This window comes from Sylvia atricapilla, chromosome 10 (assembly GCF_009819655.1).
Source record: "Sylvia atricapilla isolate bSylAtr1 chromosome 10, bSylAtr1.pri, whole genome shotgun sequence".
Classification (NCBI taxonomy): Eukaryota; Metazoa; Chordata; class Aves; order Passeriformes; family Sylviidae; genus Sylvia; species Sylvia atricapilla.
In genome coordinates this window covers 379722-449053 of record NC_089149.1, presented here as the reverse complement: position 1 = coordinate 449053, position 69332 = coordinate 379722, and the positions used below count along the sequence as shown (strand labels likewise).

The 69332-nt window shown below is 53.6% G+C and overlaps 4 protein-coding genes across 6 annotated transcripts in view; 3 read left to right on the top strand and 1 right to left on the bottom strand.

Annotated features, from left to right (window-relative positions):
• Positions 1–5008, bottom strand: part of AADAC (arylacetamide deacetylase) — a 7362-nt gene extending 2354 nt beyond the window's left edge. The window contains exons 1-4 of the mRNA XM_066325607.1: positions 4844–5008; positions 1969–2191; positions 1327–1396; positions 837–1008 (exon numbers count right to left, since the gene is read on the bottom strand). Of these exons, the coding sequence (XP_066181704.1) occupies positions 837–1008; positions 1327–1396; positions 1969–2191; positions 4844–4981 (603 nt within the window). The 5' untranslated portion in view covers positions 4982–5008. The remainder of the gene's footprint in view (positions 1–836; positions 1009–1326; positions 1397–1968; positions 2192–4843) is intronic.
• Positions 5009–23961: 18953 nt separating this feature from the next.
• Positions 23962–35311, top strand: IGSF10 (immunoglobulin superfamily member 10). 2 transcript variants are annotated; one of them, XM_066326425.1, is made up of 7 exons: positions 23962–24182; positions 25187–25316; positions 25983–26373; positions 26908–29832; positions 29881–30825; positions 31836–32733; positions 33387–35311. In XM_066326425.1, the coding sequence occupies exons 1-7, from the start codon at positions 23989–23991 to the stop codon at positions 35293–35295; spliced, it is 7392 nt and encodes a 2463-aa protein (XP_066182522.1). In that variant the 5' UTR covers positions 23962–23988; the 3' UTR covers positions 35296–35311. The 2 variants fall into 2 exon arrangements, with proteins under 2 accessions (XP_066182522.1, XP_066182521.1); XM_066326424.1 differs by having other exon boundaries at positions 26908–30825.
• Positions 35312–46983: 11672 nt separating this feature from the next.
• On the top strand, positions 46984–53219 carry P2RY12 (purinergic receptor P2Y12). The gene is made up of 2 exons (XM_066325606.1): positions 46984–47072; positions 51677–53219. The coding sequence occupies exon 2, from the start codon at positions 51694–51696 to the stop codon at positions 52717–52719; it is 1026 nt and encodes a 341-aa protein (XP_066181703.1). The 5' UTR covers positions 46984–47072; positions 51677–51693; the 3' UTR covers positions 52720–53219.
• A 2047-nt stretch (positions 53220–55266) lies between these two features.
• Positions 55267–57261, top strand: P2RY13 (purinergic receptor P2Y13). Of its 2 annotated transcripts, none has more exons than XM_066326423.1 (2): positions 55267–55566; positions 56087–57261. In XM_066326423.1, exon 2 carries the CDS (start codon positions 56100–56102, stop codon positions 57129–57131), a length of 1032 nt encoding a protein of 343 aa, XP_066182520.1. In that variant the 5' UTR covers positions 55267–55566; positions 56087–56099; the 3' UTR covers positions 57132–57261. The 2 variants fall into 2 exon arrangements, with proteins under 2 accessions (XP_066182520.1, XP_066182519.1); XM_066326422.1 differs by having other exon boundaries at positions 55267–55576.
• Positions 57262–69332: the final 12071 nt, after the last annotated feature.

Below are 69332 nucleotides of genomic sequence, written 5' to 3'. Positions count from 1 at the left end.
TTGGGGGGAAATACTCTTTTTGAAATTTTGATGCTATCTGAAGTATTGTCAAAAGATTTTTTTATGGCTACAGAACATTTCTATTCCTACGTCATGAAACTTTCAGGTTTCAGGGTCTCCTTATCATTTCACACAATTTAGAGCACGTTCATCTGTTTGGATTTTAGCCCTGAGGTGTTATAACCCAAGCAATTGCAATTCTGTACGTTTTAGAGATGTAACAAATAGAATGAGATTAAGCGAACATTGGCGTTTCTTATGTGTCAACCTTTTCTCCTCTTCACTAATAAATTTTCCATTTTCTCCCTCATCTTCTGCCTTCAGCACTCACAGCAAATTCACCATCATTCCCAGTGTTTCATTACAGTCCAAACAGCTCCTCAAGAGAGCAACAACATCGTGCTGACTTCATTTAACAAAGCTGAAGGAGAAGTGCAACAGGCACCAAACGGAATGATCAGACACTCACATTAGTGAGGGGTCTTTGCTTGTTTTCCCTGCTGGTTACATCTCTGTGAGTCACATAGTTAATATTCCCTTCTCAAACATCATACCCAAACCGGTGAACACGAGCTTAAGGTTCGAGTGCTGTGTGCCCCACCTGGAGGGCAGGGCGCCTGTTTTAGGGGACAGACGTCTGACACCACTCAAGCTCCTCTGATGCCACCGAGTGGCTCAGGCAGGGTCACCTGCCCGGTCCCCGGCGCCCTGTGACAATCCCGCTGTGACATCCTGTGTGCAGCTGAGAGCAGCGTGTGCTGCGAGCCGAGCTTTCCCCAGTGGTGGTGGGAAGTACCCGAGTGCAGATCTGGAGCTCCAGACCAGCTGTCCTGTACCTGCTGTGCCACGGCGGCCGCCAGGTTTCCCCCGGCGCTGTCCCCGGCCACGCAGACCCGCGCAGGGTCCACCCCGTACTGGGCCAGCACCTGCCTCTGCAGGAAGAACTTGGTCACAGAGTACACGTCCTCAAACTGCGCAGGGAAACGGTGAGGAGGGGCCAGCCTGTAGCTGGGGGAGGCAAGAGGAGCGTGTTAGAACCTGCTGGGAGTAAAGAGAAGGGCCTGCTCGTGTCTCCTGCTGAGGGACGTTTGTTTCTGTGCCCAGAGAGGTGGGAACTGTCTGCCCAAGAGGATCCCCTTTATTGCCCACCCTTCTTCATAAAGCCACAGTAGCCACCAGCCACAATTCTCCACGGCCACCCTGGCAGCCTCTGTTCACAAACGTTTATAGGTCAGCAGGAAAGCACGTGACCAATCACCGAAATATAGAAAAAACAGATTAATTTACTCCAAACCCTCACCCATTTGGAAGGAGAGTTTCTCTTACTTGACTGACACCACGACAGCATCGAGCTCGTTTGAAATCCGCCGTGTCAAGTGGTCATAGTCGTGCACACCTGAAAGGAAAGCCCAGTGTGTGTGGGAATGGACACTCACACCCAGAGCTGCCTGTTCCCCGTGGGAATGGACACTCACACCCAGAGCTGCCTGTTCCCCGTGGGAATGGACACTCACAGCCAGAGCTGCCTGTTCCCCTTGGGAATGGACACTCACACCCAGAGCTGCCTGTTCCCCTTGGGAATGGACACTCACAGCCAGAGCTGCCTGTTCCCCTTGGGAATGGACACTCACACCCAGAGCTGCCTGTTCCCCTTGGGAATGGACACTCACACCCAGAGCTGCCTGTTCCCCTTGGGAATGGACACTCACACCCAGAGCTGCCTGTTCCCCTTGGGAATGGACACTCACACCCAGAGCTGCCTGTTCCCCTTGGCAGCAACTTCCAAGTGACTTCTCCAAACCTCCTCCTGCTTGCAACTGGTGACACACCAGTCCCCTGCCCCTCCCTGTGGCAGCTCCCACAAAACAAAAGACAGCATTTGATGAGGCTGTTGAGTTCTTTCCCACAGACCCAGGGCAGTGGTGCAGCAGGCAGCGATGCAGCAGGCAGTGATGCAGCAGAGCTCACCTGCATCATCCAGGCACCAGCCCCCGCCGTGGAAGAAGAGCACGGCCCTCCTGAGCCCACCAGGTGCCCTCCTGGGCAGGTACAGGCGCACGGGGACGTTGCTGAGCTCCGTGTCTGTCACGGTGACGTTTTCATCCGACGTGGGAGGGACGAGTGTGAAGACGGTGAACAGCCTCAAGGTCTCCATGTAGCTGGCCAGCCCCAGCAGCTCAGCCACCTCCGACTAGAGCAAGGCAAGGGGAAACTCTCTCGAGTGCAGCCCCGTGTGCTCCCAGGGTCAATTCCATGGGGCCATTCCGTGCTCTGTGCCCAGGTGTGAAGCTGCTGCAGAAGTCAGTTCACCAGGGCACAGGGTGTCCCTCAGCAGCTGGCAGAGGCCAGGAGCACTCTGTGACACACTCACACTGTCACCAGCTGCCCAGCAGGGCCAGGGCCCAGCCCAGAACCGGGGCTGCTGCTCTGTGCCCACACCCAGACTCCTGCCCGGTGTTTGTGTGGGTCAGCTCCACAGCCCAGGGCCCAGAACAGTAACCCACAGCATCACACGGGCATCGTGCCACAGAGAGCCACCAACAGCCCCCCACGGCCCCTGCACTGCTGCTGCCACCAGTGTGGTGCAGGGACAGCCCAGGGGACACTGCAGAGCCACCCACGGCCCCTGCACTGCTGCTGCCACCAGTGTGGTGCAGGGACAGCCCAGGGGACACTCTGCAGAGCCCCCCACGGCCCCTGCACTGCTGCTGCCACCAGTGTGGTGTGGGGACAGCAGCAGTCCCACGGCTCCTCCACCACCACCCCCAGCAATGGGACATGACCCTTTTCCCACCCCAGCCTCATCACATCACAACTGAAAGAAGAAGAAATAAAGCCAAGTTCTCACATGTTATCTGAAGGTGAAAGCAGATGAGATTCAGAGCAGGTTTGAGTTTTAAAAGAAGGAAAAGAGCCATGGCTGGATAGAAACTATTTGAAGTTTGGCTTCCAAGGGATGGTACTTTGTCCCCGGTTAGAATGTGACCCCCCCTCAGGAACTGATCACCTGCTGATGGGTGTAACCTGCAGCCCTCAGACTGTGACAGTGTGCAGTCATACAGTCTGACCCTGCTTGGTGTATTCATTTCTCTTAAAACTGTATTTAAATCAACTCTTTAATCATCATCTACATAAAACCAGGTTTTGAGCAACCTGGTCTAGTGGAAGGTGTCCCTGACATTGGCAGGAAGGTGGAATGAGCTGAAATTTCAGATCTTTTCCAACCCAAAGCAGTCTGTGACTGTGAGATTCCACGATATACCCTTCTTTTTCAGGAGTGAGAAGAGCACAGAGCCCAGCCCTCGCCGGCAGCCTTTGACAGTGACTGTCACCACACCTTTGAGTCACCTCTCTCTGCAGCCTTGGAGGGGCTGGTGCCAGGAGGAGCCCTGCCAATCGCAGCCTGCTGGAATTGGGATGGAGATGAGTGGGCAGGCCCTGGCACACGGCAAAGGGAAACACAGGTCCTTGCCATCAGCTCCAGGAAAACAAACTAACACATCCAGGGCCAGAACTGCCGGTTTAGCCACAGCTTTGACACAGTTTACCTAAACATCTCTCAGTTGTTGCTTTTCCCCCAAGGATTACCATCCTGAACAAACAAATATCTCGGTCAGAGTGAGTCCTGCTGTGACCCCAATGGGCCTGTGACAGGCCCCCGGTGGGAGGAATTCCCTGAGCCCAGCACTGAGGATTTCCAGTGCTCTCAGGGCTGGACAGTTTACACTGTGGAAAGACACTGGGCTGCTGCCTGTGGTTTCCAGGCCATTGTCAATAAAAGGAAGTGCTGCCCTCCTCTGAAAATCCCTCATTGTCCCAGGGTAAGATTTTGGGGTGTTAGGGGGTAACAGGAGAGTTACAAAACGCCTGCCCACAGGCAGAGAGGACAGCAGGCACCACGGACACAGCCCCATCTTCCAGGGAAAACACAGGGTCCTGGCACAAAGAGGACACTGGTGGTGCCAGCAGTGCCGTGCTGGGCTGACAGAGGTGACAGTGTCACCGAGCAGGCTCCAGGTGTGCCCGGGCACTGAGCTGCCCGTGCCCTCTCTCCCTCAGGCTCCCTCCAGCCGCGGGTCCAGGAGTGGAGCAGCAAGGCAGGGCACCAGCACTGCACACTGCAGTCTCTTTCCTTCTCACCCCTGTCATCTCCCACCACGTCAGCCCCCAAAACCAAAACAGGAGACCCTGACACACACCAAACTACTCCTCACCCTCCCTCCTCCTGCAGACTGGGCAGCCCTAAAAAGGTTCTCCCTGCCAGCAAGGGCCATCTCACACAGAGCTGGTGTTTGGTGCGGTTTCAGGCCTGTTTTGTCAGTGGATTTCCATGAAACCACAAACAAAGTAATAGAGTGGGAGAGCTGCTCTAGTGTTCCCTGCCCTGACACCCAGCGCTGCCAAGGGAGCTGGGTACACAGGAATCAGGAATGATTCAGGCAGCAGTGCTTTATCTGCCCGGCTCTGCAAAGCAAGAGGAGCTTGTCTGTGCTTGCCGACCCACAGTCACATCCCACATCTCAATCCTTACCCTGAATGGTCCTTTCCCAAGGCTGCAAGAGCAAATCTTTTCCACATTGCTTTATATCACAGTCCCTTTGGTGCTTCATTTCAGCTGCCCCTGCCCCTCAGTGACTGCACCACTGTTCCCATAGAATGAGCATTCCCATAGAACACACGTCCCCACAGAACACACGTCCCCACAGAACACACGTCCCCACAGAACACACGTCCCCACAGAACACACGTCCCCACAGAACACACGCAGTGCCGTGCCCGTGAGCCCCAGGGCCACAGGAGCCCCCTGCCCCACACTCTGCCCTCCCAGCCCCTCCATCCTCACCACGTGCCCCTGGGCCCTGAAGAGAGCCGAGAGCAGCATCACGGTGCCGGGCTGGGCCACGTCCTCGGGGATGGGGCTGTAGATGTAGTAGCCCAGGAGGGCGGTGAGGAGGCCCAGGCACAGCAGCTTGTTGCCCATGCTCGCAGGCTCCGCTCCGGCGCTGCTGGGAGCTGCTCCCGGCGCCTCCCGACGAGCCAGCACAGGGCAAAGTTAATGCCGTGTTTTGCTTGGGTCCCGGCCAGGAGGTGGCTTCTTGCCGTATCGCGGGGGCAGAGGTTACTCCACTGTGCAACTTCCAAAACTACACCGCCGGGAGCAGCCGAGCCGTCCAGCCCCGCACCGAGCCCATAACTCACCCCACTGCCAGCCCCGCACCGAGCCCATAACTCACCCCACTGCCAGCCCCGCACCGAGCCCATAACTCACCCCACTGCCAGCCCCGCACCGAGCCCATAACTCACCCCACTGCCAGCCCCGCACCGAGCCCATAACTCACCCCACTGCCAGCCCCGCACCGAGCCCCGCTGCCCCGGCCCCGCGCCCCCCGGGACACGTGGCAGGGACGGGAGCAGGCGGTGGGTGCCGCACGGTGACACCCAGGTGCAGCCGGGTCGGGTACTCCCGGAGCAAAGGCAGCTCCCAGGACAGCTCTGGCACGGGTAGACAGCACGGAGGAAGATGAGGCCAGAGCTGGAAGCACCACAGAACTGGTGTTTTATTTTGTTGCGTTTCAGGAAGGTTTCCCAGGCTCCTTCCCTGCCGGTCTCCAGCTGGAAGCGTGGCTGGGCAGCCACAGCCCGGGCTCTGCTCTGCTCCTGCCCTGAGGTCACCCCTGCCTTAGGGAGGGAGCTCACAGTACTTAACCTTGAAAGACCAATGTCTTATCTTGTGCCAGAGCCTCTCCCCTGCCCTCCAGTGAACCGCCCCAGCAACCACCCCGAACCCACGGCACCCCCAGATAAAGGAAATCATCAACTGATTTACCCAAAGGAACCATGCAGCATCAGCTGCAACAGGGAAATGCCCATATGCCAGTTTATTAGAGCCCTTGCAGTCAAAGGGACCAGCTGGGACAGCACAAGACCAGTCTCAGACGTGAGGTGCCAAATGAAACACGGGGATGTTAAAATCCAGATCAATCCCATGCACTGACTGCCCTTCATGCCTCACCCCAACACCAGGCCCTGCACTGCCAACACTCTCCAGAGCCCTCACTAGCACCCACCACTGTCGGTTTGCTGGGCAGCACCTGCTCTTCCACTACTCACAGCCTTCTAAAGCAAACAAACATGAGGTTTAGTCTTTTTCCTCCTTATTTATTTCATTAAACAAGTTGGATGGAGTTAGAGCGATTGGTCAAGCGGAGGGTGTCCCTGCCCGCGGCGTGTGGGTGGAATGAGATGATTTTAAGGCACCCCCAGCCCAAGCCATTCTGCAGTTATAGAAGGATGAAACCTCCTCTTGCTGCTTTTCCTGCACACAGTGTATGAACCAAGAGCCATGCAGCATGCCCCACTTCCCCCCCTCTGCATTTTTATGCAGTCCAAGCTACTGAGGTTTCAGAAAGCAATGAATGCAAAGTTTAGCACACTAAGGCCAAGATTAAAACTGCAATGGGAAGAGGAGCAGCCAGCAGGTCACCCTGCTCAGAGCCAGCATCCCCTGCATCCTTGTGCTCTAGGACAGTGACAGTCAGAGCTAGGGTCGCCTGTCACTGCACACTGTTCAGCCATGCAGAGAGTGGCACGGCCTCAGTCAGACCTGCCACCGCTGTAAGTCAGCCCAGCAAATAATAAATGTCACAACACCAGACTGGGTTCTCAAACTGTGGTTTGGAAAGGAGTTTACAACCTTACATCTTGTTTGCAACAGCAACCCAGGCTTACAGCCTCACACCTGTCAATACCAGCAGTCCCTCTCCACCCCCGTGGCACCCCATTCCATTCCCACTCACACTCCCAGAGCACCGCAAGCCCCTGCTCTGTCTGTCAGTCACAGAACCGTTCAGCCTGGAAAAGCCCCCCAAGACACCGAGTCCACCCACTCCCTCAGGCTGAGGCGGAGGCAGAAACGTGTCACCGCTGCAGCCACCAAAGCCATGTGCTTTCAGCAGAGGCTTGCAGGAAGGAAGGCAGAAGCCACCGGGAGGCAGTGCAGCCCTGCAGACCGTCTCCCTCCCGGCCGAGGGGCCTCAGGGGCAGCAGCAGCGGCGGCGCTCCCGGCGGACAGGGACAGGCTGCGACAGGCACCGGGTCACTCCCGGAGGGGGAAAGGTCCCGGCACAGCGCCGGAGCCACCGAACCTGCCCGCTCTTACCTGCACACAGCTGAGTTGAGACCTTACGGTAAGAAGCAAAAATGAGTTATTCTGCCTTTTCATGTCTCTGACGGACACCCAGTGAACGGCCAGTACAGTCAGCGCAGCACTGAAAATACCCCTTGAGTCCAGGAACAGCTTTGGGGTGGATACTCAGAAGCTAGTGCTAGATTTCATACCACTTCACTAAACTTCAGTTATTTCTGCTTGCTTTCTTCATTACTAGTATCTGTACTTTGTAATGCTCCTCACAGGACTGAAAACTGGCCAGTTTTCATATGAAATGGAGGCATGGCAGTCACAAGAAATTTTATACAAGAGAATTTGGGTGCTGCTTTTTCATCTGTTGCTTATTACCAAATTGCGAGTTGAATAAATGGAAACAAATGTCTTATTTGACAAGATGTTCATACCCTGAACTGAAAAAAGCAATCCTCTGAAACAGAGAAGGAGAGCACAATCAGTATTTCTGAACACAGAACAAAGCAGCAGCTCCAGAAACATACTGTGTTCACGAAGGCATTAAGGTAGCCAAAAAAACATCTGTCAGGTCTGTCTAAAAGGAACATTATTATCAGGGTAAGATAACAGGGGTTTTCAAATAAGCCAGTGTTTTGCTTTAATGCTTTCAAACTGAAATCTTGTTTTAAACATGCAACTTTTTTACAGTTTGGCAGGAAGGCAGTAACACTTTTGCTTTTCACTCTTTCTATTCCACGTGGAGCAAGAGGCTCAGAGCTGCTCCCTGGGCACACAAGAGCATCTCTCTTGTGCAGCACAGCTCCTGCTGTGGAGGCAGAGCAGGACAGAAACCCCCTCACCGAGCACACACAGAGCCAGCATCTGCACACACTCCAAAATACCTCCACTGGTTTTCCCTTCTACATTGAATTGGTGGTTCAAAGCACTTTAAGAAACTCGAACCTAGAGCAAGGATTTCATGTAGCTCACACCTCCCACTGCCGGCTTCTCAAGGTCCATCTAGCTTTAGTTCTCATAGAGTTTCCCATTTTTACAAAAATAAGCACAATTCCTGAATTCTGGATCCAGCAGCAGCCCACTGGAATTGGATTTGCTGTCCTGGGGGAACAGATAACGCAGAGAAGGAACCTGAGGGACAATCAGCAGGAATCCTACACATAGTTAAAGCAGTAAATTTTTAAAAAATAATTGATAAAATTGAAGCCCAAAGCAGCCACTTGGGAAGGCGAATGACCACCTAAAGACCACGAACAGGAAAGAGACCATTTGGGAAATGTTTGCAGCAAGAGGGGTTTGATTTGTTTACTCAGACTTGTCTCTGGCGTTGTGAATGCACATATGGACACGAGCAGGAGCACATGTTGAAGGCTGAATTATGAAATTAGTGACACTTTGGAATTGCAGAGGCCCCAGGCACAGCAAGGGTGAGGAACAGGAGTGACATTATCCACACCAAGGGGTCACAGCTTCTCCAGTTGAGCTGCAATGGCTTTGGGGGCATTAAGCTGCTGCTGAAGCAACAGAGCTCTGAAATGGAATTGCAATAGCAAATGAGGAAAAAGTACAGTGGAGTCCAGGATTTAGTTACTTTTGCTGTTTATCTTGCCAAATGAACACTTGGAGATGTTTTTGAAGAGTAGATAAAGGATTATACAGAGTTGCATGTGCTCTGGGGTGCAGGGACCAGTCCTACCCCACTGCTCCAGGGCAGCCCCAGTAATCCTGGCCATACCTGAGGTCAGGGGAGTGATTGCAGGTTTGATGGGGGTTCCCACGTGCTGGGAAGACTCTGATATTGCTGCTAAGCAGATAAAGCCATGGTGAGCAGGACTAGCAGAAAGAAGCCATTTACACTGGATCTAATATTTAATAAACCACATCTGCAGCAGTATTGGGACAGTGACAAGGAGATAGCACCATGACTTGTGCTGAATGAGCACAGTGTCCTGGGCCTGGAGAGCCTGACAGTGTGGGCTCCTGGGGCACCACTTGGCCCTCAGGTGTATTCCATGTGTCCCCCTCCACAGACCTCTCTTATCTCTGTGTTTCTCCCCAAAGCTGTTTCTCCAGCAGCAAAGGAGAGCTGCCCTATGCCCACCTCCCTGCAGGGCCCTGCCAAAGGCTCTCCCTTGCATAAGCAGGTCCTGCTGCACAAAACAAAGGCCCAACTGCTGCCCAGACCTCATTTCTACAAAGTTTTTTCTTTAATTCTGTTAGCAGAAAACATTGACTTTCTTAATTTGTTCCTTTTGTGAATAGCAGAAGGAAAGGAAACAAGCAGGGGTAATTCTCACCAGCTGCTGGAAACACCGACACAAAAGACCCCAGGGATGTTTCTTTATGCAAGAGGAGGTTTGGCCAAAGTGCCACAGCTGCTTGGCCTGGGTATTTGTAAGAGAAAGGTTCAAGCTGGAGCCCTTGTGCCACCATCCCCTGAGCCATCCCTGCAGCAGGGCCAGGAGGAGGGATTTCACCCTTCCCATTCCCACTGGAAAAGTGGGGGCTCAGCCAGGCTGAGTTACACAGCTCAGGTGGGTCTAAAATCACCGCACTGATCTTTGGGAGACCTGAATGCCCTGGAAGACCGAAGGTCCCACCCCTGTGCTGCAGAAGGTCCATCTGTGCCAGCACTCAGAGACAGCACTGCCACTGTGGGACCCTGCTCAGAGCAGGGGTGTAGAGTTTGCTCTTCACTCTCAGTGAGTTCTGAGAGTGGACACACAAGGTTTGGCCTCACAAGAGTTCTGAGAAGTGTTGCAATGTCAAATACTTCTAATTAGCATCAAGGACGTGATTTTGCAACAGCCGATTGTTAGCATTTTTTAACTGCAGGTTCATTACGGAGGCTGATTAAGCTGTAAAGCACCTGCAGTGCCCAGCAGGTTGCAGAGCTGCTGCAGGATCGTGCAAAAGACTGGAGATTCTCCAGTTGCAGCTGATATTTCTACCCCGCAGGAGGCTGTGGCCAGGTGGGGGTCAGCCTCTTCCCCCAGGCCACAAGTGACAGGCCAAGGGGAATGGCCTCAGTCTGTGCTGGAGAGGTTCAGGCCGGACATTAGGAGGAATTTCTTCACTGGAAGGGTTGTTAAACATTGGCAGGGGCTGCCAGGGAAGTTTGCAGCCTCCGTCCCTGGAGGTGCCCAGGGAAGGGCTACCTGTGGCACTCGGTGTGGGGACAGGGTGGGGATTGATCAAAGGTTACACTTCATGATCTGGGGGTTATTTTCCAGCCTCAGTGGTTCTGTGATTCTGAAGCAACTGCAGTGGATTTGCAATGAAACAACCAAGTCCCTGAGGCTCATCACTGCTGTGGCTCAGGTTTCCCCATTCTGCAGAGCAAGTCCCAGTGCTCCCACTGGGTGATTTGAAGTGAAAACCATCTACAATTATAACTCACTGAAACCTTTAAAAACCCGTTTCTGTCTTTAATAATAATAGTGCAAGCTAAGCAAATAGCTCTCAAACCACTTCTCTAAATACGAAATCAGCTCCAAGACCGTGTTTTGCCTGTGGGAAGGTGAAGGCAGGGATGGAAAGTGACTCACGCCTTTGCACAGTCCCAGAGACAAAGGCAAACCTGGCTGCTGGTGTCTGCAGACTCCCTGGCAAGTCTCCCTCTGTGGCCCCATCACTTACAAAAGCACTTTGGAAAGTGCATCCCATCATTTCCTCGTGTGTGAAATCATTAAAAAGCTACAAGAGAATCCACAGCCTTTGCCAATAACCAACAGAACCGAGGAAAACATTTAGAATATTAACAGGACTGAGATTTCTGCTGGGGTTTGATCAAGGACTGGCCAAAAGGGTTGATCAAAACTTCCTCGAAACAGCCTCAGAATGTGAATGTGTCAGAGTGAAAACCCACGGCCCATCTCTTTAAACCACCCAAATCAACACCCAGTGTTTCTTGCCCCAGCCCATCACAGCCTGGTGGCCTTGGCAACCTCCTTGTGGCATTAAATCGAGCCATGACATCCAGTTATCCCCAGCCCGCACCCCTGGGTTCCTGGGGGAGCACCCACCTGCCCACCCAGGCAGTGGGACACAAGGAAGGGTGACAATTTTACAACAAAAAGGATATTTTTAAAATTATAAAATGCATTACAGAAGATTTAGCCTCTACAAAACAGAAAAATCAGCTTCAAGAGGAGGCTGACTGAGCCACCAAGAGGCAAATATAAAATTATCGATGTCTGTGTTTGAGGGGAAACTCTGAGTTCCTGAGAAATTTCATCCCTGCTGTAATCCTGCTCCAAGCAGGAACTTTCACTGTCAGCCCTGCTGTAATCCTGCCACAACCAGAAACTTTTATGGTTTTTCCATGGATTGCATTCTTTCTGGCCAGGAACAAAGCCTGGCTTTGGCTCCCAGAGGCACTTTATCCCAGAGGTGCTCACAAGGCAGCACTGATGCTCCAAGAGGGAACTGGAGCAGCAGCAGCCTCAGGGAAAACGTGGCTGAATTCCCCATCCCCAGCAGCCTCCCAGTGCCCAGCAGGGCCCTGGCAGGGACTGCTTCCTCTGGGAGAGGGGCCACAGCTGCCCCAGGCAGGGACCCAGCCCAGCTGCAGCAGCCTGGCTCCTGCACGGAGGGGAGATGGCCTCTGCTCCTTCCACAGACCAGGAGCCCCAGCCCTGGTGTCTGACCCTTCCTCATCCCCTTCTCATCCCCTGTGGGCCCTCAGCAAGGCCAGCACTTCCCTTGGTCAGATGGCCAGCAGTCAGAAATGAGAGGTGGATCCCAGTCAGCTGCCCAAGCCAAGGAAATCACTGTCTCTGGGAATGAGCCCATGAGTTAGACACCTTATCCAGGCCCTCTGCTTTGTCTTGGTCTTGAAATGAAAGGATTTCAAAAACTCCACCTGGAAATGTATCCCAGCCTCCTAATGCCACCCGTGAACAATCTAAACACAACCTGTTGTTGCAGGTGGAAAAGGTTCCCTGCTTCCATCCACTCCCAGCTCAGGAAGGAGAAGCTTCCAGGGCTATCCTGGGCTTCACCTGCACAGTCAGGGAGAGGGCAGAGGGGTGTGGGCACAGCCCCAGAGGGTGCCCATGCAGAGGGCACCTGATGCCCACTGGCACTCCCACAATGCTGAATATGTGGCAGTGACCACAGAAACCTCCCAGGGAACTACGAAGAAAAGGCAGGATAGCATTTGATATCCAAGGAGGCAGAGAGGAGGAAGCATCAGTGAGTCAAACTGCTCAGTGCAATGGCTTAACAACTGTGGAAGTGGGTTACATCCAGCATTCCTGGACTCCCTGCTGACTGCTGTTTCCATGCAGCGTTTTGGTTTTAACACAGAATTACAGCTCGTAACACTGGTGAATAGAAAATAGCAAAGAACAGTGTGTACATCCAGAAGGACAGAGAAAATCTCCACATCCCCCGTCAAGGCAGGCCAGAAAGGAGATGAAGGCTGAACATCCCCTCTGTAATGAAGGTAAAACATTCCCTCTGTGCAGCACCAGAGCTGCTGACCACAGGATGGAGGGAGGAAATTTGTGAAGCTTTAGGTGCAAACCCGTCTCAGTGTGTCCAGGGTCAGAGGCTGCTCTGGCAGTCACACACACATCAGGACTCTGCCCATTCAGGCAGTTCCCTGAACACCCTGCCCTAGGGAAGGTGTTTATGCTTGGGTTTATCTTTTCCCACCATGTCACTCCTACCCTCCTGCTGCTGACAGCACTGAGGGGCCTGCTCCTCTCACAGCCATGTAGATAAATTCTATTGTCTTTTTAATACAGGGAATGAAGTTGTGAGACTGTCGTGCACACACTGCTGTGCTGGTTTTGGCTGGGGCTTAAACCACAACAGTTGCTTATCTCCATATCAGGATAAACAAACCACACTGGCTCAGTTCTGCACTGCAGGAGCTGCAGGAAAGGTTCTGGCCCCAAATCTGTTTTGCACTGCTTATTACAGACACGTGCCACTAATATCAATACTTCTCATGCTTCAGAAGTCATCTATGCATTAGACATAAGAGGGTTTTGCCTCTGAGCATTTCTGCCCACCATAAACTTCAGTGCCATTACAACAGCCTGGTTGCCATTCCAGGCTCACCTGGCACACCAGGCCAGGGGGGTCAGGCCCCTGTGCAGCTGTGGGAACTCTTACCAGAGCCCTGCATCCTCCCAGCAACAGAGAAACAGAGGTGCAGAGCTGGGAGACAAGGGCACAGCAGCTCTGTAAGGCTCCTCCAGCTGAGTAGTGCTGATGGCATTTGCTAGACATGTTTAGTTTCATTTATACCCTCAAATATATCCAGACACATTCAGCCTCTCGAGCCAGCAGGCACTCACATAAACATCTGAACTGGGGAAAAAATAATGGAGTGCTGGCAGAAAGTGAGCCAAATGTGTTTGTCAGAGGCACTTGGATTTGCAGAACCCAGCCCTCTACAGCCAATTCAGCCTTTGGAAATCAGTGGGAGTTTACCCATGTCATCACTGGATGAGAATTTGGCCCCTCATCGCTGTTTACCACGACCTAGAAATTAAAGCCAGCTCATACACAACCAACCAGGTATTTTCTACACGTAGTCACAAGGGAAAACCTGCCAGCAGGAGCAGAGTAAGCCCTGTGGCACTCTTAGCTTGGTTCCTGTTTGAGCCAGTATTGCCAGGGGAAAGGGAAAAGCCAGCAGAGGACCGTCCCTAGAGGAACGCCAGGTAGAGCAGAGGCTCAGCACGGGGGAACGTGTCAGATGTTTCAACAACAAAGAAAACTCCAGCTCCATGTTTGTACACAACTCTCCAAAGCATCTGCACTTAAAAGGCTTGAGCTACGTGGCCTCTCTGCCAGATGTTTCCCATTCTTTTGACACCAGAGATGGACAGAGGGAGCAGAGTGCTCCTGGGTCAGAGCAGCGCCTTGGAACCTGCCTGGGAGCAGCCTGAGCTGGGAGCCTGGCACAGCCTGGCAGAGCCCATCCACCTCCCCTGAGAGGCATTTCCCACCGCTTGGACAGCAGCAGGAGCCCAGGGATGTTCCTGCTGAGGCACTGGTGGGATGTGCAAACCTCCAGCCCCACGAGCACACAGACACGGGAGAGCAGCTGAAGGCGAGGGCAAGAGGGACCCCCTGTCATCCCAGGGCTGTCTGAGCCCTCCCGAGGGCTGGGGGCTGCAGCAGCCCCCCACCCCGTCCCCGAGCCCCCCACCCTGTCCCCGAGCCCCCCACCCTGCCCTTCAATCCCCCCACAGGAATTGCAGCTCCCAGTGGGAATCTCACAGTCCCTGGTGCTGCTCTGGGCTGACACGAGGACTCAGCTGGAATGAAATGCTCTTTTCCCTTACACACCCTGCCATCCCAGCATCGCTGGGGCGCAGGCTGCCAGTTTTGACCAACACACACGATGTTGGTCTCAGGACTGTCACACCCTTCTCAGGAAGGCCCTTTGGACCTCGCTTTGTCAGCAAAACCACAACAAAGCCAGAGGCTTTCTGCTAAACACACAGGAGATAAAGCAAACCAGAGGCCAAGAGCATGTGAATTTACAGCTAAGTACTCCCAGGCAGCCCCTCTGGTCTTGGCTAATTCCAACATCACAAAATGTTTTTCCAGGAAGGACTCAGAAATGAGCTGAGTCTTTTAGAAAAGGAAAGAAGCCACGCTGTCCTTTTTCATTCTTACAGTCAAAAGGGAATTCTGAAAGTCCTTTTCTAGAAAAGGAAAGACTACCTTTCCTTCAAATGCCAGAAAAGCCGAAGTTTTGCCCAGGTGCAGCTTTGGGCTCTTCCCTCTCTCGGCAGCGGCTGGGACCTGCCCTGAGGGGCTCTCTTGGGGAAGGCTCAGCATTTACCTGGGGGCTGTGCCCTCAAACCCTCCCAGCGCCGGGCTGAGCTGCCCCAGCGACCCACAGATAGCAGGGGGCAGAGCAGGAGGGGCAGGCAGCTGCTCTAGAACCAGCCACCCACTGCCTCCTTCCAGCAGGTGAGCAGCGCCCACCCTCTGCTAGGAAACAGCAAAAAACGTGCAGGATGTTGGTAAATTCAGACGAACATCTTCTGTGATTAACTACAGCATTCGCTGCAGATAAATCCGGTGGTTAGGGTTGTCTTCCAAGTGCTTTGCACATAAACAAGGCTGTATTAGCATACTGGCAGAGGTTTAAAAACTGCTTCATTGCACAAGTGGCCGCTGCCTCGGGGCTGGCAGGGACAGCCGGGCAGGACAAACCCGCTGGGCTGATCTGGACCAGCTCCTGGCCACGGGGCTCTGCTCAGAACCACAGCAGCAGCCAGGCTAGGGCACCTCAGGGCTCAGCTTCCCTGGAGCCCATCCCTGCACACCCACTGACCGGCACCTTCAGCCCGGGCACAGCACCGAGGGGAAAAGTCATTTTCTTTTCACGTCAAAAAATGCTGGAAAACAGGAAATTGAGGCAAATGTCATAGGAATAAGAACAACATGGCTGGGGTTTGTGAGCAGAGCTGCTGAACGTGTGGCTCAGGAACTGCTGAAAGAATTAAGGACACATTCCTTTCAGCTTGATTCAACAACTTTCTCTATGTAAAAAAATGCAGCATTTAGCTGACTGTTGTGGAAAATTGACCAGTTTTTAGCAGAGCCTTACCAGCTTCGAACAGAAAGCTCTCAGCCTGCATCCACAGCTCGCTGTAGTTTTACCCAAGACCAGCATTAAAGTCTTTGTTGATGTGATTATTTCCTGTTGCTGGATTCGACCATTCAAAACCAGAGTCATTGCCAGGTCCTGATGAAAAGAAAGGTTTTTTGCACAGCAGTGATGTGTTTTACCTACAGCAACAACGTGTTGTATCCACAGCCTCTCTAAAATCAGTGATTTTTCCTAGAGCAGCAACAGAAGCCAATCATGCTTTTGGGTTTGCCCTGTATTCAATTAAAGACCAGTAAGACAGTCGAAGTTGGAGATTCCTAATTCAGCACATTCAATTTCCGGATGCAAGCCAAGGAATAAACAGAAAAGAACATTTATTTTAGTGGCTGTCGAGTCGCTTCCAAGTGCTCTCTACCCCACATCCCTCCCAGGATAAATAAAACCAGATCATACTGGGCTGGATGCAAGGATCCCAAACCCCAGAGCCAGAGGAGCCCTGCTGGCCCAGGTGTCCCAGGGGACCCTGCAGCATCTCCTGGCCTGGAAATGCCAGGTGAGGAGCACAGAGCTCCCCCAGCCCGGCACCAGGGCCTGTCCCAGCTCACTGCCCCTTCCCCTGCTCCCCAAAGTGCTGGAATTTGCATTAAGAGTTCTGCCAACAGCAACAGGGGATAAGGAACTGCAGTAAGATGTGGGGCGAATAAATGGAGGTTTATTGTATTTTGATAGGTACCAAAGCATCAGATTTCTGGGCTTCCAGCACAGCAGCTGGGTAGTCCATAGGAGGCTTTCAGGGAAGAAAAGGGTGTTTTGGAAAGGTTTGCAGCATTATCCCAGGAGAGTTGATTAGGTTCAGTAATGGAAAGGACATTTGATCCAACCAGCAGCTCCGACACAAACCAACACGCAGCAGAGTCTAAAACATTCTTTCCAAAACAAATGAACATGAGAGCAGCCCCAGGGAACCAGTGAGGAAATGCTCTGCCCCTCACCAGCCCCTTCTTGCTTTGCACTGGCCCTGACAGAGAGCTTCGGCCCCCTCCAGCCCTGCTGAGGGGTGCCCAGGGTCCCCACCCTGCCCAGGGGGTGCCAGCAGGGCAGGGCAGGGGCTGGCATTGCCTCCCCATCCCCCTGATCCCAAAAACACCCGCACAGGGGGCCAGAGCCCAGGGCAGGCAGGCTCCTGCTCCGCTCCTGACACGGCAAAGGCGGGCACCAAAAGGCACTCCCCAGGTGAATAAACGCTGTGACAAACGGAAATAAACTTCTTTGGTGTGCCAGAGTGGACTCTGGGCTCCTGCAATTGGAGGGGAATTCACTTCACTGATAAAAACAAGTTTGTGGGAACCTTTGGGCCCAGGGGACCTGGATCTGTGCCATTGCCAATACATCCACAGCTCGGAGCTACCACACCAAGAGAAAGCTCAAAATGATCTAGAAATGCCTTTAGTGATATAATTAATTCAAATTACCCATTTCCTTGTAAGCAGTCAGGCAGTAGCCTTTAGCTGGCACTGTACTGGGTTTATTGGGAATGCCACAGATATTCTCTGCACTAAGATGAGGTTAAACACAACCTGGACCATGACTTTGCAGAACACAGGAAAAGAAAATACACCACCCTAGCCCATGCTGGAGCAAAATCAGCCAACACAGGCTTCAGAAACCTCATCTGGAGATCTTTGTGAAGTGGTTTTTTGACCAGATCTTCCTTTTGCCTGTGGTGATCCACTTCAAACCATAACACAAATAAACTTATTAAGTCTAATAAGTGACACCACAGCTTTAGCGTGGTTTAAAGGTTGAAGCACTCCACACCCACAGCTCAAAGCAGAGCAGTTCACGAGCATTCAATTTGCCATAGGACACAGCCACTACCAGAGCTTTGGAAAGCCACCAGCAGCCCCTGTGAGCCACTAAAGAAGCCATAGCAAAATACTGTTAAGACAAAAGTAGCAGAAGAGACAGTGGGAGATCATTATCCAGCTATGATCTCATTGTTTCAATTAGGAGAATTACAATTGGTAAAGAATTTTTAACTAGACATTCACAGCTACTTGAAAATGGTGGAGAACTACTCTGACGAACATGCAAATGGAGAAAAATGAGAAAATGACTAGTTTGAACTCTCCACTTTTTACCTTTTAATCCATATTTTCCCATGCCTTCTCCTCCCAAACAATTCTTCACATGCTATTACAGAGAAAAAATATTCCATCTTAGAGCCAAAGGTTTTTAAATGGCCCAGCAAGTGACCACCCCCTCTGCCTCCATCAGCTGATCAGTGCCAGTTCTCCACAAACCCAGCATTGCTTCATGCAGCACACACAGCCCCTGAACACACACCTTTACTTTTTGCTGGCATAGCCTTGGCAGGAAAGTCTTCTAATGCAGGTTAAATTTACTCAGGAGAGCGCAGTCCAGCTCTGTGTGACCCACCCTGGCAAGTTCAGCAAGTGAAGCACATTTCCTAGGTCAAAAGCACTCCTACGACATTGACTGGGTGAAGGGCACCCTCACTCCTGTGTTGCCAACACGAAGACCCCAGGGCAGCATTCAGGCTTCCTTACCTGCAGGACAGGCCCCTTTGCTTCCCTTCTCCCCACAGTTCAGCCCAGAAGAACTCACATTTTCTAATCTTGACCTTGACTTTTAAAGGCTCAGGCAGTAATTCCTACATTCATGAGGCTTCTCACACGCTGCTATTGCTGATTTCCAGTCTCACAGGTGAGGCAGGGGCTAAGTCACAGCAGAGACCAGTTTCCCCAGCCAAACTGGGGCTGCCCTGTGCCTGTCTCAATAGTCCCAGGGGGTTTTGTGCCTGGCAGCACCTGCACCTCGCCCTGCTGGCACCTGAAAGTGATGCAGCTCCCTGGCTGGCCAGAACTGCTGCCAAACTCAGAGCAGCACCAATCAGGTGGGCAGGGGAAGGGCTGCAGCTGACACCTGGACTCTGCTTTGAAATTATTTAATGGTCACTGGGACATAAAATATAATTCAGAAACACACTCTGACCCGTGGCTTGGGAATAAACAGCCATTCCTCATCTCCTTCACCCAGAGGGATCTGCTGGCTTCTTTGGGGGAGGGTGGGGATTGGTTAGGGTGTTTTGGGTTTTGTTTTGTTTTGTTTATTTTTTTTTGGAGGTTTCTGTTTGTTTTTTCAAAAATTTAAAACCTGAGGTAAAGACCAGTGTGCAGGGCCGTCTTCAGCAGATGACAATTTGACAATTCTAGGACAAGCAAAAATTGTGCAGCAAAGATCAGCTTTTGGTTTGTCCTCCGTTGGCTGGGAGGAGTTCGGGCTCTTGTTAATGAACTGCAGAACATTTCCCTTCCACTCCTGCATTAGGCCTATAGGTTATGGGGCTGTGGATTTGTAAACCTGCTGCCTTTTCCTATGGATGGGAATCCATGATGTGTAGTGGCCATCAGGGGACAGGAACGTGCCTGATCAATCACCCTCACAAAACAACTCCAGAGAGCAAGAAAGAGACCTCCAAGATCTGGTTCAGTGCTGCTTTTGCAATTCAAACCATGGAAAAACCACTCCAGCTGATGTTTCAGATGAGTGCTGAAAGCATCCAGCCTGCACCTGCAGAAGTGCTTTAGCAGGAGTGCCTAGGGTGGGTCTGCAGGTGCCTGACTCTGCCTGAGGGGCCTGACAGGAGATTAAAGATCTCCTGGAGAGCACAGGAACCACTGCTGGGGCTGTCACTGCTGATCAAACGTGCAATTACCCTGCCGAGGATCTGCTCCAGTGATGAGGAGAGCAGATCCTCCTCAGCCCACGGTGTCAGACAGGCTTTTCCTCTGACCTGGAGTGACACAGCCCCTCCCTTCACGGCCACCTCCAAGAGCTGCCCCTGCGGAAGAGGAAGGTGTCCCAGCTCCCCAGACGAGAGAATACAGCCCTTTCTCCACGCAGCAGTGCTGCTCATGCTGGGATGAGAGGCACGCAGCAGGAGCCCGTGCTGTGGGTGATTTACACAGCCCCAGGTCATCTGTGGGGATGGAGTTCAAAAGCAGCAGCCCCCGGGCTCCCTGCCCCTTCACACGGGCTGTGCACATCCCCAGCAGCAGAGGATGGATGGTCCCCAGCCCACCAGCTGAGGGAGGACAGAAGGAATGTGGAGCACAGAGCTGCAGGGCACCGCTGGGGACAGGAGGGGACAGGAAGACAGCAGTGACCCCGTCACCTTTACAGGACACATTCCTCTGATGTGCTGCTGGGATTCCTGGAGTACACATCCACTGCCCTGTGTTCAGACCACACTGCCCACGCAGACAGCGCTGACTGACCCAAAATCAATATTTGCACAGATACACAGCAGCTCCAAACACTGACCATGCTTCCAGAATCCATTGCTGCTTTGCTGGGAGCTTGTCCAGCTCATTACAATGGAAATAAAGTGTCTGACTGTGGCCTTGAGCCACAGGAGAGTTGTACCTAAGTGTGTTATTTTGAAAATTCCCAACACGGCACTTGGAGGGTCATGTCATCCTTTCCAAGGCATCCAGCAACCCACCGAGGCATTGAAAGAATTTGGCCAGCAAGAAGCTGAGAAGGGAAAGAACAACATGAAAACACTTTGCAAAGGGCCTTTAAGGAGAATTAGCACAATGTAGAGAGAAGAGAGAGGGACAAAGAGTGGGAATGCTGTACTGCAGGAACAGAGGCACCTGCAGAGCTGGCCTGGGAAAGAGCTGGGAGTGTATCACAAGGGAAATGTGGGATGAGGGAGGCACCAGGCAATGTCTGGTATGGTGAACAAATTAAAAACAAAACATCATCAAACAAAACCCAGATACATAATTCAGGTACCTAATTAAGATTAGAATTGCGTTAAAGAACCCTTTTCTGACACTGATGCATGGAACACATCAGGGTGATGTTCTCCAGAGCTGGGTTCTGCCCCCTTAGTATAATTTCTATTGACTCCTATAAATAAAGAGATCATCCACTCTTTCTGTCAAGATCCCAGGTCTGTGGATCAGCCCCACCACAATTTCCTTGAAGGAAGCTGAAGATCACCTGAAGATCCAGAGCCCCACAGAACAGGCCCTGAGGGGCATGAACTGCATCCAGGCTCCCCGTGCTGGGCTCTGCTGCTGTCCCAGGGGCACCAGCATCATCATTAATACCAGACTAACGAGCAGGCTGCCCACTAGAGATGCACAGCCCCTGCCTGAAAAGTAAGGCTGTTTCCATCTCTTAAGAAGGAAAGAATCATTCCTCCCATACATCATTTGTTTTCTATTACTCCATTCCCTGAAGTTCAAGTCTTTTCCACTGACTCTTTCATGCTGAGGATGGAGGAAAAAAAACCCACTCATTTAAAGAGTAAATAGAGAAACAGCAAAGCCAAGCTTGATCCCCCTGAAGACTCTGTCAGGGGTGGGTGAGTCTGGCCATGCCCAGCTCCTGGTGTTCCAGAGCTGTGAGCAAGGCTGGGCTGTGTGACAGACCTGCCCAGGGTGACCCGCCCTCTGTCACCTGCCCCATGAGACCTGCACATGCCCCCAGGAGCACAAAAGCCCCAGGGACGAGCTGTGGAGCAGCTCTGCCTTCCCTCCTGGCTTGCACAAACCCAGGTTATCCCACAGAAAGCTACGCTGGGAACTGACCTGCTGAAAAATGAGCTGAAATTGTGCTCCAGCTTTGATATGTACAATTTGCTGCGCAGATCCAGTTCACAAACACTTCCTTCACTCAGCTGTCCTCTTCCTAGCACTCCTGGGAAGCTCACACTCAGTCACACTTTCTTGCCAAAATATAGTTTCACTTAACAAAAAGCTCCCTTCATTCTCCCTAGTAATGAATTCCAGCTAAACTAATGTCCTAAAGTCAGACATGGGCCAGAATTGCCAGCAAAGCAGCGAGCTCAGCACGGGTTTGTACAGCCATTGTGTTCTCCCCGGGAAATCCCAGCCACATTATCATAAAATATTCCACATGTTCCTCAGCCACCTTCCTCAGGGAGAACTTTCTATCCCTTGTAATTTAATGCTCTGCCTCTCAGAAGCAAGAGCTGCAGCTTAATGACAACGGACAGCATATCCTGAGATGAAAACCCTGGTCTTAAAATACTGACAAGGTCCATGTTCATTTAAAACATTTGTTTCTATTTTAATGCAGATTTTCAGATATGTGATTTTGGAAAATGTTCTCAGATGTGACTTCAGTGCCTTGTCTACCATGTCTACTAATTATGGAGGCTGGTACAAATCATTTAGGAATGTCTTTTACCTCATGTTTAAACTCACAGAAGCACAGCTTTGGAATGTGTCACTCCGGAAGCCTTGACCTCGGTCATCCAGAAGAAAATATTTGATGAACTGAAGGAAAGGAATTGATGCTTTGCTTTTCAGACAGTAAATAAGACAGAGAAAATACACGTAACAGCCTTCTCACCCTCTCTAGCACCCAGGGGAACAGAATTCAGCATGAGCTGTCGAGATTCTCCCAGTTCTCAGGGCAGCACCCAAAAATGGCACCTTAGGACGTAGTGCAGGGCTCAGCTGGGGCGTTCGTTGTTCATTTTTCTGAGACCCCAAGTGGCAGTCACACGAGCGGGTCAGTGTTTCCTGGCCCCAGGAAACACTGTGCTGCATCCAGGTGAGACCATCCACGTTTCACTGAGGCACCCCCGGGATGATAACAAACACCAGCCAGCAAATCCCACGGGTGAAGCTCTGAGTGGCTTCCACAGGACAGCCCAGCCCTGCCAGCCCTGAGCTCCCACGGCTCACCTTGGATTTTGAACTTGTCTGAACAATTTCAGTACCTTTAAAAATGCATCCGAGGCTTTATCTTATCCTTAAAGTTTTGTATCGCCTTTACATCTCCTGTCGAACTCCTCCTAGGAGGAGGTTTGCCCTGGAACGACACTTTGAGCAGAAAGGCGCTGTCAGTCGAGTCCGTGCCTGTTACAGGCGCCTCTGAGCCTAAAAGAAGCACCTGGAGCACCGACCGACGCCGTCTGCGAGAGGAAACTTGTCCCTCCAGGAGAGAACCGAAGGCTGTGGGCACGAACTCCACCGGACGGCAAAAGCTCCTGGTCTGCGAGCGAGCCGAGCCCCGGCGGGGCGGGCCGGGGATGGGGGTCCCTGAGCGGGATGGGAGATCCCTGTGGGGCCGGGGGATCCCTGTGGGGCCGGGGGATCCCTGTGGGGCCGGGTAATGGGGGATCCCTGTGGGGCCGGGGATGGGGGATCCCTGTGGGGCCGGGGATGGGGGTCCCTGAGAGGGATGGGGGGGTCCCTGAGGGGGCTGGGGGATCCGTGTGGGGCCGGGTAATGGGGGATCCCTGTGGGGCCGGGGATGGGGGTCCCTGAGGGGGATGGGGGGTCCTTGAGTGGGCCGGGGGATGCGGGGCTGGTTCCCGTGCGGGGCCGGGGGATGCGGGGCTGGTTCCCGGGCGGGGCTGGTTCCCGTGCGGGGCTGGTACCCGTGCGGCGTTGGTTCCCGTGCGGGGCCGGGGGATGCGGGGCCGGGGGATGCGGGGCTGGTTCCCGAGCGGGGCTGGCTCCCGTGCAGGGCTGGTTCCCGTGCAGCGCCGCGGGGCGAGCGGCGGTGCCGGTCCCGCAGCATCCCCGGGAGAGGCGGCGGCGCTTCTCCCGTCCGCAGCTGGCAGCGAGCGGTGCCGAGGGGGCTGCGGGGGGCCCGGGGCCGGCCCCGGAGGAGCGGTCGGTGCCGGCTTGGGCCCCGCCCGGCCCCGCAGGTGGAAGGCGCAGGCGGGATCGTGCGGCCGGGGCCGGGGAGGCGCCGAGGGTTTGTGCGAGGGATGCGAGACGAGTTCATTTGCCTTGGAATAGGTCCTGGCGGGGAAGGAGCTGACGTGTGGAGACGCCTCCGGGGGATGAGCCGCCGGCGGAGCCGGGAGCGCTCCGCACAGCCCGGCCGGGTCCGCGCCGGGGACACACGGCGGGCAGCGGCTCCCGGCTGCTCCCCGCGGGGCTCCAGCTCCTCCCGCAGCGGCACATCGGCACGTCCCGGCACATCGCCCCCGACAGCGGCACGGCGGGGCAGCTGCCGAACGGCACCGCCTCGGGTCATGACACGGATCCGTCCCTGAGGGAAAACCCGGGAGCTTGGGGGGCTGGTTCGTGGGCTGGTTTTTCCCTTCAAGATAAGAATTCTTTCCTGCTCCCGGCTTCAGCCCGCGGGGCTGGGCTCGGCTGAGGCAGTGAGCGGCCGCTGTTCCGCCTGCCCTGCGGCAGGAAGCCGCTCCGGGGATGGCAGCGTAGGATCCCGCAGGATGGGGGCCCCGCGCTGCCCCCGGCCCCGCTGGCTGGGGACCCTCCTGGCCGCCTGCCTGGCCGCCCTGCCGGCCATCGGCGCCTGTCCCCGGCCCTGCGCCTGCCACGGCTCCGCCGAGCTCCACTGCACCTTCCGCTACTTCAGCGCCGTGCCGCCGCGCATCCCGCCCGACGTGCAGCGCATCAACCTGGGGTACGTGGAGCTCGGGCTCCGAGCGCTCTCACCGCTTGCCTTTCAGCGCTTGGCGCGGCATGAATTAACCTGCCGGACTCAGGGCTAAAAATTAACCCGAGCGATGGGTAAGTCTACAGAGTTTAACGCTCTGCGGTGCTCAGCAGCCGCGGCCAGCAAAGCCCAAGACCACCCACAGTAAGGGGAAATTTCGGGGATCTAGCACAGGGCACGTGAGAACTTCAGAGAGTTGTAAACTTTCATTTATATTACCTGAACATGTTGTGTCTGTAGCATGGAGCCTGGAAGACGTCTGAAATAGATTTCTCTCCAGGAAAGGATCGTTCAGGGCTCAGAAAGTGGGCTGGAAAAGGAGCACATGTATTACAATCTGCAGAGACGTTGCTGTGGTGTAACACCGAGGTTGGGGTTGGATCCCCGTTTGAGCCACTCACTTAAGGGCTGGACTCAATGATCCTTCTGGGTCCCTTCTGAGAGCCTGTTCTGTGAGTCTGTCACTCGAAATGTCCCCCAGGGTTAGGGGCTGTGCTTTCATCTGCCCAGTTCAAGGGAAATTTCACTTGTCTGGACAAGTCAGCCTCCACGGGGGTTCCATTCTCTCTGTGTTAAAGAAGCAGGGAATAGATCATACCCAGACTTGTCTGCCCCCTTCATGCAGTTTCCAGCAAGTGTCCTCTCTCTTAAATCAAACCATGAGACCCCTCAGCAATATTTGTCTGATCTGTGTGTCCCTTCTGATACAACCTTGGAACCATCCAGATGTGTATGCAGAAAATATACAAGGAATGTTCCTTGTCGTGAACACAGACAGGTGTGTTTCCCACCCCACCCACTGGGAACTCGCCATCACAACACTGTCCTGGAAAAATGACATGAAGCAGTGACTTCGTTTCCTCTTGGCAAGGGGAGGGCTGCTCACCTTTAGCTGTTCCCAAAGAGTGGCTCTTTTGTTTTGGGTTGGTTGGGTGTAAAAGCTGTGAGCTGACTAAACCCATCCCATGCAGCTACAACAGCCTGAGAAAACTGAGCCCCACGGACTTTGCTGGCCTGGAGAAACTGGAGTTACTGATGCTGCACAGCAATGAGATCAGTGTGATCCCTGGGAAGGTGTTCAGTGATTTACATTCACTACAGGTAAGAACTAAATGACCCGGTGTTACTCTTTGTTAGGACTTAACTTTCAGTGATCCTGGTGAGCAGCCACAGAGCAGCCTTCTGCAGCATTTCAGTTTCCTGTTTCTTACCTTATTCACAAGAAAGTCAACAGCCTTCCAAACCCAGGATCCTAATGGGAAATGTCTTTCCTTCCCAGGTGGGCACTCAGGTACAGGTAAAGGGCATGACAAACACATTGGTAGATATCTCTCAGCTGTATCTGAGCAGGCAACTGCAGTCAAAACTCTTTTTCTGCAGAGGAGAAAGATTGCAAAGTTCCAGCTACTGTGTCTGAAAAAGGAAACTCGTTGTAGTTAATTTGTTAGTCAGTTTGGGGCTTTTTGAAGGTTGTTGGAAATCTCCATTGAGATTTCCTTTTCCCTTCAGTACAATCCTGTCCTTTTCTAGTCTTTGTTTAAAAGAAAAAAAAGAAAAAAAAAAAAAAAAAGCCAAGCTGTGCAGAACCTTAACACACATCATATAAACACTTCTGTTCTCTAAAGAAACTCCACTTCCCTGGCATTCCTGGGCTGGTGAGGAACTTTCACTACACAGAGCAACTTTCAACAGCATTTATCATTTATCAGGGGCCCCGTAACTTTACCATGGCTTAATACTATGCATTTGTTACTTTTTCATGAACAGGTCTTAAAAATGAGTTACAACAAGGTCAGAAGGCTTCAGCAGGATGTATTCTATGGCCTGAACAGCTTGGTACGGCTGCATATGGACCACAATCAAATCGAATTTGTGAATCCCAATGTTTTCTATGGACTCACTTCCTTGAGGTTGGTCCACCTGGATGGAAATTTACTTCAGCAGCTGCATCCAGACACTTTTGTCACCCTGCGCTATAGTCAGATATTCAGAATATCCTTCCTGAAGCAAATCTCTCTGTCTGACAACGCACTGACTTCACTTCCACAAGAAATGTTTTCCTACATGTCGGAGCTGGAGAGCATTTACCTCCATGGAAACCCCTGGTCCTGTGACTGCAGCCTGCAGGGCTTTGCACAGTGGGCACAGGAGAGACCAGGTGAGCTGAACGGTTTCTTTGTGCTCTTTGATCCTATTGTAGCATCTCACTCTTCCTGGTACAGGGAATTGTCCTTTATTCATCTATTTATTCTCCCAGCAAAGATTGGAAGGTAGGATTTCTGCAGGTGTGTGCAATCAGGATGAGGAGATTTATACCACTCAATTTCCTGATAAAGAGATTAGTACCACTCTGATTAAATTAATCCAGGGCCTTTAACACATTCCCAAGTGCAGCTTTCCTTAATGGATAGTTTTTCTTGGCCAGTCCAAGGCTTCTGTGCTCCAGGAGAATCCACAGGGAACGAGCTAACTTTTATGGAATTGGCAAGAGCAAGGGCCACATTGCACTTGATTCTTTGAAAGAAAACAAGGAACTCAAGGGACTCCAGGACTTACTCTGCTGCTGCCATTCACATGTCGCTTCAAGCTTTGGTTTTATTTTATTCAGAAGAACCACTTGTTAGTAGCTATATGTTATTTTTAATACTAAAACTTGTATCACAGGAGCTCACTGAAGTTTTCTTCCCTTCAGATGTTATAAAGTGCAGAAAAGAGAGAAGTTCCAGTGTCCAGCAATGCCCAGTCTGTGCTAGTCCCAAAAATCACAGTGGGAAAAGTTTGGTGGATCTTCCTTCTGCATCTTTCACCTGCTCTAAGCCAGTCATCCATGACTCCCTGAAATCCAGAGACCTCATGGTGCCGGAAGATGGGGATTTCAGTTTTGTGTCTCCCAGTGACTTGATAGCTCCGATAGGATCGGTGGTTTTGAATATGACTGACCAAGCAGGAAATCGAGGCAACTTGGTTTGCGACGTCCAGAAACCTAAAGAAATGTCTCCCGTCTCATTCGACAAGGACGGCCCCAGCACAGTGCTCAAAGCCTCCTTCTCGACAGTCCTGGTGTGTGGTATCGATTCTGGACACATCCAGCAGCTCTGGAGAATCCTGGCACTGTACAGCAGCTCTCCTTTGAAACTGCAGCAAACGGAGCAGACAAGCCACGTGCCTTGGGTTAGTCACCGATACCAGCAGGTCAGTGAGCAGGATGAGCTTTTCACGGGCGTGGAGGCCGAGCTGCGGGCCGAGCCGGCCTGGCTGGGGCAGAGCAGGCTGTCCCTGCAGCTGGACAGGACGGCCACCACGCTCAGCGCGCTGCACCTGCGCTACTCCTGCCACGGGCGCGTGGCCGTGCCCGGCGGTGACGGGGCGCAGGACGGGCACGGCTGGGCCAGCATCGCCAGGGCCAGCAGCGGCCCCACGGAGCACACCGTGCTGCCCGGCGGCTCCGTGGAGCTGGGCTGCCGGGCGGCCGGGGAGCCGGCCCCCGCCGTGCGCTGGGTGCTCCCCGACGGCTCCGAGGTGCGGGCTCCTCACATCAGCCCCGACGGGCGGCTGCTGGTCCTGCCGGCCGGGCCTCTGACCCTCAGGGCGGCCGACGTCTTCGACTCGGGGCTCTACCACTGCATCGGCACCAACCGCCGCGACGCCGACGTGCTCACCTTCCGAATCACCGTGCTGGAGCCTCTGGCGGAGCGCAGCGGGGTGAACCGAGCCCCGGTGGCCGCAGCCCCGGGCAGCACCCTGCACCTCCCCTGCACCGCCACGGCCGCCCCGGAGCCTGCCGTCACCTGGGTGCTACCCCAGCTCACGGTTCTCCGCCAGTCTGCGGGGAATAAGCATCTGTTCGCCAACGGCACCTTGAGAATCCAGGGGCTGACCGAGAAAGACGTGGGCTACTTCCGATGTGTCGCGGCCAACAGGTACGGGGTGGATCTTTTGGTTTTCCAGGTGCTGATGAGACAGGAGGAAAGCGCTCCGAAGAAGCAGCACGGAGCTCTGGGGGAGTGGGAAGAGGGCTCTGGAGACGAGCTGCTGCGCTCTGCCGCAGCACAGAGACATCCCTGGGTCGCTCCAGCCACCCCGACAGCTGACAGGGAGTCTCCTGGGCCAGCAGCCAGCAGCCAGGGCACACAGAGCTCACGGCACAGGAACAGCCACGGGAAACTGCCTCAGCGGCCCTACAGAGACAGAGGAGCCCGGCGGCTCCGGGGACACAGGAGACAGTTTGTTTCCTCAGGCAGGAGAGCTGATCCACAGCGCTGGGCGGCCCTGCTGGAGAAAACAAAGAGGAACTTGACAGTGACAGACAAACGAGGAGGAGTTGCAACAGAACCACCCATTCAAGTCCGTAAGCTCCCAGAGGTACCCGAGGATGAGGAGGAGACATCTGGTGATCTCGTATCTCCAGAAGAGGAATTCATGATACCAGCAACAGAGAGATCCCCAGTACCTGCTCTAGGGAGAGCAACAGAACTCAGGATCACTGCAGGTCCCGAGGAGACCACGAATCCCAGCCCTGCCTGGAGCACCTCCGTCCTGCCCACAGAGCCATTAACTCCCCTGCCCTCACCTCCTCCACACGCTGTGGCACCTGCCAGCAAAAGGCCACAAACACCTCCAGCACCTACAGAGCCATGGGAAAGATCTGATTCGAGTCAAATATCAGCAAATGGGGTAAAACAATCAACTGCATCAAGTGGAACATCCACACTCTTCCCTGCTGGGCAAAAGTCCATATATTCTGGGGAAAGTAATGACCAGCATCTAAAACCTGGATCCATGACACCCACGACAGAAGCTCCAGTCACCAGCAAGGCTGTAACTCCCCAAAACTCAGCAGACAAGTTACATGTTTTTCCTGAGCCTGTTGAGAATGTTTCCACCAAAACAGATCACCAGCTCCCTGTGGCGACCAATGCACCAAGCTCTGAATTTGGCCTCAATTATTTTCACAGTACTCAGAAAGGAGGAACTCCTACCCCACCACCGGCCTCAACTTTGCCTACTCATCAGCAAATTCGGGTAATCCAGGACGTTCCAACTCACCCAGCCCAGCTCCAGCAGCACCACGGAAGACGAAGGAAGATTTCTGGTCGGAGACAAGTTGTTAGACCAGGACACTTCCCAAGTATGAAAGAGCACAGATACAATTTTGGGAGGCCAGGGTCTGCCAGAGGAAGTACGGCTGTGGCTACAGGTGTTCAACTGAATAGGAACCATGTATCAAATGTACCAACCTCAAATAACTTAAGCAGCTCCATCAATCCCTTTAGCCCAGAAGCACCCCAGTCTTCCCCCTCCACCAGGAATATGCCACTGGAGCACCCCGTGGGTACCCACCAAACCACAGCACTCCTCAGGGAAGAGGAAAAGAAACGTAGTGCAAGGCAAAAAGCTGCTCCCACAGTCACGCCTGTCCCTGCAAAGGACACTGCCACCACTGCAGCCAGTGGGTTGGGTGTCGTGGGTTTGGAGCCAACAGTTGCACTCGTTAATACTCCTCAAACTGTCACCAGAGTCACCAAAAGTAAAATGCTCAGAGTGGGGGGAAGGAGAGGTCAGAGGAGGAAGAGGCCTCCTAAAACACCTGCCCCACAGCGTGTGGCTGCAGCCCCCAGCACTGCAGCCACCCCTGCAGCCAGCACAGCCACCCCTCCTGTGGCAGCTCTCACACCACCAGCTGTGCCTCCAAGCCTTGCACCTGCAAAACCTCTCCCTGAGAGCACCAGCACAGAGTCCAGGACCAAAGCAGCAGCGCTGGGGATCCCTGACAGCCCCGAGGCAGCTGAGCACAGCCCCAGGGCAGCCACGCAGACATCAGCCACCCCGGGCACCTGGAGGAGCACCCAGTCAGCAACGTCCCCGCCTGGCAGTGTGACTGCCCAGAGCCCCACGGCACTCCAAACCACACCAGTGACACAGGGGAGCACCCAGCTGGCCACGTCAGCAGCTGCTGCTCCTGCCCAGACCCCCACCATGGGCCCCCAAACCTCACCATGGCCAGACGAGCCCCCTGGTGCCACACGTGCCCGCCCTGCTGCAGTCAGTGCCACGCCAGGGCCAGGACCTGCTCAGCCCATCCCAGCCACTGCCAAGGCGGCGGAGAATCCCTGCCTGCAACTGGGGGAGAGAGCTGTCCGGGAAAAGCAGACAGCACAGCCCACCCTGCCAGCCAGAGCCGTGCCAAGTGCTCCTGATAGAGAGGTCAGTGCCTGGCATCCCTCCCCTGGGCCAGCCCCGGCCCCAGCCCTGCCCACAGCCACCCCCAGAGCCCCCTCGCCCCCGCGGGGGCATGGCCAGCCCCAGCCCAGGCCTCCCCAGGCCACTGAGAGGGGGAGCACACTGCAGCCACCACCGGTCCCAGCTCCGTGGGGAAGGGGCAAGGACAGCTCTGGCAGTGCCTGGTCTGAAAGGAGACAAGATCAAGGCACCACCACCGTCCCCAGTGCCGTCACCTCAGCTTCTGCAAGCAGAAACCATTTCTCAAAGCCCAGAATCGCTGGAGGGAAACTGGCTGCTTTTACTGTGCTGGCGAATTCAGATGCTTTTATTCCTTGTGAAGCTACTGGGAACCCCCCTCCAACAATACAGTGGACCAAGATACTGTCAGGTGAGCTTGATAAACCTCTCTAGATTTTACCTTCCATTAGTCCTGTGATTTGGCACCTCTTTTGTGTGCCAAATCAAGCATTGCTTCATTTCAGAGTACTGTGAAATATTAGGGAAAGGTAAACTTGGAAACAGTGACAGAGATTCACTGGAGCATCTTAGTATTGATTCTGGAACAGCTCTCTAGTGAAATGATTTTTTAAAAAATTAAATCTATGTTTAATTATAATTCCTTGCTTATTGTGGGGAGAGTTCAGTATTTACTGTACATTACCTGCTATTCCAGAGCAGTGAGACAAGTGAAAAGAAAAATGTGGTAAAACCCACTCAAATCGAGTTACAGCTGTGCCAGGCTTGGATAGCAAAGCCTCATCTGCTTTATCCAAACTTTGCTGGAGATTCAGCCTCATTCTCATTTTGAACCTTTGTCATTCCATATGCAAAATTCTCTGATTTCTTTCTGGTTTATCGCTGTTTGGGTTATTTGGGCAGAGCAGGGTCTTTGGGACCGAGGACAAGGAGAAGGCAGTCCCTGTTATTTGGGCAGAGCAGGACAGGGTGTTTGGGACCCAGGACAGGGTATTTGGACCCAGGACAGGGTGTCTGGCCCCAGGACAGGGTGTCTGGACCCAGGACAGGGTGTTTGGACCCAGGACAGGGTGTCTGGACCCAGGACAGGCTGTTGGGCCCCAGGACAGGGTGTCTGGCCCCAGGACAGGGTATTTGGACCCAGGACAGGGTGTCTGGACCCAGGACAGGGTGTCTGGACCCAGGACAGGGTGTCTGGGGCCGAGGACAGGGTATTTGGGGACCCAGGACAGGGTGTCTGGCCCCAGGACAGGGTATTTGGGGACCCAGGACAGGGTGTCTGGCCCCAGGACAGGGTATTTGGACCCAGGACAGGGTGTCTGGCCCCAGGACAGGCTGTCGGGCCCAGGACAGGGTGTCTGGCCCCAGGACAGGCTGTCGGGCCGAGGGCAGGCTGTGACGCACCGTGTCCCTGTCCCGCAGGTGGCGATGTCGCGGGGCGCGGCGGCGGCGGCGGCTGGGCCGTGCTGCCCAACGGGACTCTGGCCATCCGGCGGGCGGGCCCGCAGCACGGCGGGCAGTACCTGTGCACGGCGGCCAGCCCGCTGGGCACCGCCCGGCTCCTGGTGACGCTGGCCGTGCTGGCCGAGCCGCCCCGCATCTCTGGCGGCCGGGCGCTGACCGCGCTCTCCGGGGCCACGGCCGCGCTGCCGTGCCGAGCCCGGGGCAGCCCCGCGCCCGGCGTGTCCTGGCTCCTGCCCGACGGCAGCCGCCTGTCCCCGGGCCGGCCCGCGGGCAGCGGCAGGGCGGCCGTGCGGCCCGACGGCACGCTGCTTCTGCGGGCCGTGTCCGTGTACGACCGCGGCGTCTACACGTGCGTGGCCGAGAACGCGGCGGGCGCCCGCTCGCTGCCCGTCAGGCTGCAGGTGGTGGCCGCCCCGCCCGCCGTCCTGCAGGACAAGAGACAGAGCGTGGCGGCGCTGGCCGGGGACAGCCTGGAGCTGCCGTGCACCGTGCGAGGGAAGCCCGAGCCCAGCGTGCACTGGGTGCTCCCGGACGGCACGGCGGTGAGACCCCTGCAGACCGTGCACCCCAGGGTGCTCGTGTTCCCCAACGGGACCCTGCTCCTGGGCGGGGCGGCCCCCTCCGACAGCGGCAGCTACGAGTGCATCGCCACCAGCTCCACGGGCTCCGACAGGAGGGTGGTCAGCCTCACCGTGCGGGGCGGAGACACCCTGCCCAAAATAGCCAGCGCCTCTCAGGAGCTCACCCGCCTGAATTTCGGGGAGAGGCTGCTTCTGAACTGTACAGCAAGTGGGGAGCCCAAGCCCAGGATAATCTGGAGGCTGCCCTCCAAGGCTGTTGTGGACCAGTGGCACAGGTAGGACCTTTTTTTTCCTCCGTATCTTTGGAGCTTCAAACACTGTCTTCTCTGGTGCTCACGTAAGAGGCTATTACAGCACTAAAGCACCGTGAACTAAACCAGTTTTTAAGCATTTAACAGCGTGAAACATCTGTTCTAATGGCATCTACATCTAATAACAGACCTAATAACAGAGCACATCAATTGCCATATGTGGGTGAGGTCTCAAAAGAGGTACAAGTCATATTTGAATAAAGGTAACTGCTGTCATGATGCACTGTCTGGGCTGTCAGTTTAGAGGAGGGGAGGTCACTGGTACCAGATTTGTGAAGCACGGCCCAGGAGGGAGGGTTTTCTTCATCTCTGCCACATCTACATTTGGGGGTCTCCCCACACCCCCTCCCACAGTAACACTTCACCTCCACCTTGGGAGAGACAGCCGCAACTCAGGGTGTTCCCAGCACAGTCAGCACCGCTCACATCCCCACAACACCAAAAGTGACAGTGACATCAGGGCAGGACACAGTGGGTGGGCAGGGCCATGGGCACAGTGCCTTTGAAAAGGGCTTCTGGCGTGTATCGTGCTGTTAACACATTCAGTACCTTCCTGTGCTCGGTATTCCCCCCAGCAATCGTTTCCATAATTCCTTTCCTCTCTCTCCCCACGACAGAATGGGAAGTCGGATCCACGTCTACCCCAATGGCTCCCTGGCCATTGAGGCAGTCACAGAAAAGGACGCAGGTGATTATCTGTGCGTCGCCAGGAACAGAATCGGGGATGATCTGATACTGATGAAAGTCAGCATCACAATGAAACCAGCCAAGATTGACCACAAACAGCAGTTCAAGAAACTGGTGCCCTATGGGAAGGATTTCAGGGTGGACTGCAAGGCCTCAGGGTCCCCCACACCAGAGATATCCTGGGGCCTGCCCGACGGGACCGTGGTGAACAACGCCATGCTGGCGGACGACAGCGGGCACAGGGCTCGCGGGTACGTCCTCTTCCACAACGGCACCCTGCACCTCAACAAAGCTGGCGTGGCAGAAGGAGGAGATTACACCTGCTATGCCCAGAACACCCTGGGGAGGGATGAGATGAAGGTCCACGTCACGGTCGTTGTGGCAGCCCCCCAGATAAAGCACAATTACAGGACACACGTTACCGTCACAGCTGGAGGCACGGTCCTGCTGGACTGTGAGGCTGCTGGAGAGCCCAGGGCACAGATCTCCTGGCTGCTGCCCTCCAGGAAGGTGATCTCCTCGTCCTCAGGCCGCCTGTCCCTGCACGCCAACGGCTCGCTGTCCATCGGCCACGCCAGCCCTCTGGACGCCGGGCAGTACCTGTGCCTGGCCCGGAACCCTGGCGGGGACGACTCCAAACTGTACCAGCTGGACGTGGCTGCCAAGCCCCCCACCATCAATGGCGTACACAGGGACAAAACCATCCGGAAGGTGATGGCGGTGAGGCACTCGAAGAAACACATCGACTGCCGGGCAGAGGGGACACCTCCTCCTCAGATTATGTGGATCATGCCTGATAACATTCTCCTAACAGCCCCGTACTACGGCAGCAGGATAGCGGTGCACAAAAACGGGACACTCGAGATTCGGAACATCAGGCCCTCTGACACGGGGGATTTTATCTGTGTGGCACGTAACGATGGGGGAGAGTCCGTGCTGGTGGTGCAGCTGGAGGTCACGGAGATGCTGCGGAGACCGATGTTCAAAAACCCTTTCAATGAAAAAATAATAGCAAAACCCGGGAAAAGTATCACCCTGAACTGTTCGGTGGATGGAAACCCTCCCCCGGATATAAGCTGGATGCTGCCCAACGGCACGTGGCTCCCCAGCAGCATCAGGACGCCGCAGTTGTTCACAGGAGACAACGGGACGCTGACCATCCCCAGCCCCGAGGAGCAGCACGCCGGGCGCTACCGCTGCGCCGCCCGGAACCAGGTGGGCTACATCGAAAAGCTGCTGCTCCTGGAGGTGGCCCAGAAGCCCAGCATCCTGACCCGGCCCGCAGGGCTGGTGAAGGCGGTCGGCGGGGAGCCTCTGTCCCTTCACTGCGCGGCCGAGGGCAGCCCCAGGCCCAGGGTGGAGTGGACCCTGCCCGGGGGCCGGCTGCTGGAGCGGCCGCAGCTCAGCGGGCGCTTCGTGCTGCTGGAGAACGGCACCCTGCTCATCCGGGCCGCCTCGGCCCAGGACACCGGCAGTTACCTGTGCAGGGCCCACAACGAGGCCGGAGAGTCCTCCGCGGCCGTGGCCGTGGCGGTCACAGCCTTCGCCCCGCGGGTGGTGGGCAGACCGCCCGCAGCCGTCCACACCGCGCCGGGGGCGGCCGTGCAGCTCCACTGCGTCGCGCTGGGGATCCCCAAAGCGGACATCTCCTGGGAGTTACCTGACGGCTCCGTGCTCTCCGCAGCCCACCGGGGCCGCGGCTCTGGGGCCGAGCTGCTGCACCCCACGGGCACTCTGCTGCTGCAGAACCCCCGAGCCGCCAGCTCCGGCGTGTACAAGTGCACGGCGAGGAACGCGCTGGGCGCCGACACCGCGGTCACCCGCCTCCACGTCCTCTGAGTCCCCGGCACGGCGACAGCGCTGCGGCCACGGGCTGTCCCCGCGCCGGGCTCACCCTGGCCGCCTTCGGTCCAGGGCAGCCACAAACACCTCGGCAGCGCTCCGCCGGCAGAGGCTGGGCCAAGGGAGCCAGGAAGGGGAAACCGGCTCTGGCAGTACTCCTGGCACTGGTTCTCCCCGTGTTCAGGGGGTTTGAAATGAAAGCAAAATTAAGGCGCTTCTGCTCCGCAAAGTAACAGCAAACACTATCAAACACGGAAACTTTCTGGAAATGCACCCAGAGAACTCTGGTACAGACGCAGTTTGCATCAGTTCAGTACTGCCCACCTTGTGTGACTGTCACAGGCACGGAGCAGAGAGGGCAAGGACACCTGGGAACAGAGAGCAGGTTTGTTGGGACAGAGATTACCTTCTTCATGTGTTTTAACATTTAGTATATTTTTAAAATAAATATCCAGTGATGTAACAAGTAGTGAAGTATTTTTAATAGCACGGCTGTGGTTGCCAGAGTCTTTTCTGCAGAGCTGTGGGATGACACAGAACAGCTCAGTCTGGAACAAGAGAGGGAGCTCAGCTCAGCACTCTTGGACCAGCCCACGCAGACTGAGTGTAGAATCACTCCAGCTTGGCATTGCCTTCTTATTGTCACCAAAGCATTTTTAAAAGATTTCTCAATAGAATAAAAGTCACATCCATTTGAATCTCAATTTAGAATTGTGATTCCTCAATTGAGCAGCCAGCTAAGTTTAAGATGCAAATTAAGTTAGCACAAAACAGGAAAAAAGTATTACCAGGTAGTCCACTAGGCTTATTAACATCACATTGTGGCTTTTAATATAAACTGTAGGAAGTTCTAATACAAGCAATAAACCCACTTCAGCACCTTTGTACCACAAAAAGAGCAGAGGAATTGGTACTCTAAACAAAGAGGTCTATATAGTGCATATGAAAATCACAGTCAAATAAACATTTCAAGCAATGCTTGTTCTGCCAACGCAGAAAGAGGTGAACATTTTAATGAACAAATTAACTTTTATGCCAAAATCAGAAGTGCCTTTTAGTTCAGTAGGTTGGTCCAGAGCAGTTCTTGAAAAAAATTAAAATAAAAAAGTGTTCTCCACAAATAAACAAATTCAGCATTTTTTTGTCCTCTCTAAAAGTAACAAGACCTCAAAAGGAACCAAATAAATAAAACTTGCCATAACGTTCTTCAAATAGGCCCACAAAAGTCCAGATACTGAAATCTATAAACCTAACCCCAAAACAACCCCAAACCCAACCTTGTTACACATTCACATCAACGGCAGCACAAAAATAATGACGGAAATAAGAAGAGAACCCGGGTTGTGCTGCCCAGCAATGAGGAGTGCAGAGAATGTCCCGTGTCCCCAGTGCAAACAGCCCCTGCACCCCTCCCACCGTGCCCAGAAGTGGGGATGCTGCTGGGACTGCTGCATGCCTGGGACTGGGAACTGCAACTGGGGAAAGGGGAACAAACCCCACAGTGCCCCAGGCAGGGAAGGACAAACCCCACAGTGCCTGAACCAGGGCAGGACAGACCCCACAGTGCCCCAGGCAGGGCAGGACAAACCCCACAGTGCCTGAACCAGGGCAGGACAGACCCCACAGTGCCCCAGGCAGGGCAGGACAAACCCCACAGTGCCTGAGGCAGGGCAGGACAAACCCCACAGTGCCTGAACCAGGGCAGGACAAACCCCACAGTGCCCCAGCCAGGGCAGGACAGACCCCACAGTGCCCTGGCAAAGGGGCCAGCGGGTGGGGAGGACAGGAGGGTATTTTGCACAGCACAGGCACAGGGAGCACGCTGAAAACTCTCAGAACTCTCAGAAGCTTTGCTCTCTTCCTCCCCTGTCCCACCAGGGTGCTCAGCCTGCAGCACAGGAGGGTTCAGGGGGCCCCACTGCAGCTGTGGCCCTGAGCACAACGGGATCAGCACCCCAAACTCAGCCTCCACCATCCATCTCTGCTCTCAGCTTTACAGATCTCCCTCCTAAACCCCCACTGTTTTTTTCCTTATTAGACCCAGTGAAAAGGCATGTCCTTCTAATGCTTTTAATTGAGTGATCCTTTGGAAGCCTGACGTGCTGCATACAGCTGGAGCAATCCTGTGCCCTAGTAACTCCGTGGGCGCTGCAGCAGCTGCCCGAGCCTTGCTCAGCAAAACCTGCTGCTTACTGAAGGCAGTTTCAGTGTTTTACAAGACTTCAGCATCTTTTCCCTTTCTGAAACCAAATCCTTCACTTAAAGCACGTTGTGTAATCTCCTGGCTCCCAGGCTGCCGTAGCTGCTGAGCTTAGACAAAGGCACTAACCGGCACACCGGGGTTTTTGGGAACATAAACCCAACCCAACACCTTTTGCTGTGCAGTGCTGGCAGAGGGGCTGCACCAGCCGGGTGCCCACTGCAGTGACACTATCCCATCAGTCTGTTCAAGGTATAAGAGCTATTAAAACCCCTCAAAAACAGATGAAAATGATATAACATTAATGCTTTTAAACTCAAAAGCTGCAATTTCCTGCAATTTCAGCATGACTGTGTTTTCCCTACTTTTCTAGAGTAGACACACCGACACTGCAGCTGGGAGGAGGAGCCCAGCACTGCACAGGACTTGCAGAGACCCTCGGAGGGGGGATCAGAAAAGGATCAGAGAAGAAATTGTCTGTCTGTGTGTCTGAGTGTCTCAGGGCCGGGACATTAAATCACACAGGAATGCTGACTGAGGGACAATCTCTGATACAACCACTCAGGTGATGCATTCTGCTCAGGGTACCTGGTTCCCAGCTTCCCCCAGACACAGCAGGCAAAATGCTGAGGAGTAACTTTGAGGATGACATTGAAAACACCAGTGTGGGTGATGCACCAGCTCCAGCTCCAGCCAGGCAGCTGGGAATGCATTCCATGTGTGGATCAGCAGCCAGCCTGGCTTGTCCGTTCAAATCACACCAGGATCTGCACCCAGCTAAGGGGAAATAATGTAAAGGTTTCAGCTGTAAGTGCTGCAGTGCGTTTTGAAGCACAAGAGAAGAGAAAAGAAATTCGCTGTTAACTGACACTCATTTTCATGACTGAGGTTGTAGAAGCCTGGCAAACTGAACATGCCAAGGATACAACCAGTCCATGTGTTTCCTGTGTGGCTGCAATGCTGCACAGCTGCACTTGGCCACTTTTAAAACCATCCCACCAAAGAAGCCCAGTGACAGACAGGAGCTGGAAGCAGCAGCAGATCCTTTTCCTGCAGCTTCCCAGTTCCCAACAAAACCAAATACAAATCCAAGTCCTCCAACAAAGCCTTTGCCATTCCAGCCAGGATATCTTTACAGAGATGTATGAATTAAGGTCAAAAGAGATTTTGATAACCCACAGCAAGCAGCAACATCACAACTTAGGCCACAGCTGGACAAGGATTGCAGAACCCGCCCTGTGCACCTGCTGCACATCCAGGTGTGCCTGAATAACTGCAGACAGGGCGATGGATCCCTGTTCTGACACACCCCAGCAATGCCTGCACATGTGGGAAATACAGAAAACAGGGCCAATGGCAAAGCCTCTTCAAACACACATCTGGCTTTTCCTGACCAGGGAAGGCTTTTAAGAGTGTGGCAGTTTCCCTGGGACAGGACCAAAGTCCTGCAGACCAGCTGTAGAACAGCTTCACTCATTATCATCTGGAAAGCTTTCCAGCACGGAGAGTAGGAATGAAACCTCATAGCATCGCTTTTCTTCCCAGAAACAACTGGATTCTATCAAAGCCAATGGGTGACTAGGCAGTAAATTGTTAGCTGTTACTACTTTTGGAAGTAGCAAGGTCTGATTATTCCAGCAATGGCCCGTTCTGTCAGTGTAGAGCACTCAGCCGTGCCCACACGGTCACAGCCTTGGCACACCCTGCAGCTGCTCTCATCTTCCACGGCAAGGAACACACACCAAACCACCCCAAACAAGAATGCATCTTCTGCCTTCCCCCAGAGCATTACAGGGCACTGCTGATCACCAGCTCTACACAATGAGGATGATAAATCCATCTCTGCAGAGGCACAGTCTAGCTTAAACCTGATTTCTGGCCTGAAACTTTAGATGGGTAAAGTAACTTTGAAGACTGGCACTTGTAAGTGGGAATGGAAAAAGCTCAAAGACTGAGGGCTGCTGGGTGTTCTGTGTCACCTAAAGCATCTGGCTACTGCTGCTGAACAAAAGCGTGACATGGACATATTAATAGGTCAAGCCAATTTTATGAGATGGCAACAGTTTATGCACTCTGAAATTTGATGAAAACCATGTATCTCTCTGTCAGACTCCAAAGGTAATCTTATACGTTTGTTTTCAAAAGTTTAATTTCCTTAAACTTTTTGGCCACTCTCTGGTATATTCAGAAGACTTTACACAGTTGTAATACAGATTAGTTGTATTTGAAGCCTCAGAAATAAATATTTAACATTTATAACTGGAAGCAAAATTTTTAACTTCCGTTTGGAGATGTCACAGTAAAGTTTCCCAAAGAATCACAAAGTGCTGCTGCCCTCTGGAGCCAGAATATCGCCTTAAAACTGTAGTTCACTAACTAGAAGAAACAAGACAATCCTACAGAAAATAAAGCACGTATCATAAACGCTGAGAAGATGCGAGTCTGTGGATTTATTACATCCAGCAGATGGCAAACGAGCCCCCACGGCTGTTGGTATGAATCCCAGAGGAAATCACCCAAAGGGCCTTTGTTGCTTTGCTCGTCCCTCTCTCCCTTCCCTCCCTGCTGAGCCCCCAGCTCCCTGACACACCGGGGAGGTGGCCTCTTCCTCCTCCTCCTCCTCGGGAGGAAGGGGCAAGGGCTCCAGAGAGTATCTCCATGGTTTGGGTTTGGGGTGGTGCCACAGCAGCAGGTGCCTGGTCACTTTTGTGTCGACACCACCAGCCCCAGGCCGTGCCCAGGACAGGGGCAGGATTTCTGTGACCTTCAGTCAACCCCGAGGGGCTCCTCTGGTTTGGCTGACACCTGAAGGCCCTGTTCTGGAATCAAAGGGAAGTCAGGCTGTAAGGGAACTGAACCATACACTCGCCTTTGTACATCCCTGTTGGAGTCAGAAAAAAGCAGTTTGCCCTCCACAAAATGCACCAAATGCACACGAGTGGGATTCAGTTTCCACCCTGTGCTATCCCACACTTCTGTTCAAACCCCACACCCACCACCCCAGGGCTGTCACTCAGTTTTGGGAGCCTTTTCCACACCCTCAGGTCAATGCAGTGTTTGACTGGGGGTCAGTGCCTGTGAGCACAGAAAGGCTGGAATCCTCAGTGCCCAGGGCTCCAATAGGTGACCATGTTCCTGGTGACAACGTCCCACAGGTGACCGTGTCCCACAGGTGACAGTACCCCACAGGTGACAATGTCCCGGATGACCATGTCCCATAGGTGACAATGTCCCAGAGGTGACAATGCCCCAGGTGACCATGTCCCAGGTGACTGTGTCCCACAGGTGACAATGTCCCAGATGACAATGTCCCACAGGTGACAGTGTCTCAGGTGACCATGCCCCACAGGTGACAGTGTCCCACAGGTGATGATGTCCCAGGTGACCATGTCCCACAAAGTGACAGTGCCCCACTGGGAAGCAAACACATTGTCATCCCAGACGACAATGTCCCACAGGTGACAGTGTCCCAGGTGACAATGTCCCAAGTGACCATGTCCCAGGTGACAATGTCCCAGGTGACCATGTCCCATAGGTGACAGTGTCCCACAGGTGACCATGTCCCAGGTGACAATGTCCCAGGTGACCATGTCCCAGGTGACCATGTCCCAGGTGGGCCTGGGCAGTGGCAGCAGCTGCCAGGCCCCGTTGATGCTCTCAGAGCCCTTGTCCCCAGCTCCTCCTGGGGAACAAAGACACCCCTCAGCCAGACAGACGGGCACAGGACACAGCACCACGCTGCTTTCACAATTAGAAAACATCCACTTTCTGCATGAATCATTTCCTTGTACTTTTACTAAATTTAAGAAAACGGCTGTGAAAGGTTTTTGGGTTTTTCTCTTTGTTTGAAGAACGTAAGTTTTCTTTTCATCTCTTCTTTAGATGCAACATAGAAAGTACATAACACAAGTCTAGTGTCCCAAACATGAGTAAAAGTAACTGTGTTTCAGGGTTCCCAATTTTAATTGAATATGAAGAAAAAGCCAGAAATCTCCTCCCACACCCACATTCCTGTATTTCTATTTTCTTCTATTTCTCCTTGTTTTCACTAGGAATGCTTCAGCCTCTCCCCTTTTTCCAAGTGGCTTTCCCAGGCACGAGGAACGACAGGAATAAAAGCTGAGCACAGGAAGCAGCTCAAAGGAAATGCTGAAAATGACATCCATGACACTTACTTTTAATTTCCTCACTGAATCCGTGTGACCCCTTTGTTCTCCTCAGGCGTTCCTTGAGGGGTGTTTGACAGGTCTGGGTGAGTGTCCCGTGGATGAGGAGCCCCAGCATACCCAGCTGGTGGTGAACAATTCACTGGGAGGACAGAGAAGGGTTATCCTGGGGGCTCTGCCAGCCGGGAGGTGTAGAGGTCTGACCCATCAGCACAGACTGCCAAAATCAGGAGCCAGTGTCCACCTCAGGAAAAGGCTCAGCTGAGGAAGAGTGAGAATAAAGGCTCCAGAGCCCTCCCAGATGGAGGAGCCCCCACCAGGCCAGCAGAGAACTTCTAACCCCCAGGGGGAGAATCCACAAAGGAATGAACTTCCCTGGGCTGTGGAGCTGTGTCAGAGCCTGGACCTGAGCTGAGGGGCAATTTGGGAAATAGCCACGGCACAAATTGTCACTGTCACAGCAGCTGGCAAAAATCACCTGAGAGAAGGAGGCACAACTCCTGCTCTGGGCACTGTATGCTCAGCCTCAGGGAGCTGCTGGGTTGGGGCACCGGGGGTGGGAGCAGAAGTTTGGAGCACAGGGAGCAGAGGCTGTGAGTACCTCCAGAGACCCAAAGGAGAGCTGCAGGCAGCGGCTGGGACCAGGAATGTTGCTTTTTACAATATGCAAAACTCTCAATCTGTGCCAGCTGGAGAGGGTGACAGCGTTTCCTAAAGAGGGACAGGTTTAAACTTAAAAAAACTTTTCCAGGATCAAGCAAAACACTGGGAAGACATGGTCTTGGGAGTAACACCTTTCTTGTTTCTCCTAGAAAGAACTGGAATCAGATTCCATTCCATTTCTCTGTAACAAATTTAGGAGAAAAGGAGGAAACAAGGCCTCTCCATTTTCCCCTCCTGGAACTGCTCATTTTGGCGCAGCACTGTAATTTTCCTGCGTTTACACCATCATACACACACAGAAGTGCTGACACACCCCCACCTGACAGAGGGTGCTCATGGCTCTTGTCCTACCTGAGTAACTTGATGGAGCAGGGATGTAAGGAGCCCTTCCCTCTGCTCATCCTGCCCCTGAAGGCAAGTGAGCACCAGGGCCAGGACAGGCTGCTGGCTCAGCAGGGACACGCTTTAGGGGAAGCAAACACAGCACTTCATTAGTAAAGTTATTTTGATACTTCCCATCCTCAGTCCCTTGTTTTGTCTGCGCGTTTTCCCCTGAAGAGGCACTGCTGCAGCCGAGTCTGTTTCTGTTTGAGTCGATTAAAGCCCTGGCAGAGGCACCGGAGACCACTGAGGACCATCCAAGGCGGCAGAGCCAGCCCAGCTGCCCCAGCCGTGACTGGGATCCCCAGCTCAGGGGGCCTGAGGGAGCAGGAACTGCCCACACACACACCCGGGGGCCTGACCAGGAGCACAGCAGCTCACTCCAGACTGCTTTGGCTAACCAGGGATGTCATTTGGTGGAGACAAGGCAGCTGAAGGTTCTAGTCCGTGCTGCTCGTCCCAAGGAAGTTTCCCCTAAAGGCTCTGATGAGAACAAGAGCTGCCAGACTTGCTCTAAAATCCCAGCATGGACTTGATTAGGCAGGATGTCTAGCACAACCACAAGGAAGCACAAACACATTTCAGTCATCACGGAAGAATATTTTACTGAAGGAAAACCAATAACCATTAAGTAATTAAAATTCTCATACATTTGGAGCTAGAGATGAGCTTAAGCTTAATTCCCAACAGGAAGCAAGTGGCATGACAATGGTGGGACCTTAATAGCAAGACAACCTCCTACAGCCACAGGAGGGAAGACAGAGGAGTGCTCTCACTCTTCCTTTTCATCGCTGACACTTGCCAGCACCCAGCTGCAAAGCAGCCCCAGCGGGTGGGTTACCAAGCTGCCCCATTTCCTCCTCTGAAACCAATGGTATTTTGTGTCAGACCAGATGGCACATGACCCCCTCTGGGGCTGATAACGTTTTGTGAGGCCAAACCCCAGTGCTCAGTAACCTCCTCCTGCACTAATCCCCTTCAGCTCTGTGTGCAGGGGCTCCCCAGTTTCAGACCTCTTTTGGTTCTTCCTCTCTCTCCCCTCAGGAGATGACCCCAACTGCTGCCCTTTCTCCAGCTCCTGCAGCTTTCAAGCCCCTGCCCTGAACTGGGCTGGGCAGTTCTGTAATCAGGGGCCACCAGCCACACTCCTCACCACTCATCCAGGAAGGAGGAGAGGGAGATAACACAATGAGGAGAGTGGCGCCAAGGCCACAGGAACCTAGAGCCATCCCAGAATGCTCTAATAGAACTGGGGCTGCTTCCTCAGCACAGGACTGCAACTGCTCCCATTTATCTGAGGCTTTCCCTCAGCAAAGCATATAAAACTTTTGAATTACCAATGCAGGGTGCCAACAAGCTGAACTCGTGCCAATCCAAAGGCAGTTCCTTGTTTGGAGAACAGCACTCACCAGTCCCGGAGCTGCTAAGAGTGATGCTTTTGCAATTTCCACAACGGCAGACAGACACCCAGGGCTTGTGGCAAAACACAGAAAACTCATCTGAGACCCTGTTTCCTGTCTGTATTTGAGAGGGATTTGTCTGAGTTTGAATGTTCTGGGACTCAGGGGCGGAGGTTGGGGACAACGTCTGAAATAGCCGCATGTGCCTAAAGCCACTGGGGGGACTCACCAGGGAAAGATCTGTCTCTGGCCTGGAGTCTGCCTGCCCCACGTGCAGGAGCAGGGGCAAATGTTGACAGCTCTTATCTGAATTTCAGCAATTACTGGTTTCAAATACCAAAATTCTGAAATAAAAAACATAAACCTTATAAAAGCTTCAGGAGATTTTATCATTCAATAAAACCAGGTAACGCTGAGATTCCCTCCTCAGCTTCAGGATGGGGATATCCCCATGGACACAGCTTCAGCCTGCCCCCAAAGGCAAATGCTTCACACTGAAGGTAAAGATGTGGAAGCAGGTATTGGATCAGGGCAGACACAATAACCCTGGTGACTGTAACAACGGGGCTAGGAACAACACCAGGTGAGTAAGAAACAACCAAGTGTAGTGCCCCACTTAGAGCTGAGTGCCCAACACCAAAACACGGACCTTACAACAGAGACAAGTATTTACATACCCATCAGCACCTCAGGAAATGCACACGGCTTTGCCTGCTCCTGGTGGAGACTGACTCAGGCACTCTGCATCATCCCACCAGAGAGACAGGAAAAAAGCTGCAATGAGAAAACTCTAAGCACTGCTCAATCCTAAAGATGTGAAAGCTAATAAAAATTAATCAGGAATCTCAATAAAAGACTTGAAAATTCAGCTGGACACAAGACTGAACTGGTGCTGCACGTTTTGTGTAAAATGGAAGCCCAAGTACCTCTCTGGGGAAACCTGGGGCAAAGAGGTGCCGTTGTCCTCAGGAGCGACTGAGCTCACACCCACCGAGCAGGGGGCTGAAGGCCCAGGGATGGTTTGAGGAGCAGCACGGAGATCTCAGGGCACTGGAGCAGGGTGCAGCTCAGTGTCAGCTCTGCACACAGGTTTTGGTGGCCCTGGTCTGAGACAGCAGCACTCACAGAACCTGGAGGGTCTGTAACAATAAATATTTAGGTCAAAGCAGAGCAGAGCTTGGCAGCAGAACTGCTGTTTCCTTACTCAGGGGGGTGTTTGTGTCCAGTGTGACCAGGCCACTGTTCAAACACCCCACAGCTGCTCCAGGTGAGCAGTGAACACCTGGGAAAGCCTCTCCTGCAGCAGCATCAGGGACAGAGGAGTGGGAGGCTTCTCAGCCCAGTGCTGCTGTGCCAAGTCACTGCAGGACCCTTCCCTGTGCCCAGCCAGCGCTGCCAGCAGGAGGGGGACAAGCCACAGAATCAACTGGCATTAAAGAGTGTGACTTCAGCCATCCCATACAGGGTAATGTGGGATTTGGGGCATGATTCAGGATTATGTAACAGCTTAAGAAATAGAAGCATTGACTCACCCCAGTGCAAGTTATTTTCTCCCTCTTCCAGAGTGAAACTGGTTTGGCTGCATTTAGATGTTCCCTTTTGTGCTCTTACAAAACTGCTTCCTCTCAGCTGCTCTGCCCTGCCAAGGATGCCCCAAACTCCAGAGAACCACACACTGCTTTGGGGTGGAAGGAGCTTTAAAGGTCACCCTCTGCCATGGCAGGGACACCTGCCACTGTCCCAGGTCACTCCAAGCCCCAGTGTCCAGCCTGGCCTTGGGCACTGCCAGGGATCCAGGGGAGCCACAGCTGCTCTGTCACCCTGTGCCAGCCCTGCCCACCCTGCCAGGGAAAAACATCTTCCTCATATCCAATGTAAACCTAGCCTCTGTCAGTTTAAAGCCATTCCCCTAATAAAAACTCTTAATATTTTGAGAAACCAGATTATTCAAAAATATATGTAGACAACCCCCATAATCTATAAATTACACATTTAATGACTGAAACACTCATCATAACAGGAGGCAATGACCTAATGCAGAATCTTCCCTCATTTCCAGACTTCAAACAAGCCAAAATTGTCCTGAGCTGTTCAGTCTGGAGCAGCACAAGCGCTGATATCAATTCCTGACTGACAGTGAGTGCTGATCCTCCCTTCTGCTGAACCCCACAGACTGATTCAACGAAGCTCGGAGTACTTTACTCAGTCACTTCAGCAACAGGGGTGAAAATGAAAACGATGCAGAAAAGAAGCCACAGAACAAAGAGCCCACGGAGCCCAGGTGGGCTCACCTGGCCCAGCCCTGGTGTCCCATGCACACCCTCAGCAGGGCACTGCAGACCAAGCTGCTGCCTTGTCACTCAGGGCCCTGCCCAGCACCGAGGAGTCAATGTGTGAGCTCAAGGGCACTCCAGGAGATCCAGCATGAATCCCAGGTCCCACATTCCAAGGAGAGTTTGTCTCCAGTATGGGGTTTTATATCACAGGGACAAATTTCACTAATTAGCTCAACTGAGAAGAATTCCTCCTTACTGAAAAAAAATCTATGAATTGACATATTAACATATAATATTTGCTGCAGCCCTGGGACCCCTGTCACTGCCAGCCCTTGCCCGTGCTCCACATCCTGATACCCCAGGGCAGGAGGATGAGGCAATTAGCAGGGTAATTAATTACATGAAGGGCAGTGCCTGATGTTAACCCTGTGCTCTGGCAGCCAGTGCAGCAGCAAAGACAGAAATCCAGGAGTGTTCCACCCTGGGACAGCCCTTACACCAGAAACAATACTGAAGGAGTGGTCAGGAGACAGGACTTTATAAAAAAGTGAAAGAATTATTTAAAAAGAGGAAGCTTAGGGAAGATAAGTAACTGTTCCAGGCACATGAAACCAAAGACACCCCTCCCTCACTGCCACGCACTCAGGAGACTCTGCAGAGGAGACCAGAGCACAGCAATCCACCCAGGGTGAGTCTCTAACTGTGAGCATTCGTGAATTGTAATTTAACATTGCTTCAAACCGACTGAGAGACACTGCTGGGCTGACAGCAGGCGGGAGAGGAGCTGAAATGTCATCGGGAACACGCAGTGGGGCAGGGTGTTTCGAGGGTAGCAAGGAGATCAACATGAATGTAATGTCATTACCTTAACTATAGCTGTTTCAAAATATATACATAAATTTGATTAACAGTTTTCAGGAATTTAAAACTCCACTTGATAAAAAAAGAGATGCTTCCAAACAAGTTCTGTGCATCATTTCTTTAACAAATTATTTGATACTTTGTATTATTACTAGACGCTGTTTTGACTTGTTATTGTAGACTAATGTTAACAAAACTTGTTATTGTGTTACTGAACTTTAGCTTGTAAGCAGAAGAAATCAACACAGAGCTCAGATACTTGTGTAGTTCTTCTCTATTTCCTATTTCTTTTTCCTAGTGTTTCTGATTAAATGCTACTGCTGCCAGGTGTCTGTAAAGCTATTAAAATGTTATTACTGAGAAATCCTTTCCTGCTCCCTATGAAATGAAACCACAAATCTGAACTCTGCAGACCCAAACAAGGGGCACAAACCAGGAGGGGGAACAGCAACTGGGGCAGTTTGTGAGTACCACAAGATGTGGCTTTGCATCTGAAAGGTTTCCACTCCTCCTTTACAAAGTAAAAGGCAAAAATACGGCACACGGGAACCTAACTCTTTTTTAATTTAAAAATCAAGGAACTGAAGATGCAAGCATAAAACTTGACAAACTCAAACACGTTTGTGCCTCTCCCCTCATCAAAGGAGACCTGCACAGAGCGCTGCAGCTCTGGCAGCTGAGATTTGCAGGTTTTCCCTGCAGCCCTGCCTGCACTGCAGCCGAGGAGCCCCGGCACAGAGCCGGGCACCGCCGGGCCTTGCAAGGTGAGGGGTGAGGGGACCCCACACCATCAATCCACAGCTTCCCAGGCAGCAGCATTCCTGCCAGGACCAGGGAATTGCTGTCAGCAGCACAGAGCATCCCCTGGCTCCACGGGCAGGGCAGCCCGGGCTGACACAGGCGGGACACACAGGAGCTCGGGCCCTGCTGCCCCCAGCCCCGGGGACAGAACCTCCTCCGGGGGCTGAACATCCTCCGGGGGCTGAACATCCTCCGGGGGCTGAACATCCTCCGGGGGACAGAACATCACCTGGGACCGAACATCCTCCGGGGGCTGAACATCCTCAGGAGATAGCAAATCACCCAGGACCGAACATACTCCGGGGGCTGAACATCCTCCGGGGGCTGAACATCCTCAGGAGATCGCACATCACCCGGGACCGAACATCCTCCGGGGGACAGAACATCCTCCGGGGGACAGAACATCCTCCGGGACCACACAGCCCCGGGGACTGAACATCCTCCGGGGGCTGAACATCCTCCGGGGGCTGAACATCCTCAGGAGATCGCACATCACCTGGGACCGAGCATCCTCCGGGGACTGAACATCCTCTGGGGACTGAACATACTCAGGAGATCGCACAGCCCCGGGGACCGAACATCCTCAGGAGACTGCACATCACCCGGTACCGAACATCCTCCAGGGACAGAACATCCTCCAGGGACCGCACAGCCCCTGCTTCCCGCAGCCCCGGGGACTGAACATCCTCCGGGGACAGAACATCACCTGGGACCGAACATCCTCCGGGGGCTGAACATCCTCCGGGCCCACACAGCCCCTGGGGACTGAGCATCCTGCGGGGCACTGAACATCCCCCTGAGCTCTCCCGGACCGCACACCCTCGGAGCACGGACACGGCCCGGGCCGATCCCAGCCGGGCACAGCAGCGCCATCGCTGAGGCCGAGGCTGCAAAGGCCACGGCATCTCCACGGGATGCAGAACCAAGGGGAACCCCAGCAGCCTGTGAGAGGGGTGACAGCAGTTCCCTCAGCGCACACCCGAGCAGGTGGCCGAAGTTGCCCTCAGGTGGCTGCAGGACACAGACGGCTCGTACAGGTGAGTGAAAATGCACCTTTCTGGAGAGGAACACTCCCAGGGGTGCTGAATCCACCACCCCACACAACCTGCAAACAAAACCATCCCAAGTTCCTCCAATGCACCTGAGGAAGGTGTCCCACACTGTCACAGGCCACTGTCACTGACAGACCCTCAGCAGGGCACAGGTCTCCGTCACACCGGGGTCCCTGTGGCAGAGGCTCCCGGGGAGCCCAGGGCAGAGGGGGCCAGCCGCAGGAAATCCCTGCTGTGACAGGGAAAGCAGGGAAAGCAGGATGCACAAGGCTGGGGTGGGCTCCTCCCCGGCCGTGGGGCACAAGCTGAGGAGGTGAATTGTCCTGAGCTCACCTGCAGCCCCCTGCTGCACCTGCAGCCTCAGCCTACGGGCTTCTTCTGCTGAAGAGAGGCCAAAGCCACACTTTGGAAAGGCACAGAGGCCACCAAGCCTTGGAAGGCCTGTGGGGTGCTCAGAGCTGAGGGGGAGGCAGGCACGCACACAAATGCAGACACACAGCCCTGTCCAGGCTCCCAGCCAGGCTGGACAACTCCAGCAGCAGCTCAGCCTCCACCACACTCAGCTCATCCAGCAGCTGAGAACACACACACAAACAACAAACTGAAAGTAATGCCCATTTAAGCACCTAAAACAGGAGCAAAAAAGCTAAACCAAGAAACATTAAGGATAAACTGTGTGGCAAACAAAAATGCAATTCACTAGAGAAAAAGGAGAAGAGGAAGCTAAATCCCTTTCCCCTGAAAAAGCATCCCTCAGAGCTACTCCTCAGAAATCCACGGTTTTTCAGGCAACCAGATGCGTTACCAAATATTACCATGGTTGGGTCCAAAACATAAAAGCCCATCCTAAAATCCTTTGTGTTAAAATAATCTAGAATGTTATCAATTTGGAAGGGTTTAAAAATGAAATGCATGTATTGATTCTCCACAACTATCACAGGACAACAGAATGGGGAAGTGCCCAGCATTGTGTTTCAGAGGACAGGAAACTGAAGCAGATACAAACACATGGCATCAAATCTGGGCAATTTGCAGTCCAGATCTCGGGGGCTTTCTACCTTCACAGAAAACGTGCCACAGCTTTCTGTCCTGGCAGAACTCCCCAGATGAACTCTGCTCACCTGCACTGCAAGGTCTGTAAGGCCACTGATGTTCAGTGGTGGCTCCATGGGATGGAAGATGGGCTGGATGTGTGAGCCAAGGGCAGAGGGCAGGACGCTGTGAGGCAAAGCCAGTGATCTGCTGGGGGTCACTGCTGGAGATCTGGGAGCAGGAACATCAGGAGCACTGAGGGCTCCTCAGGTACAGCACTCTGAGGTCACCATTTGTCACACTCCCTGAGACGTCACCTGAGGTTGATCAAAATAGGACAAACAAGCGCTGCAGTTCCGTGAATGTGGTCTCCAGGGTTGGGAATGCCTCTGGCTTGTCCTTCCTGGCCTTCTGTCCTTCATCCTTAACTGAACAGATATAAATTTTGTATTCCAGTAATTTTATATTCAATGGAGCCCTGGCAGGTTTCCACTGTTACTGATTTAAAAGACAACAAAAACCTCAGTAAGTTTTACTAATGACTAGACAAACTCTGCTTGCCCAAATTTTCCACTGTAATTGGGACAGACAGAGCAGAGCTAGTCTTTAAATTGCATGCACATATCATATAATGTTGACATTCTGTACATAGCTTAAAAAACTTGAAGCACTGCTCTACAAGTCACATATGGAAGAAATATTTCCTTCAATAATAACCTTCTCCAAAGTTACAAATCACTACTCCTTTCAAGCATTTTAAAAGTTTTAAGAAGCAAGGCTGTGCACAGAAACAACACTGGGGGCTCACAGGGCCGAAAGGGGCAGACATGAACACAGCTCTGTGCTCAGAAAAGTTGCACAATCTGACAAATCCCTGCTCCCTTTACAAATAGTGCCTCTGGGGGACAGTCAAAGGCAAGAAGCAAACTGCTAATTACTTCTTAACATTTCATTTCTCTCCCTTTTCTACAGAAAACAGAAGCAGAAACTCACAGTGCATCATCTGGAGTCTGCAGCTGTCACTGGCCAAGAGACCAGCTCACAGGGAGGAGGGAGTGAGCCCCAGGCCTGGGATGCTGCACTGCTGCCTCTGCCTGCCCCGAGGGAGCCCACAGGCACTGCCAGGGTGAAGAGCTGCCCCTGCCCAGGGAACAGCCTCTCCTCCAGGACCTGCCCCTGGCTCAGGGCACCAGGGGCTGCCAGGGCTGTGCCCTCCACTGCACCTGCCACATGGACCCCTTCCATTCTTCAAAGCAAAAGCCAGTTTCTCCTACCTTCTAGGAAGGAATAAAGCTCTGTCAGGGATTTGGGCATCAGCTGAGGGCACATCAACTCCCCCAGTGACTGTTTTACACAGACAGATGCAGTCACACAAACAACTGCATCACTGCACGCCTGAGAGCTGCCCTGGTCCATCTGGGGCCCCACCAGCTGAGTGCATTTGTTCCCAACACAGCAACCCAAAGCTGACTGAAAAGGCTGAAACCTCATAACAGATACAACTCTCAAATTCTTCTTCTTTTTCTTTTTCTCTTTGTTTCTCCAGGGAGAGGGAATACCACCATGCAAATGAAAGCCACAGCCCAGTTCAGCACCTCCAGGAACGACAGCAACTGCACCAGCGACAGCAGGATCAGCCAAGTCATCTTCCCTTTACTCTACACATTTCTGTTCCTGGTGGGGATCACTATGAATGGCCTGGCAATGTGGGTCTTCTTTAAAGTATCCAGTAAATCCAATTTCATCATCTTCCTCAAGAACACTGTCATTTCTGACCTCCTCATGATCTTGACTTTTCCATTTAAGATCCTCAGTGATGCCAAGCTGGTGTCCTGGGTCCTGAGAGGGTTTGTGTGCCAGGTCACCCAGGTTGTGTTTTACTTCACCATGTACATCAGCATCCTGTTCCTTGGTCTGATCACTGTCGATCGTTATCAGAAAGCCACCTCACCATTCAGAACATCAACCCCACGGAGCCTTTTGGCTGCCAAGATCCTGTCCACAGCCATCTGGGTGTTCATGTTCTCGCTCTCCTTGCCCAACATGATCTTCAACAACAAGAAGAAAACACCCAAGAGCGTAAGGAAGTGTGCTCTCCTCAAGTCAGAGTTTGGCTTGGTCTGGCACGAAATTGTGAACTACGTTTGTCAGCTCATCTTCTGGGTTAACTTAGCAGTCATAGTGGTTTGTTACCTCCTCATCAGCAAGGAACTGTACAAATCCTACAAAAGGACACGGAGCACAGGGAAGGCATCCAAAAAGACTGTCAACTTCAAGGTTTTCATAATAATTGCTGTGTTCTTTATCTGTTTTGTGCCATTCCACTTTACCAGAATCCCATACACCTTGAGCCAAACGAGAGATGTGTTTGACTGCTCCGCCCAGAACACCCTGTTCTACCTAAAGGAGACCACGCTGTGGCTGACGTCCCTCAACGCCTGCCTGGACCCCTTCATTTACTTTTTCCTCTGCAAATCATTTAGGAAATCCTTGCTGGACATGCTGTGCAAGCACAGGGCAGTGCTGGGGCTCGGGGCACTCCCCAAGGAGCAGCAGGAGGGGGATGACACTGACGAGACACCACTCTAGACTCAGCCCTCCACACGCCCCTTCCCGCCCACAGAGGGCCATTGAGGGGGGCAGGAGCCCAGGACCATGAGGAGTGCACACAACTTCACCAGCTTCTTTAGAAACAGTCCTGCAGATGAAGCACGAGCACCTTGGAACCACTGCCTGCAAAACTAGAAAGCTTAAAGAACAGAGGAGTCCCCCTGACCCAGCCTCCTCTGCTGCCAAAACAGGAGCTCCCCTGACCCCAGCCTCCATCCCTGCCAAAACAGGAGCTCCCCTGACCCCAGCCTCCATCCCTGCCAAAACAGGAGCTCCCCTGACCCAAACCTCCATCCCTGCCAAAACAGGAGCTCCCCTGACCCAAACCACCTCCCCTGCCAAAACAGGAGCTCCCCTGACCCCAGCCTCCATCCCTGCCAAAACAGGAGCTCCCCAACGTTCACACCTCAGAACTGCCTGGAAGAAGTCTGAACTTAAAGATTGAACTGTGAGGAAAAACTTAAAATAGAATCGCAAAATGCTACAAATGATATAATGAACTGCAAAGATTTTGCAGAAATAGCTGAACTTGGGCCAGAGTAAAGTCCAGGACAACACAGGATCTGAGAAATGAGGATAAAATCCACAGGAGATGGGATTTTTCAACACAGGGAGTTGTCGCCTTGTATGCAACTAGCAGACAAACAGAAGCCAGATGTAGAGGAGCCGTTTGTGCAGATTTTTGGTAACAGAATAACACTTTGCTTATCCCATTCTGTGCTTGCAGTTCCTAATGCATTGACCAATAATCAGGTTTATCTTGGTATGAATTAAATCCCCAAATCCTTCCCCCTACTACATAAATAAACAAAACTGTATGTTTTCTCAGAGAACATTATATTAGAAAACATACAAACACTCGTGGTACAGTAACTTACATCATACTGAGATCTTGGGGAAAGAGACTCATGGGAACTTCTTTACTGATGATTAAGGGCAGTTTTTTGCACTATACAAAAAACTCAACCACTTCCCTTTTTGCACTTGGAAAACTTGAAAAAAAAACAGGGAAGTATTTTCAAGTACATGACATTTTGAGGTATCACAGCACTTGCACATGGAATAAATTGTGGGCTATTGGAACAAATTGTGGTTCATTTATCAGCTCTGCAAACAGCTCCAATTGAGCAGTGTGTGTCCCCATCACACAAGAGCCCATCCTGCCAAAGCCATCGCCTGTGCCCCTTCCTGGGACGTGTCCCTGCCTGCCAGGGCACTTCTACAACCCAAACCCAATTTCCTAAGCAGTCAAAAGGCAGCTCCTTTGCTGATCACTCACTGCCCCACTCAGCCCTGGGCTTTGTGCATCTCTGATACCTCACTGGGGCGAATTCACCCTGCTACAAACTGCTCGGGGCCCTGCTCCAGCTGACCCCATCAGTGACTGGGCTCCACCACAGAGCACAGGGCACCAGGATTTCCCTGGAGACAGTGTCTAGCTGCCCTGAGTGTGTTCCCCCAGCAGCCCACAGGCCCCAGGCCAAGTGCCATGAACGCCCAGGGAGGGAAGTGCCAAATGCCCGGCTCCCACACAGTTCTCACTCCACACGTTTCTTGCACACACGGAGAGAGTGGCAATTACCCAGGAGCTGCTTCCCCTGACCAGCTGGGCTGTCCAAACAACAGACACACAGACCTGCCTGTCCCCAGAGCCACCACTGATGGGGTGTGCAGAGGTCCCTGTGACCTGCTGACAGCCGGGAGCAGCATCAGGAGCTCAGCTTAAGCCGTGGAAGGCAGTGCCATGGCCATCAGCCCCGGGGCACTGCAGGGGGCTGTGACACGCCGACGTGTCACCAGTGGGGGCCAGAAGGCGGGTTGGGCAGCCAGGACACATCACACCGTGGCAGTGCTGGGGGGACTGAATCCAGCCATTCCCAAGGCTGGGATTTAACCCTGACACCAGTGCCCACATTAACCAGAATGTCCCAGGAGCTGGTGCACAAACTCCCTGCCTCAGCTGCAGCCTGAGCACCCCACGGAGCAACCCACACCTGCCCCAGGCAATGGCCTGACCAGGATACCTCAATGTCAGGTATCAATGCCCACGTGGCACTGAGCCCTGAGGCACAGTGGCACATCAGCAGGCAGCAACAAACCCACACAAGCAGCTGTGTCCCCAGAGAAATGCACCCAGCTCCAGCATCACACCCAACAAACACAGCATCAGTCCACAGCTTCCCAGGCAGCAGCAGCTCCTGCCAGGACCAGGGCATGGCTGTAAGCAGCACAGTGCATCCCCTGGCTCCACGGGCCAAAAAGCCCAGGAATCCATTCTGGAGAGCCAAAGACAAGCTCGGGCCCACGGGTCAGTGACAGCAGGTGCAGGGAGAGGGGCAGCCCTGGGCCATCCGTGCTCATGGCTGTGGAGCTGAGCACTGGGAGGTGGCTCTGAGCCACTGGCAAGGACGGGAACATGGAATCCATTGAATCCACACAAACAACGAGGAGACACATTTGAGGATTCTCCTGGAATGCTGTCAGGAAACACTCTGGGTTTGTTCATCCCTCCAGTCCAGGTGTGGCAGGTCTGTCCCACACACACACAAACCCAGAGATGTGTCTGCCCTGAGAGGCAGGGTCAAGTTTCCTTTCCTGGTGTAGGAGAAGATGCTGTGCTTTCTCACACAGAGCAAAGGGAAGAGAAAAGCAGCAGCGAATAGCAAACAGACGCCACATGAAAATGAGGAAGGAAACCACACACCAACAGAAAAAGGTCTCATCTTTCTCCACATTTCCCCACTCTGAACACTTTGCTGGAGGCTTCTGCTGGCAGAGGAGCAGCGGATGAGACAGGACAGGACAGAACAGGGACAGCAGCTGCAGGTCTGTCCAGGTACTCGCAGGGTTGGGGGGTTTGGGGGTGTGAGGGGTGTTTGGGCAGCTGGTGCTCAGGGCTGGGAGCCACCCGTGTGCATCTGATCTTGGAAATGCTGTCTAGAGCTGTGCTGAGAAAGGGAAAGAGTGGGTGCTTGGAAAGAATTACCAGAAGTCACTTTCCCAGAAGTGACTGGCTTTTGGGCTCTACCATTTCCATTCAATGCTAAAATACATTTCATGGAAAGACCAACAGTGCTCCAGGCATTCTGCTCTTGCACCCTGCTGTGACATTACCCTAGGGTAACCCATATTCCAAAATAAGTTTTTAACTCTTCAGTGGATGTTAGCTTATAAACAACTTAAATTTCATCAAAGATTTAGATTTTCCATGAACCAGAAGAGAAATTGGTCTGTTTAACACAGGCCCAGGTTTTGTGTTTATTGCCTTGCTGTCACTGTAAGGAACATGCAATACAACATATCCAGAAGGCTGTGTTTTGTGTTCTCTCCCTGCTCCTCACCCAAGCCTGTTTCCAGCAATGGGAGACTCTGCAAACACGAGCACTGCTGCTAACAGCAGTGGGGCAGCCTCCCCTGCCCAGTGCCACCGTGACACCACCATCACCCACCTGCTCTTCCCAGCACTCTACAGCCTCATCTTCCTCCTGGGACTGGTGCTGAACAGCCTGGCCTGCTGGGCTTTCTTCCACATCCCAAGCACATCGACTTTCATCGTCTACTTGAAAAATATCTTAGTTTCTGACTTTGTAATGACCCTGATGCTTCCCCTGAAGATCCTGACCGACTCTGGCCTGGGCCCGTGGCAGCTCAAGGCCTTTGTGTGTCGCTTCTCAGCTGTGATATTCTACGACACCATGTACATCAGCATAGTGCTGCTGGGGCTCATCGCTTTCGACAGGTTTCTCAAGATTGTGAGACCTTTCGGGAAGTTCTGGGTGCAAAACCTGACCTCAGCAAAGATCCTGGCCAGCCTGGTCTGGCTCTTCTTCCTTGTTCTCTCTCTGCCCAACATGATCCTGTCCAACAAGGCAGCGACACCCCAGTCGGTGAGAAAGTGTGCCTCCCTGAAGAGTCACCTGGGACTCAAATGGCACGAGGCTGTCAACTACATCTGTCAGCTCATCTTCTGGACCGTCCTCATCCTCATGTTGGTATTTTACATCATTATTGCCAAAAAGGTGTACGAGTCTTACATGAAAACACAGCAGAAAGGCAACGGAAGTGAAAAACGGATCAAGGGGAAAGTATTCATCATTTTTACCGTGTTCTTCCTGTGCTTTGCCCCCTTCCACTTCAGCAGGGTGCCCTACACACTGAGCCAAACGAGTGCCCACATGGAGTGCCACCTGCAGAACCAGCTCTTTGTGGCCAAGGAGAGCACGCTGTGGCTGGCGGCCACCAACGTCTGCATGGACCCCCTGATCTACCTGTTCCTGTGCAAGCCCTTCGTGGAGAAGGTGCTCTACAGGAGGGTGAAGGCTCTTCAGGGAGCAGCCCACACAGACCCCAAAACGGAGCTGGACACACGAGTGTCTCCTACCGAGTCCTGATTCTGCAGCTGCACCCTCTGCTCTACGTGTTCACAGGGAACTTGAAAAACAGTTTGGTTTACTTCTGCTGAAGAACACAAAGGGGTGTTTGCCAAGTCACATTAACACTCAATAAATACAGCAAAATGGGTGTTCTATGTATACTCACTGCACAGCCTTAATGGGCAAAAGGCTCTTGCTTAAACTGCCCAAGACAATCCACAGGTTAATTCTGTCTGCTTCTAAACTAAAACACCTCCCTTGCCAACAGCTGAGCAGCTTACTGACTCCAAAGGGCAGCTCAGCTTTATTTGGGAGCTCTTGGCTGTGTGTCAGTGACTCCTACCCCGAGTGTCAGCTGGCTGCACACCAAGAGAAGGGAAGAGGAGGAGCAGAGGGAAGGACATGGTCCCTTCCCAGCCCTCCTGGCCTCTCTCCCACATGTGATTGCTTTCCTAGCACCCACAGTTCACCCTCCTTCCTCTCTGCCCCAGCAGGACTCTGTGGGAGGACAGTGGGGCCAATGCCCCAGTTTTCCCAGGGCTGCATCCCCCTCAAAGGGGCCCCAGAGCCTGTGGTGCTCAGCCTCCCTACCACCACTCACCAGGGAGGAGCCCAGAGATGTCCCCCTTGGTGACATTCCCCCACCCCAGTGCCAACAACAGGCATTTGAAGGGAGCAGGGGGCACTGCCTGAGCCTCCCCACGCAGAGAATCCCTCTCCACCAGCTGCCCAGACTGCACCCAGAGCTCTCCTGACTGTCCCACAGGAACACCACCTCCTGATCCAAAACTCTGGAATTTATGTCACTCTCTCAAGACGGCAGCGTCCCTTATCCCCAACCATCCCCTCTCCTCCAGCTCTCCTGCCGGCTTTACACTCTCTCACACGTGCCAGACACTTGGATCACCACTTGACTGCTATTTTTAGAAATTCCTTGTTCGCAGCAGTCAATCCAGCAGGTTGCTCCATACAGTTTGGTTTTTTCCAAGCTGTTTTAGATTGCTGTGTATTAATTACATCTGCCTCTGGGGCTCCCCAGCCAATGCCACATAGGGAGAAGTGTGTCTTATTTAGCAACCTCTCCCCACCACATCTCCTTCACCAGGCATGTTACACGCCTTCCACCACTGTAACACCCTTCCTGACTGGAAACTGCACTCATCTCCAACCAGCTCTCAATTGGTTCTGAATTTCCCTATAAATCAGTGTTATCTCAGCCATCATCTATCTCTTAGATGAAATGCTGTTGCATGAAAGGCTCTCCCCACACACAAACACCGTTAACAGGATTAACTTTGCTCCTTTAGGAGAAGCAAGTAGAATAAACTTTTAGCTGCTGAAATAGTCAGCATTTCAGTAAGTGCTGAGAGGAACAGCAAGACTGGAAAGGACAGGAACAGGAGACTGGAAACGTTCCCCTCAATCTGCTGGCACAGAGTGACAATGAACAGAGGGGCCTGGGCCAAGCAGTGGGAGAAGAGGGTCTGTAAAGCAGTTGTGACTTTCACAAAGGAGGTGCCCACTGAAATCTGTGCTCCCAAATCTCACACAGAGCGGGGAGGAATTCAGGGCTCAGCTCTCCATCTCAGCCCTCCCTCTTCCTCTGAGTCACACAGGTGCCAAGGGCTCCCAGCACTGCCTCCAGCTCTGGATTTACAGAGCAGGGTGGCAGTGAGAAACTATGAGGATGCTGAAGAACAGAAATTCACTTTATTTTCTGGTTTCTGCTTGTGATCAAGGCTCATCCAAGGCTGTGCACACACACTGGCAGCTCACACAGCTCAGTGCTGGGAGCCTGTGTTAGGGTGGGTGTAACCACAAAATGGGATGAGTTGGTCCTTAAATAAAGGGTGTGCCAAAGGTTTCTGAGGAGTCTTACTCATCTGTTTTTCAGCTGTAGGTAGGTAAAAGGGAGCAAAAGCGACCAAACTCTGTAGCAAAGAAGTGAAGGTGACTGCAAGGACAGAACACCTGCTTGATCCACTTGGGGGAAAAAAGTCCCTGAATTCTAGAACTTGGGATTTTGCACATTTTTTCTACAAAGTTCTAGATCACTGCTTCCAGAGGGAGTAAACATCACAGCAGTTAAAAAGCCTCCAAGTTCGGGTCTCTGTGTTTTAAGGCTCACAGAACAGCCCAGTCAGTATCTTGTTCAGCACGGATCACACAGAGCCGTGTTTGGGGCTCCTTTAGGAGGAGCAAATAGAATAAACTCTTGCTGCCAGATCTCCCCTGGCAGGAGTCCAGGGAGCAGGCAGGGAGCTCAGCAGTGTGCCCTGCACCTCCTCTGCTGGGCTCCCACCTTCCTCCAGGGCAGCCAAGGCATTCATGGAAGTCACCAGAGTTTGCCAGCGTGTTCAATGCAACAGTCACCTTTTTCCCAAACCGAGAAGGTGCTGGCAGTGCCCTGAGCAAACCCTCACTGTCCCCTGAGCCAGCAGGACAGCAAAGAGCATTCCCAGCTCCGCTGTGCCCACTGCTGCTCATCCTCACACCCTGAGGCAGCAGCAGGGCTCTCCCTTCCCACAGACAAATGTTCCCTTCGTGGCTTGTCCTCAGCCCAGACAACCTGGGAACTGAAAAGTGCCACGAGGCTCTGAACCCACCTGCAGAAATGACCTGTCCCAGGCCCCCACGGGCCAGCTGCACACAGAAAGCACTGACACTTGTTCTAACCATCCCCACAGGTCATTGGGCTCCTGAAAAGGGAACTACAGGGCACTCAGCACGTGACTGTAATAGGAATTCACTCAATTCTGTACATAGAGGCTTGTAAGAATTTTTTTTTTTTTTTTTTTTTTTTTTTACTAGTATGGTAATTCCTGAGTGCTCAGAGCCAAACTGCTCTCCAGAGACATCCTGACCCTTGGCACAGCTCCACACATCCCCCATCCAGGCTCCCACAGCTCTGGGTACTCAGAAAACTCTCACAACTCACTGCACTGCTTCAGGTGATTAGAAATGCAAAGCAATGATTTGCATCCTGAGCAAGAGCTGGGCAGACAAGCCAAGCAGCCAAGGTGTGACCCACATGGTGGCCCCTGCACAGGGCCAGCAGGGCACAGGGGAGGCACCAGGGCAGAGCTGAGCCCGCAGACAGGAGCAGCCAGCCTGGATCTGCAGCTGCCCTGGCAGCGCACAGGGAGGAAATTGAGGACAGAGGGGGAAAGATTGGAGCTTTTAAAGGCAGTTCTTAATTGGCTACTTTCCTTCCTCCCCTGTTAGTGACAGGCACCACACGGTGACTGGAGAGATCCAGTCAGGAAAGGGGAAACTGTCAGATGTGCTCCTCCACATCTGCAGCTGTAACACTGCAGAGTCCTCCCCGTGCTGTAAGCTCTGGTCTTGCTGACCCTTTTCTGCTGAAAACACAGAAAGAGCCAGTGCTGTGCATTGCCCAGGTGATGAGTGTGCTTTAACATAACCCTGCAGTTCACATTGCTAAATATGGCAGTGAAGAGGTTTGAGAATGAAGCAATGCTGTAATTGTTGTAATAACGTTGTTTGGGCTCTTATGAAATCTGAGAGCTGCTCTCTAATCATCAGCACACAAAAAAGGGACATCCAGCCTGTAAATAAGGTGAACAATAGTTAAGTTACAGGTTACCTTCAGCTTTTCTTTCCATCAGTCCTTTGCATTTCTCCTGTGCTGTTTTGATGAGCTCCCCACGTTTCAGGGTTTCGTGTGTCAGCTCGTCCTGACCTGCTGCAGCCTGGGAGCAGCCAGCAACACATCTGCCTTGGAGCCTGCTCAGGGGTGCCAGGGCACTGGATTCTATCTCCTACTGGCACACCAAAAACCAGAGATTTGAAAGAAAAGTTAATGTGTCTTGCCCCATCCTGGTGCAGGTATTATGTATTATTTGATCACAACTAACACATCAGTTTTGGTGTGTAAACTCTGCTCCCAGAGTGCCAATCCCTGAACACTTGTGTCTCTGCAAGCAATTAAATTACATTTTTTTAAACATTTCGGTTGTCGCTTTCAACTTGATCCCTCTTTCCCCACAGCAGGTCCTGCTGCACTGGCCCTTAGCCCCCGGCCTGGGAGACCACCCGGGCACTGAGAGCAGCCAGCACTGGCAGTGCTGGAAAGCAGCAGCACAAATGCAGGCAACACGTGCTGCTGTGCCTGCCTGGGCTGCAGGGCTGAGAGCTGCAGGGGTGGCTGCATCCCCCGAGCCCAGCTGTGCCCCTGGAGCCCGGCCGTGCCCTGGGCAGGGCTGCAGGAGCTGTGCCCTGCCTCTGGAGCTCACTGCCTCGTGCAGGGGATTGCTCCAGGAGCGTACAAACCCCTATACACCCCCTGGGTTTTGTTCCCCTGTCCTCAACAGGTGGCTGCCAAAGCCTGGAGCACAAGGGACGGCCGAAAGAAGGGGAGGCTGGCACACACCATCCTACACGTGCAGGGCAAAGGCTCCAGCAGGGCTCCTCTCCCTGCCTGGAGGAAAAGCCTTCTCCCTCCTCAGGGGGTGCCGTGTGCCTGCAGCTGGGACCATCCCACAGGATACCAGCTCCTGGGATGGGTTTGGCAGCCTGTGACAGTAAAGCTGAGAGCACAGCAGGGTGAGCCCCTGCTCCTGCAGCTCCATCTGCATGGCCTTGCTTTGCCTTGCAAAAGCTGGGCTTCAAAGGGCAGCTGTGCCAGCAGCCTCCTGTGATCAGGGACTGTGCCTGCTGCAAGGGAGAGCTCCCGAGGCAGGAGGAGATTTTGCAGTCTGCCCACAAGCAGAAACAGGGGACTTAGCCCTAGATTCCCTGGGCAGAGGCCAGCAGAAGCTGCTCAGCCCTGCAGGGCAGCGGCTGGGTGCTGCTCTGCCTTGGCCCCTTGCAGCTGGCTCCTGTGCAGGGGGTGTCCAGCCTCAGCAGAGGGGCACCAGGGGCTCAGATAGCTGAGAAAAAAATATCTAAAATGTCTATGGAAAAGTCCAGGCGGGTTATGAAAATGGCCTTGGCCACCATTGCTCTCAGAGCACTGGGATTTTTTTTTTCTTTTCTCCTGAATTTTTACAAGAGAGGTGGGAATTTGCCTTTTCTTAAAGAAGACAGCAGAAAATGGAAAATTACCCACTTCATCCTCCACCGACATGAAGCAGAGTTTTGTCCCAACAGAGCAGTCCCGATATCTATGTCCCAATTTTATCCCAGGATTCTCTCAGTGCTCTAAAGGCACCGGAGTCTGATTGCAGACACAGGAACAGGCAGGAGCACTAAGGGCAGGGCTGTGGGAGGCAGGGGCTCAGCCAGTCCTGGGGAGCAGCACGGCAGGCGACAGGGACAGGGACACTCAGCTCCTTTAGCTGCAGCACCGAGTGACACACTTGGCCTTCTACTTTCATCCTCCACGTTCCTTGGAAGGAAGGACCTGTTCAAAGCACCACACTGAAGATAATCTAAACACAAGCAAATTAACAATTGAGAAGATAATGTTGATCAGCAGATATTTCCGTCTATCCAGCAGCAGAGTTTTCAGGCAGAGGTAGAATCCCCAGGGAGCGGGCGGCCCCCGAGCGGCCCGGGGGACACAGACAGAGACAGGGGCAGGACAGGACAGTGACCCGGGAGACACAGACAGGGGCAGGGCAGGACAGGACAGCCCGCACAGCCCCGAGTGACCCGGGAGACAGAGGCAGGGGCAGGGCAGGACAGCCCGCACAGTGACCCGGGAGACAGAGGCACAGACAGGCAGCACAGCCCGCACAGTGACCCAGGGGGCAGAGGCACAGCCCGCACAGTGACCCAGGGGGCAGAGGCACAGCCCGCACAGTGACCCAGAAGCACAGACACAGGCACAGGCAGCACAGCCCGCACAGCCCGCGGGCCCCGCACAGTGACCCAGAGGCAGGACAGAGGCAGGACAGAGGCCGGACAGAGGCAGGACAGCTCGCAGAGCCCGCACAGTGACCCAAAGGCAGGACAGAAGCACAGACAGAGGCACAGACAGAGGCAGCACAGCCCGCACAGCCCGCGGGCCCCGCACAGTGACCCGGGGGGCAGAGGCACAGGCACGGACAGAGGCAGGACAGCCCGCACAGTGACCCAGAGGCAGGACAGAGGCACGGACAGAGGCACGGACAGAGGCACGGACAGAGGCACGGACAGCCCGCACAGTGACCCAGAGGCAGGACAGAGGCAGGACAGAGGCAGGACAGAGGCAGGACAGAGGCAGGACAGAGGCAGGACAGAGGCAGGACAGCCCGCACAGTGACCCGGGAGACAGAGGCAGAGGCACAGACAGGCAGCACAGCCCGCACAGTGACCCAGGGGGCAGAGGCACAGCCCGCACAGTGACCCAGAAGCACAGACACAGGCACAGGCAGCCCTCACAGCCCGCGGGCCCCGCACAGTGACCCAGAGGCACAGACAGAGGCAGGACAGAGGCAGGACAGCCCGCACAGCCCGCACAGCCCGCGGGCCCCGCACAGTGACCCGGGGGGCAGAGGCACAGGCACGGACAGAGGCAGGACAGAGGCAGGACAGCCCGCACAGTGACCCAGAGGCAGGACAGAGGCAGGACAGAGGCACAGACAGAGGCAGGACAGCTCGCACAGCCCGCACAGCCCGCGGGCCCCGCACAGTGACACGGGGGGCAGAGGCACAGGCACAGATGGAGGCAGGACAGCCCGCACAGTGACCTAGAGGCAGGACAGAGGCAGGACAGCCCGCAGAGCCCGCACAGCCCGCGGGCCCCGCACAGTGACCCAGAGGCAGGACAGAGGCACAGACAGAGGCAGGACAGAGGCACAGACAGAGGCACAGACAGAGGCAGGACAGAGGCAGGACAGAGGCACAGACAGAGGCAGGACAGCCCGCAGAGCCCGCACAGCCCGCGGGCCCCGCAGCAGCGGCTGCTCCTCCCCGGCACCTCCCGCTGAATCACGGCTCCATCTCCCCGCAGCAGGAAGGGAGCGCAGCTCTCACCTTCCCTGGCAGGTGACTCATTCCCAGCAATGAGAAAGCCAGTTGCTCCACTTGCTCCTGGCCAGGGGAATTTTGGCTCTCGGATCGCGTATCACCAAAAAAAAGCCGTCGGAAGCCCAAAAGCCTTGCTGCCAGACATGGTTGGTCCAGCTGCCCTCTGCCAGGGGATTCTCTCCCGCCTGCTGTAGCTCCAGGATCGCTTTGGAGGCTCCGGGCGGCTCGGGATGCAGCTCCGAGAGCAGCGGGAGGCGGCGATGGTGGCAGGTAAGTGAGCTCCCACCGCCCCAAAAGCGTTCGAGAAGCCGTTCGGGGAATGTGCTTGCACTTTCTCACCCTTGGGTGAAAAAACGGGAATTAACAGCGAGTTGCTGGAAACCAGACTTGGAACTGTAAACTGAATGTCGGATCAAACCAAAGCGTGAAAAGTTCTCAATATAGCATGTCTTTACCAACTCTTAGTCACTCATACATGGTATTCATGGTGGCAAAAAAAGACCAGTTCCTACTAACCCTTCGTTCTAAGGTACAACTTAAAGTGCGGGTGGGTCCATTGTTTCAGTAACTCACCTCCTGACAGAGTTTAACTCATATAAAGTAAGATTTAGGACTGCAAGGTCTGAATTTGCTTTAAAAGGGTTTGTACTATGTCCCCTTTCACCTCGTTCGGTGCAGGAAAGCAAAGTTGAGCTCTCTTCACTATATGAACAGAATAGATGTTCTCTTCCTTCGTACTTCATTCAAGTCATGTTAAAACTTGTCAGGTTCACTGGAAAAACCACATAGCTCTGAATGAGCAGAGTAGATCTGATGAGTCCCACGGCTTGGGAAATATCTGAGGTGCTTGCAAAAGCTCTGTCTTTTAGGGGGAATTCATACTGAAGAGGTTCTTGGTTATGGAGCACTGGGAGAGGCAGTGCGATTCCAGGGCTTGTTAAAAATCACTGGTTTGTGCACTACGGGGCCTGCAGCCGCTCTCCTGTGTGCTCCACCTGCAAATGGCAGCACTTCACACTTCGTTCCATCTTTTTAAAGACTTCTGCAACCCTCTTTAGAAAGGGAAACCAGGAAACTCAGGCAACCTCTGAACGGGACACGGGGGACACAGGGGTCACCTGTCCCCACAGGTCCTGGCAGGGTGGCCAGCCTGAAGGGATTCAGATGGCTGGAGGGGACACGGGCACCAGGACAGTGCAGCAGGAGCAGCCAGACTGCTCCACACCAAAGCAGCTCCTCAGAGGCCACGGGCTCCTTCCCACCCCTGGGCCCAGAGCCCTGCATGAGACAGGCAGGAAGAGTGGCAGGGAATGCTCCTTCTCAATTCATGCCAGCCCCTTGCTCACCTTCACTAAGCTCCAAAAGAACCCCCTCCTCTTTGGTCCAGTGAGCACCAGAAGCAGCCAGACAAATCCCCTGTGGTCCAACTGTAGAGTTGAACTGGAGCTGTGCAATATTTATCAACAGTTTGGAGCTGAGTGGACACACACCTGACGCCTGAGCTCCAGCCCCTCCACAGGAGCCCAGGCTGCAGCAGACACCAACCCCAGGGCTGCCAGGAAAACTCTGGGGGAAGGAGGCGAGATTCATTCCTACATTCCAGCAGTCTTAATCCTTTCCAACATAAAAAATTACCACATCTTAAATAAATGAAAACATTGCACTGTCGATTATCAGAAGTTGGGTTTCCCCTTCTGACCAGCAATGAACCTCACAGAGGCCCTGCAGCAACCACTGCTGCTGGCTCTTCCTCAAGAAAATGTCAGTGGTACCAGAGGGACAACTCATGCCGAGCAGCATCAACTGTGCTCTGCTCAGCCTCTGACACCCCCAGTGCACAGCATGCACTGCCACTGAGACAGAGCCTGCAGCAGCAGGGCTGGGGGCTGCAGGAGGGGCAGCAGCTCTCACAGCTCGTGCCTGATGCCCTGCCCAGGGCCAGCAGCCTGCCCCATCCCAAGAGCCAGCAGGGAGCTCTCTGTGCTGTGTGTGAAAAACCAGTGTTTCACCAAGCTGGACTTCTCCCTAAAATCCCCAAGTCCTTTTCCTTCCTCTTTCAAGCAGTGGTGCTGCTGCAAGCAGCAAAGAGAGCCCTGTGTGGCAGCACAGAGAAACCAGCTGACACAGGCACTGCTTCTGTGATGTGGATTAGGATTGCATTCAAAAAAATCAATAGAAATTGCTTCAGCACAGAGGAAAACGCCTGAAAGTTAGGCTGGAATCACTGAAAGATTTAAATGGCATTGGTTACATGCATGTACCAGTAATTATTTTGATTTCCCAATATATTTTCCCACAGCGGCCCCTGAGGGATGTGATAGAGGCACAACAGACACAGGTCCAACAGATGGAGGTGCAATGCTACCAATTACACAGCTCTAGTCTTGTGTTTGTGCCCCAGACATCTTGATTCCTCTTAAAGTATCACTTTTTGAAATGTTTTACTTAATGTTTTTGGCTGCACAGTACAAATAATCAAACCTAAAAGCTGATTCTCTCAGTAGGAGTCTCTGACTCCAGCCTGGCCACCCCAGTTGTGGCTTTGCAGAGCTGCAGAGCGTGGTCCCCCCGTGGCACCAGTGACACGGCACGGGCACGTGGCATTGTCAGGGTGGCACCAAGGACCCACCTGCTCGGCTGCACAGGAGCTTTGGGGCCCTGACATGGTGTGTCCTTGGTGGGAGCCAAAGAAAGCCTCTCTGCAGGGCTGCCCAGCTCCCACTGCCAGCAGGTTTGTGCAGCCACGACCAACCAGCAGCATCTTCTAGACAGAAGCAAAGGAAACATTCCAGAGCTCCTTTCCTCCTTGCTAATTAGAGGCTGCCTTACTGAGAAAACATTCATTACCCCAGCTCGGCCAACCACTTGAGCTGTCTTTTTTTTTTAATTTCCCCCCAAAACCAGCCAGCAATTGCAAGCCAGCCTCTCTTGCACCAGGAGCAGCTGCCCAGGTGTGCTGGCAGTTCTCTCTCTCACCTTCTCACACAGAAAGCACTGCAGTCCACAGGAGCTGTGCAGCTGTACCTTGCCCTGACCCCCTGCCCCACCTTTCAGAGGTCCAGGGGGTGCTGGGCCCCTCTGAGCCCCTCCAGGAGCACAGCCCAGCACAAAGTGACCACTGAGGGCCCCTCCTGCCTTTGGCCATGGACAGTGCCTCTCTGGTCGTTAATGCAGCAGAGAACTGGGAAGCTCCAGCAGCATCACCGGGGAGCTACTGTGCTTGTGCAAAGAGAAAGGGGATTCATGCAGCTTTTTACTGCAAATAACCTTAAAACAGCCTTACTGCAACGATTAACAACAGTTACTACATCTTGCACACTCTGCACAGAAAATCCAGTTCAAAGTAGGTAAAAACATAATCCATGAACTTTTAGCAAGGAGCAGTCCAAGAGACAGAAAGAAGAAAGAACTTGATAGCTCAGGCAAGGTCTCATGTCAGCTATCTCACAGGGGACCATTAGAGTTCATAATAATTCACCTGAAATGAGAAAAAAAATAATGGCTACATTTGGACAAAATATTCCAGAAGTGCCTTTGAGAAAGTTAGATTTGTCCAAGGACTTTTCCTATTTCTTTTTAAAGTGCAAAAATCCTGTAATCCTGAGGGCATATTCCCCCCAAATGGGAATTTTGCATGCTAGATGGTATTACTGAATGCTTACCCCAGGGCTTTGCTGTCCCCAGTGCAACTGTACAACAAGTGAGAGGTGCAGAGGGGCTGTGAGGTTCCAGCTGCAGCACAGGTAAAGGTGGGCACACTCAGGGGTGGCCCTGGGGCACCCAGCCCGGGGCTGGGGACAGGGTGGCACTGAGGGACACTGAGGGACAGTGACCCTGTCACTGCCTGTGCGGGCTCCTGCAGGGGACTCCCGGGCTGGGGACTCTGGTGGGTGCCGGCAGCGTGTCCCCGCACGGAGCCCGGGCAGGGCTGCCCCGTGTGCGGCAGTGCCAGCCCCGTGTGCTACAGTGCCACGGGCCCGGGGGAGCTCCGGGAGAACTGCTCCGTATTGCAGAGCAGCGCAGGGCAGTGCCAGCCCCAGGGGGAGATCCAGGTGAGCCCGGTCCGTGCTGCAGAGCAGCGCAGGGCAGGGACAGGGTCCGGGGGAGATCCAGGTGAGCTCGGTCCGTGCTGCAGAGCAGCGGGCAGGGCAGGGACAGGGTCCAGGTGAGCCCGGTCCGTGCTGCAGACCAGCACAGGGCAGGGACAGGGTCCAGGGGAGATCCAGGTGAGCCCGGTCCGTGCTGCAGACCAGCGCAGGGCAGTGCCAGCCCCAGAGGGAGATCCAGGTGAGCTCGGTCCGTGCTGCAGAGCAGCACAGGGCAGGGACAGGGTCCAGGTGAGCTCGGTCCGTGCTGCAGAGCAGCGGGCAGGGCAGGGACAAGGTCCAGGGGAGATACAGGTGAACTCGGTCCGTGCTGCAGAGCAGCGCAGGGCAGGGACAGGGTCCAGGGGCTGCAGCCCAGGGCACAGGGCAGCCAGCAGCTCCCCCGGGGCAGGATGCTGCTCCGAGACACGTGAGAGGAGAGCCGGCCTGGAAACCAGGGGAAGCCCAAGGAGGAACCTGAAAATGCAGAGGAGGTTTTGTGCCAGATGCTGCAGCAGACGAGCAGCTTTCTAAGCAGATGCAGGTTCCTATTTCTGGCTAGGACGGAGAAGACAGGCACCATAACCCACAGCTGGGGACAGCTCCGCCCCGGTCCTCCCCAGGCAGCTCTCTGCCGTGTCCCTGCACCTGCAGCCAGCCCCTGCTGGTCCCCTGCCGGTCCGGGACAGGGGACACGGGGCACGGGGCTGCTGTCACTCTCCCCAGCTGACGGAGGGACCCCGGTCACAGGGCCTGGAACCTCACAGCCCCTCTGCACCTCTCACTTGTTGTACAGTTGCACTGGGGACAGCAAAGCCCTGGGGTAAGCATTCAATAATACCAACTAGCATCCAAAATTCCCATTTGGGGGGAATATGCCCTCAGGATTACAGGATTTTTGCACTTTAAAAAGAAATAGTAAAAGTCCTTGGACAAATCTAACTTCCTCAAAGGCACTTCTGGAATATTTTGTCCAAATGTAGCCACTTATTTTTTTCTCACTTCAGGTGAATTATTATGAACTCTAATGGTCCCCTGTGTGAGACAGATGACATGAGATGTTGCCTGAGCACTGCCCAGAGCCCGGGGGACCCCAGGAGCCCCCGCCGCAGCCAGGCAGGGCCAGCACCAGGAGGAGCTGCCTACAAACACACCTCAACCACCTCAGTGGGCAGAGCACAAGGCAGACAAGAAGGGCAACGCACCGATGTAGGCAGCA

Excerpts from the sequence above, each read along its gene's own strand:
- P2RY12 (XM_066325606.1), top strand. The coding sequence starts at position 51,694 with ATGCAAATGAAAGCCACAGCCCAGTTCAGCACCTCCAGGAACGACAGC.
- P2RY13 (XM_066326423.1), top strand. The coding sequence starts at position 56,100 with ATGGGAGACTCTGCAAACACGAGCACTGCTGCTAACAGCAGTGGGGCA.
- IGSF10 (XM_066326424.1), top strand. The coding sequence starts at position 23,989 with ATGGGGGCCCCGCGCTGCCCCCGGCCCCGCTGGCTGGGGACCCTCCTG. Across the intron at positions 24,183-25,186 it reads GTGCAGCGCATCAACCTGGG|CTACAACAGCCTGAGAAAAC; the intron begins GTACGTGGAGCT and ends CATCCCATGCAG. Across the intron at positions 30,826-31,835 it reads GTGGACCAAGATACTGTCAG|GTGGCGATGTCGCGGGGCGC; the intron begins GTGAGCTTGATA and ends CCTGTCCCGCAG.